We start from the raw sequence: 58,744 nt of genomic DNA, 5'->3' as shown, positions 1-58,744 counted from the left end.
AAAAATATGACCACACCTAGTTGACATCTCCTCAACTAATGGGCCTATGCATACTGGACAGCCAAAGGTGGGCTCCTTTGGTGGTGGTGGTCGTGCTGGTGGCGGCAACGGCGGGGCCATGCTCTTAGCATTCTTTCTCTGCTATTGCTATATAAAGAAAATCCCAATGACAAACTAAAAAACCACTACTGTCAATGCACACGGGTTGCACCCAATAAATAGCTTTTAAGCTATGCTTAGATCATGGATTTGGGTAAGGGAATCCCTTTCCAAATCTCTACTAAATTCATGATCTAAATATGGCCTTAGTGAATTGCTTCATCAATCCAAGGGGGGAAAAAACAATGAAATAAATAAATAACTTTTACACAACATCATTCAAAGTATAACATGTCCAAAATTATTTTAAAAAAATCCATGTCGTATGCAGCACTGAGAGAACTCCTCAATTCAGATGTAGATAGGCTGAAAATAAAGGAGCAAGTTACACACCAAAGGTGAAGCATCTAGTGTAACAACCGAAGGTCTTTTATCCATGCATCATGGTGCGTCAAGTCTAAATTGGTCTAGTGCAACATGAATACCAGAGCAAGCAAGCCTAGTAGGGTCGAGCTGATATTGTCTTTTGAGTCCCATGATATTGATTGAGTATCCACATTGGGTGTCAGCCATTTATTTAAAACTCCAACAGGTCCTGTCTGTGCACCTTGGAGACAAAGAAGTGTTTTGACTATTCAAAAATTTCTTCTTCTATACCCTAGTTAGAGCTCAAGTGTATTTGTCAACTGGGGATGCTTCACTTGTAATGAAGTCCACCAACAAATAAGCAGAGTTAAAAAGTACATGAGAGAACTGTAGTGAACTAAAATATATTCCCAATCTTAATGCCCCATTCAGTAGAAGGGATGAAACTTACAGAGGAAAGGTTGAACAGATGGAGAAGCTTGCCCAATAGAATGGGAAAAGTCTTTCCTTGCAAGAAGTCCAAAGTACAAGAGAAAAACCCCCTGTTAAGCTACAATACGAAATGTTCCATCTAGTAAAACCAACAAAAAGTTGAGAGGAATGAAGGTCAAAGGCATAGAAAGGCTACCCCTGAGGGTGTGTGTTTGGATCAAGGATTTTAGGAGGGATTTGTGGAGGGAAAGGAAATAGTTAAGGAAATAGGAAAGGAAAAGTGATCGAAATATAAGTTAAATTTTGTTAAGTTTTCTCATTCTTTTTCCTTTCCATTTCCAATTCACTCTTCAAATCCTTGATTCAAACACAAGCTTCCCCACTGCGCCCTTTTAGTCTTTAATGGCTATTTACCCTTATGAAAATAATGCAGAGCTGTTGTTTACTTGTATTAGAAGGCAAATGTGCAGAGGATCTATTTTTTTCCTTTTTACAGGCCCAGAGGGAAACTCTCCCCTCCTCTTTGCCTTTCCCTTTACCTTTCCTTTCTAACAAAAGGATTCTCCGAGATGGATGTGTTGGAAATGGTTATAAAATTCTGGATAAAACCAGAATTTTTTCCTAAGTTCGGTCTATTTTTTAGGTGGGCCCCGAGTGTCGATTTACTCGGGTCAAAGTGGTAACGCGTTCTATGCCGCGTTGTGATTCACGTGGTATATTTGGTTGATCAAAACCATTACCGAGTGAATGGGAAATTGAAGCCAAAGTGTGCTCCATGGAAATGGAGTTTTGGTGGAAATTCCTTAAGGTTGTAAATTGGCTTGTCCCATATTGATTTGGTGGGAAGTTTTGAAAGGGTTTATAAGGCTTAGGGTGAGATACTTGGGGTGTGCCCCAAGGGGTACCCAAGTGTTTTAGAGGGAGAGGTTATGGGCAAAATGGGCTAGACCCATTGGACCCAAAAATCACCACACGCGCGCCGCCGTCCGTCCGTCCGTCCGGTCGGGCGGGCTGGGCGCGGGTGGGCCAAAAACATTTCAATTTAATTTTATTTTTTATTAAAATAAAATCCAAAATTCAAATTAAATTGGTTTGGATTTTTTGTTCATCCAAACAGGGCCCTTCCCGTTTTCAAACAGAAATAAACTGTTTTGGAATTAGTGCACACCCAAACAGGGCCCTTCCCGTAATTGCTATCTGTTTGAATTGTTGAATCTGTTTGAATTCAAAACCCAACAGGTATCATACCTGTTCAATTCAAAACCAAGAGCCACATACCTGTTCAATTCAAATCCAAGAGCCACCTTCACATCTATAAATAGGACCACCCTCATTTGATGTTTTTCATTCAGAAATTTCGTATTTCACCTCTGTTAATTCTATTCTTCATCTTGCTGCATTTTATTTTCGAAAGAAAGAGTGTAAACACTTAGTGTGTTCGTAAGGCAAACAATTAGTAGTGCTGCTATTGTTTGTGGTAGATCATTTCATCCTGGGAGATAGACGTCCGAATTCTGAAAGCACCGTGGAGAGGACGAATCTGTCTTAAGATTGTTGGACAATCTTCACTGTATTTAAAAAGATTTAATTCTAATCTGATTTTATTTATTTTTTTTTATTTCGAGTTTGATTTTTGTAATCAAACAAATTCTCTCCTTTTCTCTATTTCTTTTATTCTTGTTGTTGTTTTGTATACAACAGAATTAAATCTTTTTAAATACAGTGAAGATTGTCCAACAGGATGTTCTAACAAGTGTGATACAAGCGGTCTTTTTTTGGTCGAATGCGGAGCCATTTAATTTCCATTTGCCCATACTATACCTAATTTATTGTGACTATATGTGCAGAACAATATGTAATCAGCTCAATCTTTCTCTTTGAGCTTAATTAATATTTGTCAGGAGATGAATATCTGTTGGGTACTTCAAGCAAACATCTTTTCTTCACTCTGGCTTGTCTGAAACAATTTCTAAATGACAAGCCATAATTCATCCATATAAGTAAAGATTACTGGTTTGTTTCTTTCGACTTGCGTTTGTACCATGACCTTCGTTATAAACATCTACTGAACTTGCGCTTCTGTAATTACTAATATATTTCTCATACATGAAGATTAGCATAAATGCAGTTTAGAAATTGAAGCTCTTGCTGGTGAAATTCTTAGAGAACCTGTATTGTGTTTCTCAAAAGTAAGAAAGCTGTTTTTTGAGGTCAAGACACATAATGCTGAGTTTTGGCATAGATCACATGAATGTTGTCTTTTTAAGTGATTGTATCTATTTTAAGTCTCTCCCCCTCTCTCTATTCATTCTTTCTTTTAGCTTCAGGTTAAGGAAATAGTAATCAAATCAACAATTCTATATCTTACACCAAATTTTTATTACTTATTAACATCGTTTTGATTTTTGACAAATCTTTTATTCAATCATTTATTCTAAGAACTTCCTATACCTGTATATTTGCTTTAAAGAACAGCTACATCTCATAGGTTGTGCTTTGGCAAGTCTGAATTTTTCATATGGATATTGAATTACTATGTCCAATTTCCATGAATGATAAGCATAATATAACATTTGCATATGTAAAATGTTTGCATGAAACTCTTGTTCCAAACTTGTGCAAACAATGCAAGAATGAACTAGTTGGTTGTTTGATCATCTAGGTACTAAATACATTTATTAATGAGTTGTATCAAATATGCTAGATGATTACTGCTTTTGAAACATTTTTGAGTTCTATGTCCTTAGGTATCATTTTTTCTAGCAGAAAAACTACCATCATCATGCACTTAATGGTTGTGAAACAACAGTTACCATTATAGGTTAAAAAATATGATTTTTTGCAGGCTATACAATTTTAACACTGCTGTTTTAATAAAAAAATGGTAACACACGAAAAAGTGTACCAAATGCTAGATCAGTCAATTCGATCTCAGTAGCTTGGAGAAAATTCTATTTTCACACACTTATTTATCTCAGTACACATCATTTCTCAATACACACATTTATTAATTTGATTATTGATTATTATTTTCATTCCACACACTTTATGTTCCAATTATATTCATATCCTTGTGCACACACCACCTAAAACCTCATTCCATGTACTTTTACCCATTCAATTGAAAACCCTCTTCCACATATGCATGAAAATGACCCATTGAAGAAACAATGAAGACCCATTGACATCTCCAAGACTCTATATTTGACAATTTCATTGAAAACCCTCCAATTGAATTTTTTTTTATGTATTATCTATTTGCAATTCATTTTGTTTGCGTTCCATTAGAAAACTAGCATGTTTTTCTATGATTTTTTTGATTTTTCATTCGGCACAAATTTACCTAAAAAAAAAAGCCTTAATCCACTGTTGACTTCCGAAATATTAGATATTTTCAGACTTGGTTTGTTGTCTTGACTGATATCTCCACTAGGCTTGTCGCTTTTCTCCAGAACATTTCCGCTTGCAATCTTGGTTCGTTTACTTTTTCAGCTTGTTTAACAGGTACACAATGTGGTTAACTGTATGATCCAATGTTTTTCTGAATATTGGTAGGAGTAAAAAGACATCCCATCAGAAGAGACAAATATGCTCCTAATCAAGGCAAATTGGCCTTGTAAACTAAAAACAATAAAAGAAATGATAACTAGTGGAGAAATTAGGGTTTAATTTTTGTTTATTCAAAAGATGTGTATTGAGATTTTTTTTTTATTTTTAAAGTATGTTATAGAGAATATTTTGATATAATATTATAAGTGTGTTTTGATGTCCATTATGATCTTTTTATTTTAAAATATAATTGTCATTAAAATAATATTTCATTAATGCTGTGTTTGATTGGGGGATTTGAGGAGGGATTTGGAAAAGGAAAGGGAAAAGATGTGTGAAACTATGTGAAATATAGGCATGATTTATTCATATTTTACCTACTTTTTTCATTTCCTTTTCCAAATCCCTCCCCAAATCCCCCAACCAAACATAACATAAGTGTGTGTTTTGAGCTTGGCACATCTAATATATTTTTTAGGAAGAGGTGCTTTTGGAAAGAGAGAGGAGAAGGACTTGCCCTTTCAATGTTATGCTCTTTTCTTGGCATCGAAGTAAAGATTTGTGACATGGATAGCACTACATTAGTCTCAAATTTTCAACCATATCTCCTATATAAATTGAGGACATGCCCTATTTTTCGATGAAGGGACCATAGAGCTGAGTGGCATGCTGCAATAGGGTCCCAGAGTCTACACGTTTTTTTGTTTTTTTGATAGTTGATGATGGGATTCTAATTTCCGAGTTTACCTAATTTTTATGATGAGATGTAATTATTATTATTTTTTTTTTTTTGGGCCTGACAGGGATGAAAAATCAACTGTGGATCAGAATTTGTTTTTGATATCAAATTCAGGTCCCCTTTCAACCAACTTTTTTGCGGATCCAAATGGTGCCATGATGATCAAAGACATGGAAAAGTTTGTGCCAACGAAGGAAAAGTCAAAAAAGAAAGGAAAAAATGGGGAGTCTTTAGATACCACTATGTCAACATTTGCTAGACAAATTGTAGTCACACCAGGATGGCACTCAGGGACTGAGTGCACAAGTTTAACAAAAAACGAAACACAGAGGGGGAAGAAAGCGAAAATGACTTTTTAAGGATAACTATGAAGAATTTATAATTTTTTTTTTTTTAATGATAATTTACATTGCACATATCCAAAAGCACGTAATCCACTCTGTACTGGTCCCAAACATGTCCTAATTAGATGATTGCTTCTTTTTTTTTTAATCACTAGCTCGGGAGCGGGGTCACTGCTGTGCCCCTCCCTGCTGTGTTCTGCTGTGCCGTGAAACGGCACAGTTTCATCCCTTTTTTTTTTTTTTTTTTCACACAGTTTCATCTTCTTTTTTTTATTTATTTTAGAGTTTAGAGTTTAGAATTTAGGATTTAGGTTTTAATTTTTAAAATTTATTTTTTTATTTTAGAGCTTAGGGATAATTATTTTTTTATTTTAGGGTTTAGGATTTAGGTTTAATCCTTAATTTTTTTTTTTACGATTTAGGGTTTAGGGTTTAATTCTATTTTTTTTTTATTTTACCTGCTGTGGCCCCTCCCTGTTGTGTTTTTTTTTTTGTGTCATGCTCTCACACAGTTTCATCTTCTTCTTTTTTTTTTTTTTTTTAAATTTTTTAAATTTTATTTTAGGATTTAGAGTTTAATTTCACTTTTTTTTTCCAACCCCAAACCCTGAAATAAAATAAAAAATTAAAAAATTAAACCCTAAATCCTAAAATAAAAAAAAATAAAATTTAAGAATTAAACCCTAAACCTTAAACCCTAAAATAAAATAAAAAACAAAATTTAAGAATTAAACCCTAAACCGTAAAATAAAAAAAAATAAATTTTAAGAATTAAACCTAAACCCTAAACCCTAAAATAAAAAAATTAAATTTTAAAAATTAAATCCTAAAATAAAAAAAAACAAATTTTAAGAATTAAATGCTAAACTTTAAACCCTAAAATAAAAAATTATAAAAAAAATTTAAGAATTAAACCCTAAACCCTAAACCCTAAAATAAAAATATATATATATATATATATATATCCCTAAACTCTAAAATATTTTTTTTTTTTAAAAAATTAAACCCTAAATCCTGAACTCTAAACTCTAAAATAAAAAAAAAATTAAAAGAAAAGAAAAAGATGAAACTGTGTGAGAGCATGAAAAAGAAAAAAAAAAAAAAGGGGATGAAACTGTGCCGTTTCACGGCACAGCAGAACACAGCAGGGAGGTGGCACAGCAGTGACCCCACTGCCCACTAGCTCTGCATCGATATTTTTTTTCCTAAAAAAAAATTACAAAAAAATTATGAGAATTTTCTTGTGTTTAGTTATGAATTTTAAAATAATGGCATGCCGGCGATGTTTGGTTGGAAATGATTTCTTCTTTTAATTATGAATTTAAAAAATATATATTTTACATCTGAATTAAATCATTATCCATAGATAATAAAAAGCAATTTTAATCTTTTTCGTTGTAGTTCTAAAATATTATGTTTAACTATTTACATGATATTCAGACAAATAAAAAATCACAAACACATTAAATAGGTCATTCTTTATTTATTAACTATTTAACAAAGATAAATTAATATTATTTTACTCATAATTTTTTTTATTAAGCCTTTGATCATGAACATCATAAATTATTCTTGTCTATTTGTTTTGATTTTTTATTTTATTTTTTTCAAAATACCAAATGTAAAATGGTTTCCAATAAACACATGGATCGATTTTTGTTTTCTTCAACGAAAAGGAAAAAAAAAAACTTTTTTTTTTTATATTTTGAAAAGAGTATTGCTATTAGCATCTTATAAATTATTTTGAACCCTCAATTTTTAGCCTTTTTTTTATTACAATAATATTCTCAAAAAAAATTATTACAAAGGATATCATTGATTTTGGGACACACCCACCACATCATGAACTAGGGGTTATGAGCACACCCACCTCCATCACTACCCATTCATTTTTCCAAATTACATCTTCAAAACCTACCTACCCTCAAAATTTTGAAAATCCTTTGGCGGCAATATTTTGGAGGTAACGGTGGCAACCATTTGATTACCTACATTGAACGGTCAAAACATAAAAATTTCTTAACACATTTAACGATCAAAATTGTTAAAGTTTACCAAAATTTTCATTTTTTCAAGTTCGGGAATACAGGTCCGAACATTACTTATTTGTTCGGGAAGATGTTCCCCGAACAAATAAATAATGTTCTAGAATGTAGGTCCGAACATAGAAATTTCTTAACATATTGAACGGTCAAAATTGTTAACGCTGGCAAAAGTTTTCATTTTTTCAAGTTCGGGAATACAAGCCTGAACATTACTTATTTGTTCATGAACACATTCCCGAACACAGATTATTTGTTTGGGAATGCAGCTCCGAACATGGAAACTTGTTAACACTTTCAACGGTTAAAATTCTTAACACTCATAAAAATTTTATTTTTTCAAGTTCGATAGTTCCAGTTTTGAAGAAACAATGAGAGAGAAAACATACCAACTGTGACAATGGTTAAATCGGCAGGGACAATATCTTTTTTTTTCGTGAGTTTTAGGAAGGATAAGACTCTTCTCCTTCTTAGTGGGTTTTGTTAGGGTTTTTTGGGAGGGAGATTTTTTTTGGGAGTGTGGAGGTGTGGGGGTGTGTATTCAATGGGGGAATGTTTAAAGATAATTTTGGTATTATTTAGGGGAATTTTTTTTTTAAGGGTTTCAAAATTTATAAGTAAGGGTTCAAAAAAATGAGGGGTTTAAAATAAATCATGGGGTGCTAATCAGTGTGTTTGGTTTGAGTTTTTTGAATTAAGTTTTTTTAAAATTAAGTTTTTGGTTTTAGGTTTTTGGTTTTCGCATTTTTTTTATTTTTAGTGAACATTTTTAAAATTTTAAATATTTTTTTTTAGTTTTTTAGATGCATCTTACTTAGATGTATTGTGAAAAAATATTTTAAAAAATTAATAAATACATAAAAATATAAAATTTGTACTAAATTCTGGTATATTTTTGTTATTTAGTGAAGTTTTAAAAGATTTTTCACAAATTTGTTACTTTTTAGATACATCTAAGTTTGGTACGTTCAAAAATTAAAAAAATTATTAAAAATATTAAAAAAATTCAATAAAAATAAAAAAAACAGAAAAAATAAAAAAATAGAATTTTTTGGAAGGGAATTGATTTAGACCCTCTTAAAACATCCACCCCACAACCCCCTCACATACATGGAGGTTGGGGATTGGATGAGAAGAAAAAAAAGAAAAAAAAAAAAAGAAAAAATTGACCAACCAATCCCTAAATGGGGTCACAACCTTTATTCTTTTTGGAAAATGTTTTTAAAATAGTGAAACCAAGCAAAATATTTTCGGTTGAAAAAAAAAGGGAGGGAGTTAAAAGAAAATTTGAAAGCGAAAAGCATTTGCACAACCATTATATATTCGTGTGAGAGCACGCACACTGCATCAACATGGACGGTAGTGTACGCGTACGAATCGCATACCTACTTGGGACACGTGGCAGTGTTTCGAGCCCTCACCGACTCGTGTAACCCGTACAGAAAGCACCGAACAATCTTCTGCGGTCTCCTTCCCCAAATCATCCCTTTAAGAAAAGCCCTGAGGGAAGAAGACGAAGCACATAGAGCTTCTGTATTTTCTGTCTCTCCTCTCTCTTTGATTGGAAAACATTGGAAATCGGTACGATCTTCAACCTAATTTCATTCTGTTCTTTTGAATTTCTCTCTCCCTTTGATCGGATAGGGTTTTAATCTATACACTGTTTTGGTTGTTGAATTTACTATTTGGAGTCTGTTGTTTCGTTCATGGTTCATCAATCTGACATAAGCGTATGATCTGATTTTTAATTTTAATTTTTTTCTCTGTGTGTGTGTGTGTTAATTTTTTGAATTTGTTTATGAGTACGAAATTCATGGCTTATTAGTATTTGAATTTGAAATTTCAAGTACAGATTGAATCTGATTGTGAAAATGGGATGATAGTGAACTCTGGAGGTCTTTTACTTGTCGCGTAAGTTAGTTAGAGGTGAAAAGTCGCAAAATACTTTTTTTCTGAACATTTTTTTTTTCGAAATCGTTTTTGATTATGTAATGGTGGTTAAATTTCATACAGCATTGTGTAGGGTTAGTGTTGGAAGTGCGAATTGTAATAAAGTTGAAATTTTTGAAAGAGTCTGATCAGTTTCAAAATTGGTGGCATTGTCATGTAAGACTAGGGTTTAAAAGTCTGAACAAATTTAATTTAATTTTTTTTTAGTCTTTGTTGCAATCTAGGGTTTTATAAAAGGGGAACTACATGCAGGTGGGAGTGTGTATGTAATTGGGTGCAAATGAAAGGCTATAGGGTTGCACCTCTCCATGTGTTGGTAATATTTTTTCTTTACTCGCACCTGCATGTAGTTCTCCTTTTATGGAGTTGATGTCAGTTTGTACTAATTAGGTTGATGATTGCTTTTGGAGTATTGTAAAAATTAATTAAATGATTTTGTTGGTTAAGATCTAACTTACAATTTACATTTAGTACGTAAAGGTTAAAATTAAATATTATTATATTAAATAACATACAAATCATAATTTAATTTTAAAATAATAATAATAATAATAATAATAATAATAATAATAATAATAATAATAAAATTCCAATAAAACTAATTTCAGAAAGTACTATTTCAATTGAGGTGCGACTTGGTATATATTAGGTACTGCATGACAAAAATTGAGAAGAAAAAATGCAGGTACGTGTGTGTACCAAGGATACGTATGCAAAGTACCATACGAAGTAAATATATGTTGCAGTATCTGTGCTTCATAGGATGTTATTATTTGCAAGTCTGATGTTGCCTTTGGGTAAAGCTAGTTGCATAATGTAATAGTTGCTATGCACCTGTATTGGGAGGTCTTGTTAGGTGTATGACTTCATTTATAAGTTAAAAAAAAATCACATATTTGTATATGGGAAGCAAAAGATGGCTCTCTAAATAAGTGCACTTATTACCCCTGATATCTGTGCCATTATGGCCCTCAAACAACACAAAAGGACTAGTACATGATTGGGTACTGCTGCTGCTAACTACATTTCAAAAAACTTTGTCTAGCTTAGATCTAAAACTGCTCCCTTTTTCCGTCTCCTCTGGGGAACCAGGCATATGATTTAACAACTATTAGATGTGGCAATTATTGGATGTGGAGGACATTTTTGAAAAAAAAAATGTGACAACATTCACACCAAATAGGGTGTACGCTTAATAGACTAGAATATATATATATATATATATATTGGTTAATTCTCATGATTGAAGTAGTCCAAAACATGATGGTTTCGTTTGGTTTAGTTTTGGAATTATGATTTGAGTGCGGAATTGTGATTTAAGTGTGGAATTGTGAGTTGAGTTTTGAAAAGAAAAAATTTGTTTGGTTATGAGTTTTGAAAAGAGTTTTAAAAAACAAAAATGCTAGAGGCCCCAAAAATTCTACCAAATGTCTCACATGGGTGTGGGACCCACATGGGACCCACATTGTGTGGGTCCCACACCCATGTGAGACATTTGGTAAAACTTTTGGTAGAATATTTGGGGTCTCTAGCATTACTCTTTAAAAAATGATTTGAAAAGAGTCTTTGAATTTTGAAAAGAGTTTTGAGTTTTTGAATTTTGAGTTGTATTTTGAATAAAAAAATTATATTTTATTTTAAATATATAATTTTTATTTAAATATTTTAAATGTTTTATTTTATTTTGTAAATATTTTAATTTTAATATTTGAAACTCAAAACACAATCCCACACTCAAATTGTAATCAAACACATAACTCAAAACTCAGGCCTCGTTTGGGAACTCTTCTTTTTAGTCAAAAAGTCAAAAAGTTACTAAATTAGTCAAAAAGCCAACAACCCATACCAATAAGTCAAAGATTCTCTTTTCTCTCTACTTTTTGCACATTTTTTCGTAAAAAGTTAAAAAGTCATCCCAAACATATTAGTTTTTTTTAGCTCATATTTTAGCCAAATAGCCAAAAAGTTACTAAATTAGCCTGTTCCCAAATGAGGCCAATTCAAAAATTATTTTCAAAACTTATAATCAAATACATAATTTGAAATTTTACACTACTTTCAAAACTCTACACTCAAATCGTAACCAAATATATAACTAAAAATTCAATTCAAAAACTATTTTCAAAACTCATAACCGAACACATAATTCGAAATTCTACGCTACTTTCAAAACTCCGCACTCAAATCACAACCAAACACATAACTCAAAATTCAATTCAAAAATTATTTCCAAAACTCATAACCAAACACATAACTTGAAACACCACTATTTTTAAAACTCCACACTCAAATTGCAACCAAACATATAATCCAAAACTCAATTCAAAAATTATTTTCAAAACTCATAACCAAACACATAACTCAAAACTATACACTATTTTCAAACTCTACACTCAAATCGTAACTAAACACATAGCAAAAAAATTAAAATTTTTAATATTTAAAATGTTTTTAAAAAATACAGCACACAAATGTATGAAATATAGTGCACATTAAAATAAATAAATAAATATTTAAAATATGAAATATTTACTCTAAGAACTAAAATTAAGAAATTTGTTACATATTTAAAAATAATAAATTCAAAAAATTTCAAAATACAACTCAAAACTCAAAATATAATTCAAAACTCTTTTCAAAACTCATAACCAAATAATTTTTCTTTTTTCAAAACTCAACTTCACACTTAAATCATAATTCTAAAAATAATTTTAAAAAACAAATAAAAAATTTTGATTTATTTTTTTTAAAATAGAATTTTGAAAAGAGTTTTGAGTTGTGTGTTTGCTTATGAATTTTGAAAAGAGTTTTGAATTTTTTTTGATTGGAATTATAATTCCAAAAGAGAACCAAATGCAACCTATTTTTTTCTCTAGAAATTTGATATATACACTAGCGGTGGGTGTAAAACACAATGTGCTTGCAATTTTACATTTAAATTTTTGGGCAATTTTGTGAATGAGGGAAACATTAAGTTTGGGTGGATTGATGAATGAGAAAAATTCATAAAAAATGTGGCAATTATTCGATGTGGAGGGCATTTTTGAAAGCGAAAAAAAAACGTGACGACATTCGCACCAAATGGGGAGTGAATTCATTTTTTTAAAGCCAAGACTGAATATTGTATGTATTGCTAATGAAGGAGTTCCCTTTTGCATAATCAGGCTTGTTGAGTGTGAGTCTTGGAACAAAAAACACTTTAAGTATAGCATGAGCAGTAGAGGGTCGAGTGGACCTCCTCTAAGAGGATATGTGAGGAACACAAGGAGGAGGAAGATGGCACTAGATGTGGACCTCAATGTACCACCTAGTGAGAACCTGGATCAGGAGGGCACTTCGGCTCAAGCCAACTCTCAAGATGTGCAATTTGGCCAACAAGGACCATCTGTACTGCCTGCACCAATTGATGTTGAGGCATTTGATGATGATGTTGTTATATCCTCCCGTACGGCTTTTGCAGAAGTACGCTTATTTTTATTTTCTAAAATTCTCTTTGTATTATTTTGTCAATATTTTTGTACGGGTTAAATAAGGCCTTACTCATCTTTTTATTTACTTATTTATTTTTATTTTTATTTTTTTCAATCTCATGTCAGGCTAAAATAAATTCTGGGAGAGGAAGAAATCGTGGAAATACTGTTGTAGTTGATGTAGATTCAGGTAATTCTTGTTTTTGTGTACAGTCTGTGTGTGCTTTTGTGTGTTGGTTGTCATATAATTCTCCCTCTCATGATGTTATGATGTGCATAACCTATATCATCATGTTGTTGATTTTCTTCATGCTTTTTGGAGCTCATATTGAAGAAGCGTCATTTTATTTTGGATAGGCTTTTTAACTCATTGGATGAAATAATGTGCATTTTCAACCTTAGATTGATATTGAAAATTTTAAATCTCATGTCAGTTTTAAGCTGGCCACCCGAGTCTCTTTTTTCTTGGGTAGATGACCTTTCTAGATAAAGAGGCACCTACTTGATCAAATACTTCCAATGAAAAAAATTAAGTTTACAAACTGGGCATCCCATTAGGATTGATTCCCAGTTCAAAGGAAAATGTAAAAATGATACGACTTTGGTCTTATCTTGAAAGAAGGCAATATAAATTTTGCTTTTGCTGTTCATTCTACAACATATACTAATATTGAGCATAATGGACACATGTTGCCAACTCTGACCTTGATAAAACAGTTCACTTTGGGGTCCTTATTGCTCTTTAATGCAAAAAAAAAGTTGGTGGTTTTGTAAGGTAGATGGTTAATGAGCATTTAGTGTGGACATATCTACAGATTCCTATAATTTTGAACTCATTGCACTGCCTTCTGGCTGAGTAGAGACTGCCATCATGGTGTCATTTTTTGGGGAGACTTGGGCATTATTTGATTTTGAGTTAGGGCTTGGTTGTGGAAATTATGTTTCATGGACTTGGGCATGAGTATCAGGTGTAGCTGTGTGCAGACATCAGACAGACCCAAACTAAGAATAGTTTAAGGGCATTTTAGAAGTTAAATTTAGCCAATGTGGAATAAAGCTAATTCAAAGAAATATATGAATCAAAATTAGATAAGAAAATTGGGTAAATTTACCCTTTGTGGTTTGTGAATTGAAATGTACCACAAGACATCAGTCCAAGTTAATAGAAAGTGTGAAATGTGTGCCAAGACATAAGGGGGTTATGTGCTCATTTCCAAATGCTAAGGTAAACTGCACATTATGGAGTAAAGCACATGGGGTTATTATGATGATAATGTCCATGGTTTGCAAAATGTAGTTATTTATGTACTAGGGTACTTTAATCTTTTTGCTTAGGCTGTTAATGAGCCTGATGGTGCACTTTAGTCCACTAACTACGTGGAGATTATGTGATTATCCATGAAGCACAAACATCTCTTCGGAAGCCACCTACAAGTGTTGGACAAGGACACGTGCCGGACACTTGGGGACATGCCAAATATTTTATTTATTTTTTACTAAAATAGCATACTGAGAAATATGACGCAAATAAATATATAAAATTATATTTTGCATGTGTCCCTAACATGTTGTGTCCTACATTTTTTGAAATTTTGCTTGTTTGTGTTTTTGTGTCCTGTAGGTGCTTATTTTCAAATGATAGAGAGCTATATGCACATGGGTCAAACTATGAGGGTGCAAAGTGAAATTTGCTCTAGCAAATATTGTTTGGGCTTATTATGAATATTGAAAAAAAGTAGGGACCATTTGTAGGGTTTAAAGTAAACATTGTGTTCGAGATTCCTGTGTTTTTCTTAATTGAGAATATTCGTCAAAAACCTAGATCTATGTTGTAGCCATGGCTTTGTCTCCAAGGTGGACATTCTCCAACACTGACTATAGAAGATGTGACAGGTGTCAGATACGGACGTGCGTTAGACACGTGTCGGACTTGCTAAATATTTTAATGTTTTTTTACTAAAATAGCATACTAAGGTTGATGAATTTGATGAACCTAAATATTTGACAAAAGAAGTATAAAATATTTAAAAATATGGCATATAATAAATCTATAAAATTATGTGTTTTGCACGGGTTCCCAATGTATCGTGTCTTGCATTTTTTTTTGAAAATTTGGGTGTTTGCATTTTTGTGTCGTGTCTGTGCGCTTAGGTGCTTATTTTCAAATGATGGAGGGTTATGTGCACATGGGTCAAATTACAAGGGGGCAAAGTGAAGTTTGCTCTAAAAAATATTGTTTGGGCTTATTATGAATATTGGAAAAAAGTGGGGACCATTTGTGGGTTTAAAAGTAGACACTGTGCTCGAGATCAATGTTTTAAAAGGCTCTAGGCGCACCGAGGCAATAAGGTCTCCTATAACCTAAGCGCGAGGCCCTAGGCACACGCCTCACCAAAACGAAGCGCAAGTAGTAGAAGAAAAACAAAATTAGAAAATAAGCAAACTGTTTACATAACAAATATATATATATATAATTCCAAAAATCATACCCATTTCAGATAATTTTTAAATATAACATTCAGTCTTCTACAAATTAGAAATATAATATCCAACAAAAGATATGAAGTATAACATTCAATCTTTTATCACTTTCTGTTCTCTTTTGACCACGTTTAGTCATTTTATATTGAAGTTTTGATTCCCTATCTATGGGTATGCGCACAAAAAAGCACTTAATCAATAGTTGGAGTAGAAAAATAAGTAAAGCCCATGAAGTCCACGCCTCGCGCCTCGAAAAAAAAGCCCTCGCCTCAGCGCCTCGAAAAAAAAGCCCTCGCCTCAGCGCCTAAGCTTGGCCTTGCGTATTGCACCTCGCCTCGACCTGTTTGAAGCGCAAGGCTGCGCCTCATTGTGCCTCGGGCTCAGGCGTGCCTTTTAAAACACTGTTCAAGATTCCTGTGTTTTTCTTATTTGAGGAAATTCATCAAAACCTAGATCTATGTTGCAGCCATGGCTACCTCCCCGAGTCAGAAGTGCTCCAATTCTGACTACAGAAGATGTGACAGGTGAATGTAATGCTCTCTCTATATCTATCTATCTATCTGTCTGTCTGTCTCTCCTATGTGAGTAGCCGCATCTAAACCCTGTCTTGTGGGGAAGGGGTAAGCCAATGTGTCCGTCGTAACATAATCGTGCTCTAGGAAGCCAATGTGTCCATGTAACATAATCGTGTTACATAACTGGTTTGCTTGATATTTGATAAGAAATAATTGTTGGCTTTGTGGTATTTGCGGTAAAATGGGTTATTGCTATTTTTCATTCATTTGATTGATTTAATTAGCAGACGTCATGATATGTCTTTCAAGTAATTCCCATTATTAGCTTTATTTCTTTTCCTCTTCCTCTAAATCGCATACTGATTTGGGCTAATCTTTGCAGAAGAAAGGACATTGGGTGTTGCTTCCAATAGTCGCAACAAGCGTAGGCGAGTTTCTACAAACCAAGCAATCATAAATTGTGATCTGTGCATAAATTTGGAGGGGGGTAACAATATGGTAATAATTGAATTTCTTTATGCCACACATGATATATATTTTGACCTGAAATTCTGTGTCCTAGATTGGTTTATCAATTTGTTGAAAATGAAATTGTGTTAATTGTTTTTTCCTTTTTCTGTGACAACTGACTGAGTATGCTCTATTTACTGATGTTTATTAGGCAAAGAATAAGGATAAGATTTCTCTCTCTAAACCAAACAATCACAAATTACCATTAAATAAATTTGGCAGTTAATACCAACTGTAGGGTAAGTGATAACATTTGAGATTTTGTTATGTGCACATAATGTGCAATTGTGCATCTTAAAGTTACATTCTAGTCTTCTAGATTGGTTTACCATTTTGTTGAAATTTTTTTGTTTATTTTCTTATTTTTGTTGTTATGTGTCTTTTTGACTGATTTTTATTTATTTATATATAGTGGTAATTTTTCATTGAGGCATACCACTTTTGACACATTATGGCATGTCAAATGGTAGTTCCCATATAGCTAGCATATTTATGGCTATGGGGTGTGTTTGGTGCACCTATTGCCTAGCAGGGAATGCGTCTCATGTTTTTTGGGAGGGGGGATGAATGAAGGGAGAGTATAAGAGGAGGAGAATGAAAAGTGAGGATGCAGAGGGTTTAAATCCTTTTGTTAGAAAGGAAAGGTAAAGGGAAAGGCAAAGAGGAGGGGAGAGTTTCCCTCTGGGCCTGTAATTTTTTTTTGCATAAAAGTGGATAGTAAAGAGGAAAAAAATAGATCCTCTACACATTTGCCTTCTAATACAAGCATACAACAGCTCTGCATTATTTTCGCAAGGGTAAATAGCATGGTAAAGACTAAAAGGGCGCAGAGGGGAAGATCGTGTTTGAATCAAGGATTTGAAGAGTGAATTGTAAATGGAAAGGAAAAAGAATGAGAAAACTTAACAAAATGTAACTTATATTTCAATCACTTTTCCTTTCGTATTTCCTTTCCCTCCACAAATCCCTCCTAAAATCCTTGATCCAAACACACACCCTTAGGGGTAGCCTTTTTATGCCTTTGACCTTCATTCCTCTCAACTTTTTGTTGGTTTTACTAGATGGAACATTTCATATTGTAGCTTCACAGGAGGTTTTCTCTTGTATTTTGGACTTCTTGCAAGAAAAGACTTTTCCCATTCTATTGGGCAAGCTTCTCCATCTGTCCAACCTTTCCTTTGTAAGTTTCATCCCTTTACTGAATGGGGCATTAAGATTGGGAATATATTTTAGTTCACTACAGTTCTCTCATTTACTTTTTAACTCTGCTTTTTTGTTGGTGGACTTCATTACAAGTGAAGCATCCCCAGTTGACAAATACACTTGAGCTCTAACTAGTGTACAGAAGAAGAAATTTTTGAATAGTCGAAACTCTTCTTTGTCTCCAAGATGCACAGACAAAACCTGTTGGAGTTCTAAATAAATGGCTGACACCCAATGTGGATACTCAGTCAATATCATGGGACTCAAAAAACAATATCAACCCTACTCTACCAGGCTTGCTTGCTCTGGTACTCATGTTGCACCAGACCAATTTAGACTTGACGGCTCATGATGCATGGATAAAAGACCTTCGGTTGTTGCAGTTGATGCTTCACCTTTGGTGTATAACTTGCGTCTTCATTTTCAGCCTTTCTACATCTGAATTGAGGAGTTTTCTCAGTGCTGCATACGGCATGGATTTCTTAAAAATAATTTTGGACATGTTATACTTTGAATGATGTTGTGTAAAAGTTATTTATTTATTTCATTGTTTTTCCCCCCCTTTGATTGATGAAGCAATTCACTAAGGCTATATTTAGATCATGAATTTAGTAGAGATTTGGAAAGGTACCCAAATTCATGATCTAAGGATGACCTAAAAGCTATTTCATGTGCATTGATAGTAGTGGTTTTTGAGTTTGTCATTGAGATTTTCTTTATATGCCAATGGCAGAGAAAGAATGCTAAGAGCGTGGAACCATCCCCGCCACCGCCGCCACTACCACCAAAGGAGCCCACCTTCAGCTGTCCAGTATGCATAGGCCCATTAGTTGAGGAGATGTCAACTAAGTGTGGTCATATTTTCTGTAAGTCATGCATTAAGACTGCAATAGCTGCTCAGGGTAAATGCCCCACCTGTCGGAGAAAAATCACCTTCAAAGATACCATTAGGATCTACCTTCCTGCAACCAATTGAATGAACTAGGTGCGTACTTGATATTTATTTATTTGTTTGTGTTGATATTTTGTTTCCATAATCCATTTAAATAATGATTCGTGTGTTCAGGTGGGGAGTATGAAAATCTCATTTTGAAAGGTATTTTGATGTGATGAGATAGAGAGAATTTTTCAACAGATTAATGTGTAGGACTTCATATGAAGTTTGTGGAACATAACAAGAAAAATGTCTAATAGTGGGGAATATAAGCCATGATATGACTTCAAAAGTACCAATCAAACTTAACTCTTATATTTAAAAAATATTGGCCAATTTATGGAACCTTGTGATTATGAATAATCCATGCTTGTAATCTTTTAAAAAAAAAAAATGAAACCAAAAAACAAAAAGATGACCCATTCCAGCTTTTTGCCATTTAAAGGGCAAGTGGTGTGGAACCTATAATTTATCTTTGATGTTTCCTTGAAACAGATTCAATAGGATATCATGATACTTTTGTTGAAAATTTTATTTGTATAAGCAATATATAAAACCTGGGGATCGTTTTTGTCAGCTTTAGCCAAGATTGAGAAGTGCATTATTGGCTTAGCACTACATGTTTTTCTTGTTCCAGCAGATTTGAGACATTTTAATATGTTTTTGCTATGTGGAAGTGGAATTGTATTTTGTGTTTTGCTACTTGTAAGCTCAAGTTCTTGTTTTTTGGTGTCAAGGAGGAAGGTCGATAGAGGCTGGCTTTGCGCAACGTTGCTTGGGAATTGAAACAATGGTTTAGGATAGTCTTCCAAGCCATGTGTTTTATCTTTGGGATTGCAAAGTGAGATTTTGGGAGGCTCCAGACTTAAGTTTTTGAGTTCCTATTGGCATTGTGTTTTGGTTTGAAAACAAATCTTTTGGTCAGTGGGGGATTTAGTTGGCTTAAATATCTAGTTGTTATTTTAGTTTGCTGTTATGTCCAAATACCTACACACCTAAAGCACAGATTATGGTGTTTGTTATGTCCAAATACCTATACACCTAAAGCACATATTATGGTGTTTCTTTAGCTTTAACGAAAAATGTTTTTGTAAGATGTTTTAAGCCTAGATTTTTGGGTTGTGTGGTTTAATTTTTGAATATTTTTTTCAGCACATCTACATATTTTTTTTGGTCTTTAGCGAGATTTTTTCCCTAATTCTTTACATATATTGTACTTTTATTTTTTATGTGCATTTAAAAAGGGAAAAATAAAATTAAAAAATAATAAAAATTACTGAAGATTAAAAAAAAAGGAAAACAGAAAGTCGAAAAACACTTTTTGAAGACCGAATTGATCTTTTATGAGATGGGAATGGAATAGAAGCTTTTTGTGGACTCTCAGTCAATGTTTTAAAAATTGGGCTGATGAGTGAATTGAAAAAATGATTGGATGGATGGGTTATCGGTTTAATTATCTGGTTGAACTGGAATCGAATTTTGACGTTATAAATATATTAAAATTATATTTAAATAAAAATATAAGCAATAAAATTATAAATCAAAAAATTAAATAATTTTAAATATTTCTCCTATTATTTTTTTTACTAAAAAATATAAAAATATATTTTAAAATATTATTAATTTTAATTTGGAAGAAGAAATTAAATATTTAATATTCTCTTTATATGATTTTAATTTAAATAATTTGGTTGAAAGAGGAGTAAAAATTTTAGAGAGATATCAAAATTTTATGTTTTTCTCTAATAAATTTGATTGAATTCCATATAGATTTTTTGAGTTTTTTTAGAAATTTTTTTTTCTTATAAATAAGTAGAGGTTTTTACAATAATTTCAAGCTCTCAATGAGATTTCTCACAAAAGGAGACTTTTGAAAGAAAGTTTTCAATTAAAATTTTCTTATATATATATATATATAAAATAAGAAAGAAAGAAAGAAAAGAAATAAAGAATTAAAAAAAAAAAACAAAAATTTGATTTTATTGACCTGATGATTTGTTATCGGGTTGATCGGTTCGGCGGTTCAACTGTCGATTTTTCCCGGTTCTTTCAAAATAAGCCGATTTTTCACTTTGAACGGTTTAGTAAATGTATCCGAACCGAAACCCTGACCAGTTGATAGTTCAACCGATAGAACCGGCCGATCTGGTTCAATTTTTAAAACCTTGCTCTCAATTGCTCATCCTTGAATGATTTTTTTCCTGTTTTGATCCTATTTACTTGTACAAGAACTTGACATAATATTTAGACGGAAAAAAAAAGTGCAAAGACAAAAATAATTTAAAAAGTTGATTTTTTTTGTTTTTGTTCGTATATTTACTATTTTTTTATTTTTCCATTTTAGATCCTTCCAGAATTAGATTATGTGAAAAAGTAAAAAAATTAAAAAGAAAAGAAAAGAAATGTGAGCTTATTAATCTCATTTCAAACTCCAGATTGGCCAAGTGATATTGATAAGTTCATAACTGGTCATATGAATCCTGAATTTCTTCTTTTTTTTTATTTTTTTATCTTTATTTTTTTTATTCTATGTTCATGAATTTAGTGAGAGAAAGAACTATTTGCTTTTATATATGGTTTATTCCTTTATTTTCCTTTAAATATCTGACTTTTTTCCAAAAAAAATATAAAACTTATTTAAGCATGAGAGAAAATGTGAAAAAAAAAATTATATTATCATTTTTTATGTTTTCTTCATTGATGTGAAAAAAAGGATCAAAATTGAAAAGCATTAAACACATGCCTCCATTCTACATGGACTACTCGATTATTGGGAGGAGCAAACTACCCAAAGCCGAGAAATTATTTGGTAGTCTCAGGGCATAGTTACATGGTGGTTCATGTGTGTTATGGAAATGAGATCATGATTTTGTATTGAGTTATGGGAGAATAATAACGGATATAGTGATTGATGAGAGACATTATCACGTGACGTTCTTAGATCACTAAATAATTTTGAAAAAATGATACATTAGTGAAACCTTTTCAAAATAATTATAGATTGATGAAAAAGTTTATCATTTTAATTATTAAAATTTATAAATTTTGTCAATGTTTTGAATTTTTTTTTTAGGAAAAATCACATGTCAGTGGACTAATCGAAAATAAATTACAAAATAATAAAAAAGTTTATAAGTTTACTTTTTAATGTTTGTAAAGTTTATCATTAATTTGAAAATAGTTTTCCAAACATCCACTTAAATGAAATATTTCTTCTTCTTTTTTTAAAGAACAATATTATATCTACTTAATATCTTACTAAAAATATCTGAGTTCAAAAAAAAATCTTACTATAAATATCTATATCCAAATATCATTGAAGGTTTAAATATTATTATTTTTTTGATAGCCAATCACATTTAACTATTTGTATTTTTATTAAAATTGTTAATATGTGTAAAATTAATTAATTATTTATTTATTTTAAACTTCCTCTTAATTGTTATTTTCTCAAAAACTAAGGTTGGCAGGTATAATGCCCACGTCATGCCATGATGTCATCATAATTAGAGGGAGTGACGAGAAATGTGGGGAAATTATAAGCTATTTTCGGAGTATTATATGTTCGTACTCCTAATCAATCACAATTTATTCTATCCCCTCATATTCTTCAATTGCCTAACACAATATCTCACCTATCCACATTTTCCATCAATCACAATACTATACAATACCACATATCTATATTTTAGAATTACTGAATAATTATCCGAAAATGTGAATGCAAGTTTTACATGAAAATTATTTAAATATTTATTAGAAAAAATTAGTCTAAAATCTCTCACCCATTTTTAGTAATGGGATTATTTTGTGATGGCTAAGGTCTTTCATCCATCTCATATGTCTCACATATTCTCATTTTCTCTCTCATCTCTGTCGATGCTTCTCTTTCCTCTCTCTCTCTCTCTCATCTCTGCACTCTCATTTCTGCACTCTCATCTTGGCCTCTGCTTCTCTGTCATTTTCTCCTCTCTCCCTTATCCTGCCACTGCTTCTTTCATCGTCGCTACCTCTCCACTACTGCCTTCGACGAACCTCTTGTTTAAAAGATCGTATCGATGAACCTTTTGTTTGAGCTCAGTGACTTGGAGCTCATCGTGTTCATCCATGAACTAGAGTTTTCTCTTTCTCTCTCTAGTCTCTCTCTATCGATTTGTCTTGCCGAAGACCAACTCTCACTTGTGATGGGCTTGACGGGCGTGGAAGGTCGGTATTCGATCATGAGGCGAGAATGGATGAAGCACAATGTATGACGGAAGAAGTTGTCTATTTGCTTCAAATCCATAGGAGGTAGGTTGTCTGTGTACTCCATTTTTCATCAACCAAACAATGTTGTGGTTGCTGAGAAATTCTTGCGATATTCAGAGAAAATCTCTAAACTGGGATTCAGAGAAATTCTCTAGGAAAAAATTCTCTGGAAATTGTAGAAAAATTTCTCTGGAAATTCTAGAAAAATTTCTCTAGAGAGAATTTCTCTGGAAAATAAACCACTCAATATTGGATTGGTTGTTGTATAAAAGATTTCCCAGAATTTCTCTGTGAAGAGAATTTCTCTAAGAAGTGAATCACTTAATATTGGATTGGTTGTTGTATGAAAGATCTTCCAGAATTTCTCTGGAGAAGTCCAAAGAAATTTCTAGAATTTCTCTGGAAAGTCTAGAGAGAATTTCTCTGAATCAATGTTAAGGAATTTTAAACATTATGAAAATATTAGATATCATTTATTCTATAAAATTTTAATACCATGGATCCTAAAAAAATTCTTTATTTATTAAATGTCAACTCCCTCTAAATATTTATTTATTATATTCATTGATTTGGAGAAACATATGTGAACACTGGAAGCCAATCCAACGACCATCTCCAATTATTGCCTTACTACACCGAGGAGTAATCTTATCTAACATATAAAATAAATAAATACAAATGAATTCAACGGTTTGAATTTAGTGAATAATAAAATTTAGTGAAAAAAATTCATTTATGTATTATTTTTTCCTACATCAAGAAGTAGAGGTTTTACAGCACTTGGGTAGGTACGAGATCTTCTGTTTAAAAAAAATCATATTTCTCATTTAATCATTTTTGGTCACATGATTTTACTTCAAAATTCTAATGTTATGAAATTCTTACCATATCGTGCAGTAGCAAATAATTCTAGGAATTCTTTTCAGTAATTTTTCTTTTTGTTAATTATAGAAGATAAATTACAAATATTGTGAGAAATGATATCAAATTATGTATTCAGTTATGAATGAAGGTCCAACACACAGCCATAAACACAACACAAACTTACAAAACGCAAAAAATAATTAAAACAAAATACAACGGAGTTGTAAGTGGACAAATTCTAACTTTTAACCTATGGGTGATTTGGAAAGTTAGTAAAAAGTTGATTTTTTTGTTTTTTTTACTTTCTTATCTTTTTGAGTGTAAAAAATATGAGAGGTGATTTACCTCAAAATAAATAAGAAGTTAAAAGTTAACTTTTAACTAGCTTCCCAAATCATGCCTTAGTCTCCTAATAAGATATATGGAGTGCGGTATTCAAAATTTTAATCAGGTGGGTTCGAAATCAAATCACCACCACAAAAATTAAGAGAAGATCACATTTAAAAATCGTAATCTATGGAGGTACGATTTATGATGTTCAAAATAAATTTCAAAGTAACAAAGTGGCATCAAGGTGTGCCCAATTTTTATTTTTATTTTTTTTCGGAGAGGTGATAAATGGTTCGTTCACAAAAATTTATAAAAGTAAAATGTTATCCAAAATATATCTAATTATTAGTGTAATTTAATAATTTACTTATTTATTCCAGTTATTCTAGTGAATACTCCGAAACATAGTGGCGCCATGCACTGCACAAGGGAGAGATTTTGGTTAGAGAAGATCCCTAACACAACGGTTTGTAAATTTGATTAGTTAATTAATTAATTAATTATCAACACAACTGAAGCACAACAACTCACATTCACATGGATGATTGATTATCATATTTATTTTTATTTGTTAATCACAATGCATATTCACATATGCTTAAACAACAGCCCTTTAAAGTCTTTGTTAATTATTTTCCCATTAATCACTGCTTTGAAAGTTTTGGTTATAAAAGCAATGCAAGAAATGAGCTAGTTACTGCAACTCAGGTTCAAGAAACGTAAGAGGTGCTGGTGGAGATGAAAGCAGTGGTGGTGAAGATATGGGAGGTGGTGGAGGAAGTCTGTTTGCAATGGCGGCAGCGGCAGCCTCAGCATCAGACTATTACTGCTGCCAATGGTAATGGTAATAGTATTGACGAGCATGATAAAGAAGAGGGCAATGGAAGTGTACCGGAGAACATGGAAGAGATTGGAGGTATGGCTACTATGTGTGCTGTTTCATGCAGTTTATGGAGCTGTCTATAATTTATTTTTTTGTGTGTTAGTATTTGGTTCAGTTTATGCATATAACTTGTGAGGCATAAGTAAGATTATTTGTAACATTTTTTATAAGGTATATTAGTGAAAAAAAAAAACTGATTATTAAGTAGCAGATAAAGAATTGTTTTGAATTTTCACTTCGATTATCAACTTTTAACCAAAAAAAAAAAAAAAACATCAAACATAACCTATATATTCACCAGTTCTTTTCACCATTTACATAATCAGATTATGTAGCAAGAATTTGTTTTTATTTATTGCTTAGTAATTATTTTCAAATAAGGGAGCTAATCATGAGTATAATTTTATAAAATGGTGACATATAATAGGTCTCTTTATCTTTCCATACATGTGTACGGATAATCTAGTTTGTTACACTTAATATATTGGATAAATTACAAATACATTCTCTAAAGTTTATTTAAAATATTAATTGCCCTTATAATTTTAAAAATTACATCATGTCCCTTAAAATTTATAACCATACAACAAATAACCTCTTTATTAATCAACCATTAAGTTCATTAACAATTTTTAAATATGTCAACAATATATTTCAATTAATACTTCTAGTTATTTCATTGTTGTATCGAAAGACAACTAATTTCATTTTTTTTTGTCAACTCTATTAAATGACAAATCATGACAACAAAGATTTATAATTTTCAAAACCATATGGGAGTAATATATATTTTAAGCAAATTTCAAGAGTTGTATTGTAATTTACCAAAAAAAATGTCTATTTGTATGTTTTAATGTTTGTTTCACTTTTTATGCCAACAGAAAATTATGTTATAATTCAATTTTTGTTTTTGTTTTTGTTTTTTTTTTGTTTGGGTTGTAAATTTTAGTTAGTACACTGGACATGTGCTTCATGGTTGCAGCAGGTACTGAACCCACTGAAATAAGATCTTCTGAAACTTATTATACTACAGTGGATTCCTCTCTTTCCAAGGCTAATGGGAGTACCAGAGAAGAAGAAGAAGAATTGGATGTTAAACTTAAAAAAATAGACATCCAAAAGATCCTGAGAAGTGTCATTACACATCAAGATGAGGAAACTGTGAAGCATGAAATTTCATGTGAAGAAGAATACATGCTTTTCAAACTGTTAAGTGAAGGAACAAAAGAACTTGTCAACATTAACAGACTCAATCATAAAGAAAGCGATGAAGAAATAGAATTTGAATTTGAGAGGGTTGTAGAGAAGTTAGATCAGCACAGTGTGCACTGTCCTGAATGTAATTCTTGCATTACCAAAGTTCTTTGTAAAAAGGTAAGGACTAGTACGGTTCCTCCTAAGCCATTTGATCTGCTTAAATGCTTCTCCTGCTTCAGCATTTTCATTCCCAAAGGTACAACTTCTCCCCTGCCTTCCTACTTGGTTTTGGTTGTGTTTTTGTTTTATTCAGTTTTTATTTTTCGTGTTTTCGGAGAGAAAATAATGAAACGAAGTGACATTTTGATTTCTAACGAATGAATATGAATGAAAATTCCCACTTGAATGCTTGAATTAAGTAGGGAAATGGTGTTAATTTATTCAGGGATTTTTCGAAGACACAATGGGATCACAAACGAACAAAGTTTACGTGAGAAGTCATCTGTACTGGATGAAAATCTTTCCTCCATTTTCACAGATGATCGCAAGGGGAAAATGGTGAAGATTGATCAGCAGCAAGGTAATATGTCATTTGCAACTTCACTCTTATGATCTCTGGCTAGGAAAGTGGAAATCCTCTTTCCTCAACTTAATTTTTTTATCTAATGGCAATCCTCCAAAGAAAATTGAATTCTTTTGGTTGGTTTTGCCAAACTAGAAATTTTCTGATCTCTGACTAGGAAAGTGGAAAAACATTTTCCTTTCCACTTGTGTTAATTCAAACAGAAGAAAACCAAGGAATTTTACATAACTAAGAACTACACAAATATTCTAACTATTACATACTGTTCAAACTTGAAATTTTATCCTTTCACACACTCATTTTCTTCATTCCTTGACTAATCTGTGGTGCTAGTGTTCATTCTGGACTACAATGTTGATTAACGTTCAAAATTTGTTAAGCAGGGAGGTTTTTTGATATATTCCGGGCTTCTACGAGCAAACAAAATCCTCAGCCAACATCTGCCATAGCCGGAAATTATTCCAGTTGTGTCACATATGAGACAGCGAGCATGGTGATTGGTCAAGAAGGTAACATGTGTTAGACTAATTTCATCTATAATAGATTTGAACATGCTTCAGTTCATGGCATGACCAATCTAATGTGAGCCATACATACCTGTGTACTTGAAGAGTCAGTCATAGCTGCTGACTGAGATGATGAAGCTTTGAGTTGTCTACTGCAATCTGAAAAGAGAATTTGAATTTTCGTATAGAACACAGAGAGAGAGAGAGGTGAACTACCCTATGTTTCCCTTTTGTTATCATCAGTAATAATATGACTTAGTAGGCTAGCCATAGTTATTATATGTATGGGATGAGAGTAGGGGGATTCTATTCTGTATCTAAAAATCACTAATCCCATTATGGGTCCAAAAATAAAAGAAAGTTAAGATCTCATATTTAGCATGAACTCACTTATCTGGTCCAAAGCAAGGCCCAATGTATGCTCCAAAAATATTTGCCATTGTGCATACTCTAATCCAGTTTGACTTAAAATACTACATATAAATGACTATACAACAATGATACATCCCTCTAAAACTAGAGCTCTAGTGAGGTGGAAAATCAAAAAAAAAAAAAAAAAAAAAAAAACACAAGACCAAATCATCACATCAGATGGACCCCACATACACATTAGAGCTATTAGAGCTCACAAATTAGAGCTCCAAAACATTTTCCATGACTACACCAATCCACTATAAAATATGGATATAAATACACCAAAATATCATCTGCGGCCCTTTATTTATATTCAACTCTTTCAGAACTTTTAACTAGCAATAATGAGTACAATCAATTAGTTTCCAGCATCTACTTCCACTATTTGTTGCAACTAGTTAATTACTCTTTATCTCTCGCATTCAAAATTTCTAGACGCGTAAAATGTTACTTCAGACAATGGATAAATGTCCTTGTATATTTGTGCTTTCCTTCTTCCAGTATGCTCTTTTGGGTTAACAGGAGTCTCTGATTTATCATTTCATACTATTTTAGGCTAGCTGGGTAAGTGCTACGTGTATCCAGAGGGGGGGGGGGGTCATTGTCAAGATAAGCTGGGTATTTAAAATATTCGTAATGGAAAAATGATTTGAAATCATACCTTTAGGAGTATACAGAAGTTAGAGACAACCAAATGATTTGGTCTATTTGCTTGTTATGGTTATGCAGAAACTAAAACACCATCACAAGAATCTGTGTCACCTGGTACAGCAGTGTTCGAAACTGCTCCTTCAACCAACAGAGTTGTACCACCTGGAGGTCTTGGAGATCTTGCAATCAACATAGAAGAGGGATCAGGTGATGCAATTAAAACCTAAATTACAAGTCTAGTGCTCTTAAGGAAGAAAATTTCTGATAATTGTTACTAACAACTACTTTTCTAACAAAGGGAGGTTGGCTCTCTCTCTCTCTCTCTCTCTTTCTCTGTGTTCGTGCATATAATATATGACGTATACATACACATGTTTTCCACATTTCTCATCAATTTATGGCAATACGAATTAGCTCCTCATTAGGTAGGCTTAAACATAAAAATTGTTTTGTTGTAGATGCTAAACAGTTGATGTTATAAAATCATTGGTTTTAGGCAGTTGTGTTTTTCATGCATGCTGAATAGAACACTAAAACTTGTGCAGATGATAAACTTTGCACAGAATCAGAGGGTCATCAAACTGGAGACAGAGAGATTACTGATGATGAAAAGTCAAAAGGTATATATATGTTTTAATTCTACACTAATTTCCCACTAGCAACCTCCATCTGTGCTATTCTGTTTCAGTTTTATTTTATATCTACTTTTGCATTTCATTAGTTTAAACTAAGAAATGGATTAGCCATTCATTACACACTAACATGAGACGGTCTTAGGCTGCAACATGTCCCAAATTCATTGGGTTGGAAATTTTAAGGCCTAGTTCTTTGACTTGGAGATCATACGCCGAGCTTGGTTAACCTGACTGCAGCTTACTGGAGATTTTCTTCTATATTTTTTTTGGAAGATAAAATCACAACTAAGCACCAGCAGAAGGTGGGGGTTATTGGTGATTCATTCATATTAAATTTATGAGAAAGGTCTTCTTCCCACGTTTCTTGTATATGAAAAAAGTTGAGTTTTGACTTTCAACTTTTAGACTGTAGGTAATGGTTAAAGGCCTGGACTATATACACATATATATATATATATATATATATGCGTATATATTAATGTTTTTCATGATTAGCATAATGATACAAAAAATTACTAGCTGATTGTTATTAAATCTAATGCATTTTTAACACTCACGCATGGCACGTTGGTAAATAATTTTGACATAGTTGTCCAATACATGCAGGGAGCAGGGAGCAACAACCTATAATAACTTTAGATGAAGAAGGTTCTAAAACATTGGAAATCCTAAAGAGCGTTGTTTATGGTGGGTTAATGGAATCAATGACAAGCCTAAGTGTTGTGTCATCTGCAGCTGCTGCAGATGCCACCACAAGTAAGTTTTTCACACATTTTCCTTTTTGGTTGGTTATGCAAAAGTAGGAAATAGGAATGAGATTTTATACATTTGTTTTTTGCTAGGTATGGAAGTTTCTTATGGCATAATATATTTCCATTTTAATTGTATGGTAACCAAACTGGCACTAACATGTTTCTCTGCTTACCTGTATAAATGGTTATCAGTTTATAGACTGCACTAAATATAACATGTACACATATTTTAGGATCTACTAGCATGACATTTATTAATAAATTGTTTTACCATCCATGACAGTCTAATTTTGGATCCATGAATAAATATTAGCATATCACTTCTAGGATAGTTGCAAAAGTTTCTCATGCAGATTATAGTGATTTTATAACCATTTTTCTGTTCTTTAACTTAAGATTGGAGGATTAGTAGATTTGATATAATTGAGGTTAAAGCTGTTTATAGAAGTGTTTATTTGATTTAGAGGTAATAGTTTACATTACTCACAATCTTGTCTCGTGTTGCCACAGTGAACATTGTAGCTATGGGATTGGCAAATCTGATTGGTGGATTTTTCATTTTTGGTCCTAATGTGAGTAATCTCTTGTCTATTTAATATTTCTTATCTATTAGCATAATTTTCAATATCAATATCATTGCAACAGTTAATGTTAGCTTCTACTTGCAATGTAGTTTCCAGTTCCACTACAAGATTAAGCATCAAAATTAAGTTACAAGTAATGGTTAGAAATGTATCTTTCTCAAACAGAGAAAAATAACGGAATATGTTGAGAAACCTTGCACAAAATCTGTTTAACCATTCTAATTTGTTAGGGACCATATTTTTGTTTAATTCATTGGCCGGCTAGCCTGTTCCAGTATTACCTTAACATTTTATGACAAATAAAGTACTTATTAACTCTACAAATATTATTTTTGTCAGTTGTTTATCATTCCATCTAATCATCCTTGTTTAAACTCTGTCTAATGTATTCTAAAGTGTAGTTAAAAAATGTAATTAAAATACCTTAACTCTCTATATCATTACTAGTTTCTTCTGCCAATTATCCATTCTATCAACTTAGAAGACATTCAAGTGTAATAAAATCTATCTTTTTCTATTTTTATTTTTATTTTTGTTCCTTTCAAAGTATGGATGAAATTTTTTCCTCTTGTTTGGGTGTGTGTGAATAATAAGCTACATCAATTGACAAGACAATTTATTCAGAATATTAAACTTGATCTTCTTGTTGTCTCATAATAACAAACTATGGAGTTGCATATAGGACATTATTCTTCAACAAAGTCCTTTGTTGTTGATCAAATATATATATATATATATAGGACATTATTCTTCAAATCATTCACACTTCATATTATGTGAGGCATCTTTTCCTAATTTTTCATTTTCAGGTTAATTCTCTTTCTTGTGTCTTGAACTAACATGTAATCATGCAGCTTAGGGAACTAAAAAATGAAGAGTCTAGGTACAAAGAATTACTGGGCCAGACGGACAATTTCTTACTTCATACAACGGTTGCTGTGCTAGCGTTCCTCATTTTTGGCTTAATCCCTCCAGTAACTTACGGCTTCTCATTTCGCCAGACTGATGACAAGGACCTAAAGCTTGTGCTAGTCGCAGCAGCTTCTCTTCCGTGCATTGCTATACTTGCAATTGGGAAGGCTTACATCCAGAAGAAACCCAACTTTTATGCATACATCAAAACTGTACTGTACTATATTGGTATGGCAGTTATGGCCTCAGGCATTTCTTATGCTGCAGGTGAATTAATCAAGAGGCTTGTGGAGAAGCTTGGTTGGTTTGATTCAAGTGTAGCTGTCACTCTGTCCCTTCCTCAGGTGCAATCAGTAAATCCAGCTTGGGGGTCCTACTGATGTCATGAGATCCGAAATCAATGTTTGTCCACAACTAATTGTTTGGAACATTTGCCATCATAAGCTGTTTCTTTCTTGATTTATAGCTTTCTTCGCTTGATTCTTTGAGGTGTCTGAATAATAAGCTAGTCCAGAGCACCTGTTGATATCTTGGAATTGAAATATCAATCATTGTGTTTCATTGAAATAATGAATGTATTTCTTTGAGTTAACTGTTGCATTTGAATGCTAAGCCTACTATTGTGTTGATTTCCTGGCTCTTTTGAGTGTATATCAGTGTCTAGAATCCCTTTTCATTTCGAGCTTTTATCTATTCCTCCCAGGTATTCTGAGATAAGGAAAATTCTATGCTGACAGGGCTTAGCATACATAATGTGAATTTTCCCCACCATCTTAACACAATCAGAAAGCAAAAAAGTCATTTGAATGGAAACTTTACCTCGATTGTAGATGCTTTTTTCCCTTCAAAAAAGCCATTTTGGATCCACTGTGGATTTGTTTCTGCTAAGGAAAACATATTGCTGAAATAGACATCTCAAGTTTCAGAACCTCCACAAAAAAATATAAAAGAAAAACATGATCAGAATTGTTTACCTTTGAATTTTACTGCACATATAGTAACAAGAATTAAATGGGTTACTACATTTAACTATTGAAGAAGACGAAAAAGAAGAAGCATTTAATCTGATTATAAACAAAACTCTAGCTGAATTTCTTATTTATCTTTGAATTGTTCTTCACATATAGTCACAATAAATTAGGTACAGTATGGGCAAGTCTAGTGCTCGTAAGGAAGAAAATTTCTGATAATTGTTACTAACAACTACTTTTCTAACAAAGGGAGGTTGGCTCTCTTTCTCTCTCTCTGTGTTCGTGCATATAATATATGACGTATATGCATACACATGTTTTTCACATTTCTCATCAATTTATGGCAATACGAATTAGCTCCTCATTAGGTAGGCTTAAACATAAAAATTGTTTTGTTGTAGATGCTAAACAGTTGATGTTATAAAATCATTGGTTTTAGGCAGTTGTGTTTTTCATGCATGCTGAATAGAACGCAAAAACTTGTGCAGATGATAAACTTTCCACAAAATCAGAGGGTCATCAAATTGGAGACAGGGATTACTGATGATGAAAAGTCAGAAAGTATATATATGTTTTAATTCTACTCTAATTTCCCACTAACAACCTCCGTCTGTGCTATTCTATTTCAGTTTTATTTTATATCTACTTTTGCATTTCATGTATGCCACTTTTGCATTTTATTAGTTTAAACTAAGAAATGGATTAGCCATTCATTACACACTAACATGAGACGGTCTTAGGCTGCAACATGTCCCAAATTCATTGGGTTTGAAATTTTAAGGCCTAGTTCTTTGACTTGGAGATCATAGAGCTTGCTTAACTTGACTGCAGCTTACTGGAGATTTTCTTCTGTTTTTTTTTTTTTTTTTTTTTTTTTGGAAGATAAAATCACAACTAAGCACCAGCAGAAGATTGGGTTATTGGTGATTCATTCATATTAAATTTATGAGAAAGGTCTTCTTCCCAAGTTTCTTGTATATGAAAAAAATTGAGTTTTGACATTCAACTTTTAGACTGTAGGTAATGGTTAAAGGCTTGGACTATATACATATATATATATATATTAATGTTTTTCATGATTAGCATAATGATACAAAAAATTACTAGCTGATTGTTATTAAATCTAATGCATTTTTAACACTCACGCAGAGCACGTTGGTAAATAATTTTGACATAGTTGTCCAATACATGCAGGGAGCAGGGAGCAACAACCTATAATAACTTTAGATGAAGAAGGTTCTAAAACATAGGAAATCCTAAAGAGCGTTGTTTATGGTGGGTTAATGGAATCAATGGCAAGCCTAAGTGTTGTGTCATCTGCAGCTGCTGCAGATGACACCACACAGGTAAGGTTTTCACACATTTTCCTTTTTGGTTGGTTATGCAAAAGTAGGAAATAGGAATGAGTTTTTATGCATTTGTTTTTGCTAGGTATGGAAGTTTCTTGTGGCATAATGTATTTCCATTTTAATGGTATGGTAACCAAACTGACACTAACATATTTCTCTGCTTATAAATGATTATCAGTTTATAGACTGCACTAAATATAACATGCACACATATTTTAGGATATACTTGCATGACATTTATCAATAAATTTTTTTACCATTCGTGTACAGTCTAATTTTGGATCCAAAAATAAATATTAGCATATCACTTCTAGGATAGTTGCAAAAGTTTATCATCCCAAAGGAGTTTCTCAATCCTTTCAGATGGAACATTTGTAGTTCCATGGACAAACCCATCTTCAAAAGTGGAAAACAATAAAAAGCTTCTTGAGAGAATGGCTAATCTTAAACTTCCTCAAGAGATTAGCCTCTCTATCAAGTCTAAGAAATCAAGTTGTAAGAATCCTATGAAATCGTAAGTTTGTCCGTTGATTGTTGCTTGGCCTAACTTTTGGTTTCTCCTTATATATTAATCTGCTTGTTAGATTTTGTGTAGATGCTAGGCATGTTTTTTCTCTCTCCTTGTAGGGTGTGTTGCCTCTAGGCGTGTAATGAGCCTCACTATAATATCTATTTTTTGGTATAAAACTTATGACTTACCTACCCAAAAAAAAAAAATTCTCATGCAGATTATAACCATTTTTCTGTTCTTTAACTTAAGATTGGAGGATTAGTAGATTTGATATAATTGAGGTTAAAGCTGTTTATAGAAGTGTTTGACATTTGATTTAGAGGTAATAGTTTATATTACTCACAATCTTGTGTTGTGTTGCCACAGTGAACATTGTAGCTATGGGATTGGCAAATCTGATTGGTGGACTTTTCATTATTGGTCCTAATGTGAGTAATCTCTTGCCTATTTAATATTTCTTATCTATTAGCATAATTTTCAATAGCATTGCAACAGTTGATGTTAGCTTCTACATGCAATGTAGTTCCCAATTCCACTACAAGATTAAGCATCAAAATTAAGTTACGAGTAATGGTTAGAAATGTAACTTTCTCAAACAGAGAAAAATAACAAAATTTGTTGAGAAACCTTGTACAAAATCTATTTAACCATTCTATTTTGTTAGGGACCGTATTTTCGTTTAAATCATTGGCCGGCTAGCCTGTTCCGGTATTACCTTGAGATCTAATGACAAATAAAGTACTTATTTAACTCTACAAATATTATTTTTGTCAGTTGTTTATCACTCCATCTAATCATCCTTGTTTCAACTCTGTCTAATGTATGTATGTTTATAAAGTGTAGACAAAAAATGTAGTTAAAATACCATTATTCTCTATATCATCACAAGTTTCTTCTGCCAATTATCCATTCTATCAACTTCAAGCATAATAAAATCTATCTTTTTCTTTTTTATTCCTTTCAAAGTATGCACAAAAAATTTTCCTCTTGTTTAGGTGAGGAATCAAGATTCTCTCCTTGAGTTTTCTACTACTTGACTTCCTACTTGCTAGGTCATTGGGCTCACTTTTAGGCCCAATTTCGATAATCTGAACCGTTCACATTTTAAGATTTGTTGTGTATATCATACCTATAAAAAATCAAATTGATCGGATATCAAAAAACATGTATTCAGATCATCGAACTAAAAAATATTTTTTTAAAAAATTTAATAAACAGTTTTCCGAACACATACTTTCTGATATCCGATCAATTTGATTTTTTATAAATATGATATACTTAACAAATCTTAAAATGTGAACGGTTCGAATTATCGAAATTAAGCCTAAAAGTGAGCCCAATGGCCTAACAAGGAGAGGATTCTAATTCGTGAGTGTGTGTGAATAATGAGCTACATCAATTGACAGGACAAGTTATTCAGAATATTAAACTTGATCTTCTTGTTGTCTCATAATAACAAACTATGGAGTTGCATATAGGACACTATTCTTCAATAAAGTCTGTTGTTGATAAAAAAAAAAAAAAATATATATATATATATATATAGGACATTATTCTTTAAATCATTCATACTTCATATTATGTGAGGCAAAATCTTTTCCTAATTTTTCATTTTCAGGTTAATTCTCTTTCTTGCGTCTTGAACTAACCTGTAATCTTGCAACTTTAGGGAACAAAAAATGAAGAGTCTAGGTACAAAGAATTACTGGGCCAGACGGACAATTTCTTTCTTCATGCAACGGTTGTTGTGCTAGTGTTCCTCATTTTTGGCTTAATCCCTCTAGTAACTTACGGCTTCTCATTTTGCCAGACTGATGACAAGGACCTAAAGCTTGTACTAGTCGTAGCAGCTTCTCTTCTGTGCATTGCTATACTTGCAATTGGGAAGGCTTACATCCAGAAGAAACCCAACTTTTACGCATATATCAAAACTGTACTATACTATATTAGTATGGCAGTTATGGCCTCAGGCATTTCTTATGCTGCAGGTGAATTAATCAAGAGGCTCGTGGAGAAGCTTGGTTGGTTTGATTCAAGTGTAGCTGTCACTCTGTCCCTTCCTCAGGTGCAATCAGTAAATCCAGCTTTGGGGTCCTACTGATGTCATGAGATCCGAAATCAATGTTTGTTCACAATTAATTGCTTGGAACATTTGCCATCATAAGCTGTTTCTTTCTTGATATATAGCTTTCTTCGCTTGATTCTTTGAGGTGTCTGAATAATGAGCTAGTCCAGAGCACCTGTTGATATCTTGGAATTGAAATATCAATCATTGTGTTTCATTGAAATAATGAATGTATTTCTTCAAATTAACTGTTGCATTTGAATGCTAAGCCTACTATTGTGTTGATTTACTGGCTCTTTTTGAGTGTATATCAGTGTCTACAATGCCTTTTCATTTCGAGCTTTTATCTATTCCTCCCAGGTATTCTGAGATAAAGAAGATTCTATGCTGACAGGGCTTAGCATACATAATGTGAATTCCCCCCCCCCCCCCCCCACCATCTTAACACAATCAGAAAGCAAAAAAGTCACTTGAATGGAAACTTTACCTCAATTGTAGATGCTTTTTTCCCTTCAAAAAAGCCATTTTGGATCCACTGTGGATTTGTTTCTGATAAGGAAAACTGATTGCTGAAATCTAGCAATAGACATCTCAAGTTTCAGAACCACCAAAAAAAATGTAAAAGAAAAACATGATCAGAACAGAATTGTTTACCTCTGAATTGTACTGCACATATAGTAACAGTAATTAAATGGGTTACAACATTTAACTATTGAAGAAAAAGACGAAAAAGGATAAGCATTTAATCTGCTTATAAACAACGTTCTTCACCATAGCTTCTCAGTTAGCCTTATCATGAACGAATTTATAGCAAGTGCATCCAAAACTATCCATGATGACTCAAATAGCTCGTGAAAGAAATCAGCTCCAGTCTCCTCAGCTGCATCTCTGAAAGCAATCCCAAATGCATTTCCTTTATCTGCCCCAAGTCGTGGCTTCCCACAAACTCCAACAATCAACACCTTGCTTCGATCTTGAGTATAGCAAACACATATCAAAGGCTTCATTTTTGCACCTTTCTCCCGCAAAGCATCCATCAGAAAATGCCCAAATTTGGTCAATGCCTGGGGATAACCCAACAACTTAGTGTCTATGGAATCTTCAAGCTTCACCCATCTGAATTTACTCCCACTTCTTATTGATCCCTTCTTGGTTATAGCTGAACTTCCTTGTCTTAGAATTGCCCTTTGTATCTTGATAGCATGTTGCATTCCGGTTTCCAACTTTTCAAACTTGCTCAAGGACAATGCATCATAAGCCACTCCAAACTGCTTGGATGCACATGAGCCATCAGATTCTACAAATGACTCTAGAAGTGCTGTTACTCCATACACCACATCTGCTGCAGAAATTCTTGAACTATACCCATGTAGTAAGCAAAAACCTCGATAGTAGAAATCGGTTAGTCCATACTCAGGTAAAAACTCTTCAAACTCTTCCTTCATTTTGCGTTTGATCTCAACATTCATATACTGAAACTTCTGTTTGCAATCCTCAAGTCGAAATCCCATTCGAGCAAGAAGAAGCATCAACTTCTTCATCCCATTGTCACTCCATGTCTTCAATTTAGTTGCAATGTAGGAGGAGCACAGCATTGAATCAAACAAGTTCCACTCTTGTAGCAACATTAGCTTTGGCTCGTCTTCGTAGGCAATTCTTGAAGAATCAGGAGCCAAAACCTTAGTTCCATCCTTGAGGGTCACCGTAGTAACAACATCCAGATTCCCAGAGCTATTAACATGCTGCTCAAGCTCCATCACCCCAGCTTGATATCGCTCATTTGTTAACCTTTCATGAACAAACTGGTCTGTTAGAGCCACACAAGCCAACCACAACAATTCATTTGTGTTCTTCCTCAGGGAATGACATAGATCATACATCAAACACCCAGATGGCTTCCCATGAAAAGTACCATTAGAATAATACTCTTTCTTCAGCTTCCTGAAAAGCTTAACTGGGTCTTTTTCACTTTCATCTGAAACCCTTCTTCTCTTCTGAGACTCACCACCATCTTCCTCCTCACTTTCACTCTCATTCTCATCTTCATCACCATCAGAGTCATCTCCACCTTCATCATCACTGTTCAAATCACTTGCATTTGCCAAAGCTGAAACCGGAACTTTCAAATCGTATGCCAAATCAGCCTGGTCCTCATCATCCCGACTATAGAGCACAACGACACGATCATTCTGATCACTGAGATTGTGCAAGTGAATTGGCCGGTGACTATCAACAACAAAAACACGCGAAGAAGGACCCAAATTCAAGACCTTTCGCAGATCCCGGTGACACCCCCAATTTACCAAAAGAATTGTAACAGGTTCATCGGACGAAGAACACAAATTGGGTCCTGCGTACTTGTGAATTTCCTTAAAACTCGAAACTGGGTAACAAGCATATCTAACCGAATCGGATTCAAGAACATGACCAACAATCTTCAAAGCACAGAGAGAATCGACATCAGAAGTCGATGGGAATATGAGCAAAGGAGTGGAAGAAGCCGAAGCCGAAGCCGATTCACGCAATCGAGCGTAAAACGATTCAACGCTTTGCTCCCTCACCATAGTTACTCAGATTGGGTACTCAAAATTTTAAAAATTCCTTATCTTTTGAGTTCAAGAAAAAGAACCAAACTTCACTCAAAATTGACAGGACAGAACAGATCAGAACCTGAGAGAATAGATTGGTGTTTCAGATTAGGTCACGGGCTAGAGAAATCAAACGAGAACAACACACATATTTGTTTATTGTGTATATGTAATTTTCAACAACACAATTAGGGGCGGAAGTTAAGTGATAGAATTGAGATCGAGTTTGGAGTACCTGAAATTGGGATGATTCAGAAGAATGCTTTCAGCTCCGTTCTGGGTTCGCCATTTGCAGGGTAGAGAGAGAGAGAGAGAGAGAGAGAGAGAGATCTGAATTCTTTTTGGTTCGAAAGTTTTTGATTTGTTTTCATATGAAATTTGAATTTTTTAAGGGACCGCGAAACTTTGGCGGTAGATTTCGGGAGGTAGACTACGATGAAAATGCCCTTAGCTTAAGCTCTTTGTTCTGACCGTAGGATTAGATATATATTGATATATATTGATAAGAGATCTGATTCCAATGGTCGTGATCTACCTTGTTTGGGTCTCAATTTTATAATCGCCTTGTGCGAGATTATAAAAGTTTAACCAATCTCATGATTTTTTATTATTATTTTATTTTATTTTATTTTTAAAACAAAACTTATCTCGTGACTGCCAGTTTGTTTGGTTTGAGTTTTTTAGATTAAGTTTTTTGAAAATTAAGTTTTTTAATTTTCGTATTTTTTTATTTTTAGTGAATATTTTTAAAATTTTAAATATATTTTTTTACTTTTTTGAATGCATCTTACTTAAATGCATCTAAAAAGTAAAAAAATTTGTGAAAAAATATTTTAAAAAATTAATAAATACAAAAAATATATTGAATTCTAATATTTTTTTTGTATTTTTGGTATTTAATAAATTTTTAAAAGGTTTTTTTCATAATTTTTTTACTTTTTAGGTATATTTATGTTAGGTATATCTAAAAGTAAAAAAATTGCTTAAAATATTTTAAAAATTCAGTAAAAATAAAAAAAATATATAAAAAATAAAAAAGTAAAATTTTCTGAAAAGTATTTTTTGAAAAAATAGAATCAAGCAAAGTGTTGAAAGCAACCAAGCAAAGTGAACCTTGAATTTTTTTATTATTATTATTTTATTTTATTTTATTTTTAAAACAAAACTTATCGTGTGATTGCATTGCATTCCATGCTTATTTAAATAGTTGTCAAAAAAATAAGAAGATGAAAAAAAAATATTATGTATTTTTTTTTATTAATAGACACCCCACATATACTTACCAAATACTTAATAAATGATGGTGTAGACCACTCGGAACTTCGCTCCGCGCGCGAGGGTGCGAATCGTTAGTTCTTAGCTACTACAATTCGGACTCATGTCACGGTTCGGAATCTAATCTTACAAAGTGCAATGTAAGACTGATAAATCACCAAAGAGTCCAAATCCGACAAATCGTTTTGGAAAATCAATTTTAATCAAAAAGCGCCAAACATGGACTGCTTTGCCAGATTTCAGAGTCGCCACCTAAATATTTTATTTTGGAAAAATTTAGGAAACCCTGACTCGTCCTAAGGCCACGTGTCTGTCATCACCAAAGTTGCCTCGGCTCGGGAACTTGGGTACGAGAGGGGAAGGTCATGCAACGAGCACCCCCTCTCGCCCGATCAAAGGATTGTCCTTTACTAACATGATATGTTGTTTTTGAAAACACATGCACTCTTATTCCGGTTAATTAGCTAATCTTACTATGTGATGCGCACAACATACAAGTACAGACTAGATCACCTAAATTGGAACAAAACATCTCATATTTGTTTGTTTGAAAATTGTTTGAAGGTGCTACTCGCAAGTAGGCTAAGACGGGGATTTTGCCACCCTCAAGTGAGCTTAGAAAACATGGTGATTTGTCACTTCAAGTGGGCTTAAAACTTGCATTTTGATGAATTGTTCCAATTCAAGCAACGAAACCTTCATCCACATGCATTCATGCAGTTGTATCAGTTAAGCAAATAGCATAATGGCAAGCATTTTATACATGGCAACATACACATCTTATGCAGTATGCTAAAGCGTAAAGCTTACCTGGTACTCTGAGTCAAAACAAAAGCTAGTTAGTAATCAATGCATGATCCTAGCTATGTCAAAAATGTCTAATGTAATACATGCAAAATGCAACTAAGATAGGCTCGACTATTTTAAGATGGCATGTGAAATGCAGCACTTGATAACATGTATTCAAATTGGTATTGAAATACAATGCAGTTTGTATGATGCGCCGAGCCCGGTGCATGCAAGACAGATGAATGGATGCAAACATGCAAGCATAAGTATGCTAATTGAAATATGCCCTAAAACTAACCACTGAAAAGCAGATAAGTAAAAGGGGAGAAAGAAACGAGGGTTGGAAGACATGTATCGCACACACGCACACTTATTACAACAGATGGCCCTCTCGACGGAGGGTCCGAATAATAAGCTAACTAGCTAATCTAAGCTAATTAAACTAATTATTACAAAACAGAATTAATTAACTAACAAGTTAACTAATTATTTCAAAATAAAGCTAATTAACTAACAAGCTAACTAACTAATTATTACAAACACAAATTGAATAGCTAAATGGGATTAACTACTTAAGTACAAAAACAAAGCATTAGCTAGCTTAAACTAAGCAACTAAGTAAAGCAATTAGAAAGGGCCTCGGAGCGAGAAGTGCATGCATGCTCGGTTGCCTCGTTCAAAAATCTATCGCGATGCCCCAACTTGCCTCTGTTTTCAATTGTTCTCAGAACCTTGCACAAAGCTCCAGATAGCTTTTGCTCCATCATGAGAACCTTCAGGAGCATTGCCGACCACTTGGTGGTGTTGCCGACCACCTGCCGACCACTTACATTTGTTGCAGACCAGAAAAAGTGGTCGGCCAGCCATTTTTACTGGTTTGCTGACCAGCTTTTGCTGCCAAACTCCAATTTGCTGCAACAGAGAACAAGAAGGGGCATGGCAATGTATTTGCAAGATATGTGTGCACAACTACTCTCCATATCATTTCTTAAGCTCAATGGGGTGTAGTACTCGACTCTCGGGCCACCAACTAAGCATCGCAATGTACGATGGCCAAGATGCCAAGATTACACAATTCAATGTAAATAAATGCACAAATAACACATAAGGGCCTTAAACTCTATCATGCATGATCAAGAGCATCGGCGACTGAGAAATGAGGCACGTTTCATCATTTCAAGTATGAAACGTTCCTCGTGTTTGGATTAACTCCCTACCCAAACACAATGCAATGCATGCACAAGATTCCAAACACAATGCAAGGCATGCACACACAATGCAAACAACAAGCATGTAAATATCATGCAATGCAATAAGCATGCAACAACATGCAATGCAACAAGCATGCAACAACATCATGAACATGCAACAACATGCAATAACAATGTCATATGAACTTAAACCGAATATGGACAGACCTCAATCATGCCCAAAACAGTGGCCAAAATGCTGAAATGATGGCATGAAATGCGAAACAAAGCATGCACATGCTCTAGCCCACCAACTAAGCATAAAAGCATAACTCTCAAAAGTGCTCAAGGAGTGACAACACTATAAGCACTGAAATCAGGTATGAAATGGCGCCAAACCACTCAAACAACACAAGTATGGCATGCAAGAGCCCTTAAGCATGAAAGCTAGTGAATGGGACTACATAAGAGGCATGCAATGCATGGCACAAATGGATGAACCAGCCATAAACAGAGCTCAAATAGGTCAAAACCAAGACCAAAACATGCTGACACGGGAGCTCAAAAGGCAAGGCATGCATGTATACAAGCTAGGCCATAAACAAGGCAATAATGCACAACCTTTAAAGGCATTCAAAGAATGAAAGAAGTGGGAGCATGGCAATACTATATGCTCTGAAACAACATGGTAAATGATGCCAAATCATGTACATGTCACATATGAAGCATGCTAGGAGGCTCAAAGCTTGAAACTAGCATAGACACTTGCACTATAGCTATGCAATACATGAAGCATATGGCCAAGGCAACCTAAAAAAGTCCTAGAGCATGTCAAAATGATGCTAAAACATGTATGGATCAGAGCCAAAACAAGCTAGCATGAAGGCATGAAGCATGGAATATACAAGGCCAATATGAAGGATTACATTACATCTACCAAAACCAAGAATGGGATGGCTTCGCCAACAAAAATCAGAGTTATATCATGGCAAAACAACCCCCAAACCACACTGAAATGATAGCTCGCAAGCTTAGGCATGAAGGCATACACAATGGCTCATGTTTAAGGCATAAAGCACAAACTCTCCAATGCATTGAAAGAGTGACAGATGCGAGTGTATGACCACACTACATGCACTGAAATCACATAACAAATGATGTTAAATCATGCAAATAGCCCAAGCAATGCATGCTAGTGGCTTGGAAACTCAAAGCTAGTGAGCTAGAATGCACTATGGCTATACAAAGCATGGCATGCGTGATCAAAACAACATAAATCAGACCTTAAGTATGGTAAAACATGAATAAAAGCTTCTTAGAGTTGAGCCAAAACATGCTAAAATGATGGTCCAAAAGCATGATGCATGTTAGGCTATCATGCAAGATTACACTACAAGTGTAGAATGCATGTAAGTGGTGACTCAACCAAACTAAAATAGAGGTATGCCATGTCAAAATAACCCCAAAGACAAGTTGAGAACAAGCCAACACATGCTAGAAAACCATGCTCAAACATGAGGCTAATAAGACAAGCATTCAAGATACAAGGAGAGGGGATGACCCCCTCCTATTTGGGACCTCAAAACACACTTTCCACCACTGAAATTCCTCTGAGTTTCAGTGGTAAGAAGGCCAAAAAGAGATGCTCCCAATAGATTAAAAGTATAGCACAAAACCAAGGCCAAACAAGGCACAAGAGGGGGTAGACCACCCCCAACACCAACAAGGCGTTAAACAAACATTTCAAGCATGAAAAAGAAAAACTTTTGGCAGTTAAAAGTTAGGCCTAAATCAGCATACAAATAGGGCCAAAAGCTTAAACAAAAACCAAGGTTTAAGGGGTTAGAAGCTTACCCTTGAAGAACAACTTTAAAGCTGCAACTCCAGCAGCTTTTCTGAGCTCAAACCAGTCCAAAAACACTAAAACTAGCTCCTAGGTGCCTCAGCAACAAAAGGATGGTGTTTCACTATGTGTTTGTGTGCAAAAGTGTGAAAGAAATGCACTTTTACACACAAAACAAGAGAGAAATGAGGAATATAAAGATAGGAGTGTATCTATATCTCAATGCACTTTTTCTGAACCTGGAGAAGAGAGAGAGGGCCTCTCTTTTATAGAAAAACAAGCAACAAGCTTGTTGAGGAAGCTAATAGCTCCAAGCCATCCCTCCATACACATGTATGGAGGATGGTTTCTGTGCCTTCCAGCTGTCACAGCTGGCAAGAAAAGATCTTCAGGAAACTGCAGGAAAGTGGCCGACCAGTTGAAGTGGTCGGCCAGCTACTTTTTTTGGTCGGCCAGCTACTTAAAGTGGTCTCCTAGAAAGAAAAGTGGTCTCCTAGGGGGGAGAGGTGGTCTGCACCAGGAAAGCAAGGTGGTGGCATGGTGGGAGACCATTTTTTCTAGCATCAAACCACTTGTAGACCACCAAAAGTGGTCTACAGGGAAGAAAATTGGCTGGTGGGGAAGAAAAGTGGTTTACGGGGAGAGAAACTGGTTTCCAACCCTCATTCCACCCTCCAAGCAAGGAAAACAAGGTTTGTGCCAAAAACAAACCAAAAAGGATGCAAGACGAGAGTTCGGGGGACAAGGCGCGCAACCAGAAGCCTCGAAAACTAGTCTACGAGCACCAAAAGTAGTCTACGACCACAAAAAGTGGTCTCCCAGACCTCAGTGTCCCTCCGGGAAAAGACAACAAGGCATGGTTCAGAAACCAAGCCAAGAGGAGAACGTTAAGCGGTCCCGAGACAAGGCGTGAGGCCGAAGACTCCAGAAATCGGAAACTAGACTCCAAGAGGGAAAAGTGGTCTACGACCACAAGAAAGTGGTCTACGAACCTCTCTCTCCCTCCAGGCAAGGGAAAACAAGGTAAGGTTCAAAACCAAACCAAAAGAGAAGCAAGACGAGGCACTCGGCCGAAAGCTCTGGAAACTGGAAACTGGCCTACCAGAGGGAAAAGTGGTCTACGACCACAAAAAGTGGTCTACAGACCTCTCTCCCTCCAGGGGAGGTCAACAAGGCTTGGTCCACAAACTGAGGCAAAACACAAAAAGTTCAGAGGCCCGGAGGCAAGGCACTCGGCCGAAAACTCTGGAAACTCGAAACGAGCACAAACATGCACTATCACCGAGCACTCAATCGATGACGTCTGAGTCTTAAGGTCGGTCAAAAATGGAGTGTCTAGAGATGGTTCGTTGAACACACCAAAAATAAATCACTAAACTATACCAAATTCTTTTAGAATAATGGCAAGTCCAAGTATTGATCCACAGGGACAAATGTGAAATTAAATTAATTAAATCGCTAAATTCCTAAATTAATTTTGATTAAAGAGATAAGATTGATTTTATAACTAAAAAGCAATTAAATGAAATTGAAAAATTATATGGACAATTAAAATTAGGGTTTGAGATATTAATTTTCGGGAAAAATCTTAGGGCAAAGAATTCACCACTAACCACATGAATGAGACTTAACATCGGCCATCAATCGCAATCCGGTTTGAACTACCCAATATTTCACAACTACAAGTTTGAAATATTGATCAAGAGAGATGTCGCATTCAACGTACAAGCACGAATCATCTCGAGTAGTACGAGGCGTTTGCTCTAAACTATGGTAGCAAAACAACCCGTCTCTCATAGCATGACTCGTCTTGTACTTTGAATACAAACACAAAGAAAACTAATGTATGGAAAGCATTAGACAATCACAGAGAATAAAATGCTTGAAGAGATGAAAGAAACAATTATTAAAAACTTATAAATCATCCATACATCCATTCAAACCAATTCACAATTAAAGCTTATGAAAAACCTATTACATAGCTAGGGTTTCATCAAAACCCTAGAAAAGACGACTAGCCACTCATGGAAGAGTGGGAAGAGGAAGAAGATGAGGAAGAAACCCCCATGGAAGTGTGTGTTAAGCTTTAGGAGAAGATCACCTCTTTAGAACCCTAGCCTCCCTTTTCTCTGAATTAATTTTTGAACCCTAGGTTTGGTTATTTTTCTTTTTTTTATTCTCAGCAAAACAGACCAAAAATTATGTGCACGCGTCCCTAGGTGGGCCGCTCAAGCGGTGGTGGGCCGCACGTGCGGTGAAGCTTGGTCGCACGTGCGGTGGTCTGGCTGGCTAAGATTCTTCACTTTTCGCGCGGAGGATTTGCTTTCGCGCCCATTTTGATTAAATTTTAATATTTCCTGCCAAATCTGTACAAGTGCATGAAACACACCATCTCCACCAAATAAACAAAATTGAAAGACTAAAAATGTAATTTAAGTGGCCTCAATGTGATACCTTTCGGCCTACATCACACCCCTTAACTTACATTTTGCTAGTCCTCAAGCAAAACAAAAGAAATAAGAAAAGTAAAATACTCACAACCACTTTCGTAGGGATCACGATTGCATTTAGCGTATGCAACATGCCTTTAAACCACAAGGTTACCCCAAGTGGACAAGTATAGTCTCGTGAGGGTTTTCAGAAATGATATCCACAAACATCAACATATATTCATATCCGCTCAACAACAATTAGCCACATTACTCCACACAACAACCAACTTATGTGCCACTACAGTGTGATATATGATGAGTCATTGAAGGCACAGTGGACAAGCATGAAGGAATCTATTGAGCCAAAACCACAATTCAGTTAATACAAAAGTAAAGTCCCCTGTACTTGTGAATACTAGCAGACACATCATTAGTACCCTCGGTGTAAAGTGCAATCTCCATATTAGTTAACTGTCCACTATAATAGCCCAGTGTAACTCATAATAACACTCAACATATATAGAAAAATTAAGCTGTTCCAACCAAGATTCTCAAATTTTTTTTTTTTTTTTTTTGAAAGACTGTGCAATGTCCTGATCCATTAAGCTTTCTAGTCAGCCCATGTAACAAGCATTGGGCCAATGACTCCCAAACCAAACGGTTTTAGGACGCTAGGTGTAGAGACACCCCTACGGGCTTAATAACTCAAGCTGAAAAGGTTACGAATCTGAACAAGTCATTCTCCTTATTTTTCCTTAACTATGCAATGTCTAGGTCTCTTACGCTTTCTAATTAACCCATGTAGCAAGTATTAGGCCAATGACTCCCAAACCGAACGGTTTTAGGGCACTAGGTGTAGAGACACCCCTACGGGCTTAGTAACTCGAGTTAAAGAGGCTACGAACCCAAAATAGTCAAGTAATTTTTTATTTATTTTTATTTTTTTTAAAGAATCTTGGCTACTCATTTATTCTTTTCTGCAACCTTAGCCATTATCAATGATGTACACCAGGGATTATAATAAAGAGGTCATCGCTATGATAGTGTGTTCATGTGAATTAAGGCGTACTCATGACAAGTGTACTAATACCACAAACACAAACAACTATCCTAGTGCAAACATCACATGTGAGTATTTACCCAATAAACCCTTTTCATACATGCCCATTATGTTCCCCAATTAACATATGCTCATATCATTACCATATTGGCACAAAGTAAACATTAAGTGAAGTGGTGCAATCAAGTGTACCAAGTACAAACATGAATGGTTATTACAAATACCCTCATCCCCTAACTGGAATATAACATTGTCCTCAATGTAAGCAATTGTACATTAGATAGTAAAATAAAAGAGAGGATCTTACCAGACAGCGTGGGCGTACATCCAGCGAGGCAAGGACACCCAATCACACACACTTTGAATTATTTTTTTTGTTTTTTGTTTCTTGTTTTGCAAACCACCAAAAAACCAGAACATGCAAAAAAAAGGGTATTACATTGAGGCCACTTAAATTACATTTTTAATCTTTCAATTTTGTTTATTTGGTGGAGATGATGTGTTTCGTGCACTTGTACAGATTTGACAGGAAATATGAAAATTCAATCAAAAAGGGCGTGAAAGCAGATCTTTCGTGCGAAAAGTGAAGAATCCGAGCCAACCAGACCACCGCACATGCGGCCAAGCTTCACCGCACGTGCGGCCCACCTAGGGACGCGTGCACAGAATTTTTGGTCTGTTTTGCTGAGAATAAAAGAAAGAAAAATAGCCAAATCTAGGGTTTGAAAATTAATTTAGAAAAAAGGGAGGCTAGGGTTCTAAAGAGGTGGTCTTCTCCTAAAGCTCGACACACACTTCCATGGGGGTTTCTTCCTCATCTTCTTCCTCTTCCCACTCCTCCATGAGTAGCTAGTCGTCTTTTCTAGGATTTTGATGAAACCCTAGCCATGTAATAGGATTTTTCATAAGCTTTAATTGTGAATTGGTTTGAATGGATGTATGGATGATTTATAAGTTTTTAATTGTTTCTTTCATCTCTTCAAGCATTTTACTCTTTGTGATTGTCTAATGCTTTCCATACATTAGTTTTGTTTGTGTTTGTATTCAAAGTACGAGACGAGTCATGCTATGAGAGACGGGTCATTTTGCTACCATAGTTTAGAGCAAACGCCTCGTACTACTCGAGATGATTCGTGCTTGTACGTTGAATGCGACAACTCTCTTGATCAATATTTCAAACTTGTAGTTGTGAAATATTGGATAGTTCAAACCGAATTGCAATGATGGCCGATGTTAAGTCTCATTCATGTGGTTAGTGGTGAATTCTCTGCCCTAGGATTTTTCCCGAAAATTAATATCTCAAACCCTAATTTTAATTGTCAATATAATTCTTCAATTTCATTTAATTGCTGTTTAGTTATAAAATCAATCTTATCTCTTTAATCAAAATTAATTTAGGAATTTAGCAATTGAATTAATCTAATTTCATATTTGTCCCTTGTAGACGCGCCCGAACGTCCCGGGAAAATCCCATTTTGTTCATTGGGCTCACTACAATTCGGACTCGAATGTCACGGTTCTGAATCTAATCCCGCAAAGTGCAATGCAAGACCGATAAATCACCAAAGAGTCCAAACCTGGCAAATCGTTTTGGAAAACTGATTTTTGTAAAGAAGTGCCAAACATGGACTGCTTTGCCAGATACAGAGTCGCCACCTAAATATTTTTTGGGGGGGGATTTAGGAAACCCTGACTCGTTGCCTAAGGTCACGTGTCTGTCATCACCAAAGTTGCCCCGGCTCGGGAACTTGGGTACGATTGGGGAAGGTCATCTATGAGCACCCCTGCTCGCCCGATCAAAGATTGGCCTGTACTAAACATGATATCTTGTTTTTGAAAACACATGTGTTCTTATTCCGGTTTATTAGCCTAGAATTACTATGTGATGTGCACAATACACAAGTATAGACTGGATCGCCTAAATTGGAGCAAAACATTTCATGTTTGTTTGTTTGAAAATGGTTTGAAAATCTACTCACAAATAGGCTAAGATGTGGATTTGCCACCCTCAGGTGGACTTAGAAAACATGATTTTGCCACCCTCGAGTGGGCTTAAAACTCGCATTTCAATGAATTATTCCAATTCAAGTAATCCAACCTTCACCCACAGGCATTCAGGCAGTTTATATCACATAAGCAAATAGCCTCATGGCAAGCATGCTATCATGGCAGTCACTCACACACATGCAAGGATACTAAAGCATAAACACTCACCGAGTACTCCAAGCCAAAACAGAAGATAGTTAGTAATCATGCATGATCCTAGCTATGTCAGGAATGCCTAATGCAACACATACAAAGTGCAACTAAGATAGGCTCGGCTATTCTAAAATGTCATGTGAAATGCAATTTGATACATGTATTCAAAGAGGAATTGAAATACAATGCAGTTAGTATGATACACTGAGCCCGGTGCATGCAAGACAGATGAATGGATGCAAACATGCGAGCATATGGATGCTAATTGAAACATGCCCTAAAACTAACCATCGTAAGCTGGTAAATAAAATAGAGAAAGAAATGGGGGTTGGAAGACATGCATCACACACACGTACACTTATTTACAACAGTTGTGCCCTCTCGATGGAGAGTCCGAATAACAAGCTAACTAGCTAATCTAAGCTAATCTAATTAAACTAGTTATTACACAACAAAATGAATGACAAAATCAGCTAATTATTACACAACTCTAATTAATCAACAAATTAACTAAGTAAGCAATTTAAATAAGCATGTAAACTAAATGAAGTAGGCTGCCCTAGCTCTGCCTTGGATGACGAAGGAAGCATGCATGCTCGAATCGCCTTGCGCGGAAATCCATCGTAATGCCCCAACTTGCCTCTGTTTGCAAATGTTTTCAAAACACTTCACCAAGGTCCACAAAGCTTCCACTCCACCTAGGAGACCTCTAGGGATGCTGCCGACTAGTTATTGCTATTGGAGACCACCTGCCGACCACTTTTTGTGGTGAAGACCAGAAAAAGTGGTCGGCCAGGCACTTTATCTGGTCGGCCGACCAGTTTTTGCTGCTGGTTTCTGGTTTTCTGCAATAGAGGGCAAGAAAGGGGCGTGACAATGTATTTGCAACACATGTATGCGCGACCACCCTCCCTATAATTACATAAGCTCAAGGGAGTATAGGCCTCGACCCTCGGGCCACCAATCACGTATCTCGATGCATGATGGCCGAGGGGCCGAATTGCGCAACTCAATATGGAATGAATGCACATACAAACACGTAAGGCCTAAAACTCCATCATGTATAGTCAAGAGTGTCGGCGACTGGGAATTGAGGCACGTTTCATCACCTCGAGTATGAAACGCCCCTTGTTTCCCGTGTTTGGGCTAACTCTTATCCCAAACACAATGTAGCAAACATGGCATGCACAATACGATTTCAAGTATGCAACCTAATGCGATACAACTTAGACATGCAAACATGCAAGGGATGGACATGCAAACATGCGACTAGCATACACAATACTATGAATTACATGGCATACACAATGCTCATAACACTTGCATACACAATGCACATGGTAACTAACATGCACAAATGCAATGTCTAATCATGCAACCACATGGCATACTCAATGCTATGGACTACATGACATACTCAATGCACAATGGACTCAAGGCACCAAAACACACACAAACATGCATAATGCAATGGCTCAAGTCTAAGGCACAAAATACAACTCTCCAAGAGCATTGAAAAGATGAAACATGGAGTACAATGGCATGTGTTCCAGCACTGAAATGGCATACAAAATGACTTCGAATAATGCAAACAACTCACGCAATGCATGTTGAAAGGCTCAAGTATCGAAAGCTAGTGAAGCATATTACACTAAAGGCATGCAAGACGATGCTCAAATGACTAAACCAACCCCAAACAGACCCTATGCAGGCCAAAACAGTAGCAAAATGAGTTGGGATGATGGCTTTGAAAGGCACAAAAATGGGACTCATGCAATGGCTCACAAATAGGGCATAAAAGCATAACTCTAAAGAGCACTTAAAGAGTGAAAAATATGGAACTATAGCAGCCCTACATGCTTTGAAATAACATTCCCAATGATGTCAAAACATGCAAATATCTCAAGTTAAGCATGCAAGAGACCTCAAAACTCAAAGCTAGTCAAGGCTACTACACAACAAGCATGCATGGCAAGAATTATTCGACCAAGAGGCCTCAAAATAGAGCTAAGGTAGCCCAAAATATGAACAAAATCATGTTGGAGCGAAGCCAAAATGTGCTAGAATAAAGAGCCAAAACAGCATGCATACAAAGCTAGTAAGCAAGATTTATACTACAAGTACATGAAGAATGCAAGAGGCTATCAAACCAACTTTAGACAGAGTTATGACATGCTAAATAATGACCAAAAACCTGCTGAAATGGAGCCCATACATGCTAGAAAGACATGCTACTTTGATGAGCCACAAATGGGATTGCACTACACATACAAGAAGTATGCAAAAGGTGACAAAATCAGCCATGGACAGAGTCAAGGTAGGTCCTAGAAGTCACAAAAAAGTACCTGAACTAAGCCTCAAAATAATAGAAACACATGCTCCTTTGATAGGCCAATAATGCAAGCATACAAAACAAGAAGAGAGGGGATCACCCCTCTCTGATTTAGAACCTCAAAACCACATGCCAACCACTGAAAATCCACTGGATTTAAGTGGTTAAAAGTCCAAGCAAGGACTAGCTCGAAGGCCTTAAGGCATGGCACAAAACAAGGCCAAATAAGGCATGCAAGAGGGTAGAAGACCCTCAACACCCAAGAGGCCTTAAACAAACATCACAAGGACTGAAAAACAGAACTTTTTCTAGTAGAAAGTTAAGCTCAAATCATCATGCAAATATGGCTAGGAGAGTAACCAAAAACAAAGCTTAAAGAGGAGAAAAGGGGTTACCCTTGAAGCACTGCAACAACGGCAATTCCTCTAGCCCAAAACCAACTCTTATGACCCAAAACCCACCTCCAAGGATCTCAGCTCAAATATGGTGGTGTGTGGCTAGGAGTTATAATGCAAAAGTGAAGGAATAACACTCTTTAAGGCACAAAATATAGAGGGAGAGAAGAATATAGAGGGGGAGATGTATCTATCACTCTTGGCCAACTTCAGAACTTGTGGAATGGAGAGGGAGACCCTCTCTTATAGAAAAACATAAACTAAAGCTTCTTGGAGAAGCTTAGAGCTTGGATCCAATCCCTCCATACAGGTGTATGGAGGATGCAGTCTGTGCCCTCCAGCTGGCACAACCGGCATCCACAGACTCTTCAAAATCTGCAAGAAGGTCACTGACTAGTTAAAGTGGTCGGTTGACCACTTTTTCTGGTCGGACGACCAGTTTTTCAGAGAAAGTGGTCGGCCAGCCACTTTCTCTAGTCGGCCAGCTAGTTTTTCTGGTCGGTAGGAAAATTTTGTTTTCCAGGTCCAACTTCAAATGGCCATAACTCCTTCATATGAACTCCTTTTCAGGTCATTCTTGTGTCCAAATTGAAGCCCCGAAAGTAAGATTTCCAATGGTGGCATCCTTGCATAAACATTCCAACTGTGCAAAAAGTTATGCCTGTTTTGGTGAAGCCACGCAGTTTTGGTCCAACCCGGATTCATGCCGAACTTCTCCTAAACTAGTTTTCTTCTCTCCTTTCCTCTTTTCTTCAACTCCAAACCCCTAAACAAAGTGTTTTGAAAGATTTTTCAAATATTTCATCTCTCTTTCATTCATTTACAATTTGTCCTTGCTCAGTTTATCGAAAAGCGCAACATTTAACAAAATGCGAGTGTCGGAACATCATAGAAACTTTATTTTCAAAACATTTTGAAAGAGAGGATTTCAAGGTCTAAAATCTTTTGATCAAGATTGTTTTGGTCCAAAAGGGGTATGAAGTTGAGATTTGTCTCTCTCCTTGCCGAAGAAACTGAACTTTTGCCCTGCACACATTTCTCCACCAAGTAAACCATCAGTAGTGCCCAAGTCTTAAGGGCGGTAAAAAATGGGGTGTCTACAGTTGCCCCTCTTTGACAGAACTCGAAAGTCAAGAAGTGACGGGAGTGAATGTCAAAGCCCAGACACGACCCATTTTGACAAGGCCGAAGACTTGGACAAACAAACAAAATTTAGATGTATTTGGTTGAACCCACAGGCTGCCTACGTATCCCTTTGCAAGGAATCAAACCAGCGTAGTTCAGGGGCAGGATGCAAAATATTATGCAGGAAGATTTTGATAATTGGATTTATACGCTACGCGAAGCCGATTTAGGTGGTGCGAACAGACAGGCGCACCTGCTATTGTTAACCGGTTTTGATAATTGGACTTATACGCTACGCGAAGCCGGTTTGATAATTGAACTTATACATTGCGCGAAGCCGGTTTGATAATTGAACTTATACGTTGCGCGAAGTCGGTTTGATAATTCAGGATCTATGCAATGCAATGCAATGTAATAGCTAGGAAGTGAAGGTACCTTACAGGGCCAATTGGCAATGACCTACCTCATGCTGCTGGGGACCTTCCCCTTCTTCTCGGTTGAACTGCAGATACTACTTTTCTCCTTGACTATGGTCCCAGATTTCCTTATTCTCCAACAGGGTGACAGACTAGGTTGGTTCAGTATCCAGAATTAAGGTGCATACACATGCTATCTCAATCTATGGGGCTGCCATACAGATTTCAAGCCGAGGATATATCCCTGGGTATTTAAACCAGACTTTAGTCTCAGAAATCCCGAACCTTTGCGTTTTAGGCATGAGCCATTCGAACTCTAGTTTCCATCGTCTTAGTTGGTCTCCTAGGAACTCACCGCAAACACAGGCAGGTGGCTATACCAGACCACCGGAAGTCATTCGGGCACGACAAACACCAAAAGAATTACACCTTTAGAGGATTTAAGGTCTCCTAGACCAGAATAAAATAGATATGATGCAATGGATGTAACAGATAGAGCAATAGATGCAAATGGGGTAACGCACTCCAACCACGCTAGAATCATGAGAGGAGGAAGAACAAAGAAAACTAATCAGGAGCGCATTCCACGCAACCAGAGATAAATTCCAAACACGCTGAAATCGTATGAGGAAGGGGGCACTCTAACTACGCTGAAATCGTGAGAAGAGGCCTGAAAACAACCGCCTAGATGCATACACAACGCAACCTGAGATGAATTCCAAACACGCTGAAATCGTGTGAGGAAAAGAACACTCTAACCACGCTGAAATCGCGAGAAGAGGCTGGAAAACAACTGCCTAGGTGCATACACAACACAACCTGAGATGAATTCCAAACACGCTGAAATCATGTGAGGAAAGGGACACTCAAACCACGTTGAAATCGTGAGAGGAGGCTTGAAAACAAAATGCCCACGCACGTACATGACGGAACCTGGGATAAATTCCAAACACGCTGAAATTGTGTGAGGAAAGGGACACTCTAATCACGCTGAAATCGTGAGAATAGGTCCGAAAACAACCGCTCAGGTGCGTACACAACACAACCTGAGATAAATTCCAAACACGCTGAAATCGTGTGAGGAAAGGGACACTCAAACCACGCTGAAATCGTGAGAAGAGGCCTGAAAACAACCGCCCAGGTGCGTACACAACACAACCTGAGATGAATTCCAAACACGCTGAAATCGTGTGAGGAAAAGAACACTTTAACCACGCTGAAATCGCGAGAAGAGGCTCGAAAACAACCGCCTAGGTGCATACACAACGCAACCTGAGATGAATTCCAAACACGCTGAAATCGTGTGAGGAAAGAGACACTCAAACCACGCTGAAATCGTGACAGGAGGTCCGAAAACAAACCACCCAGGTGCGTACACGACGCAACCTCAGATGAATTCCAAACACACTGAAATCGTGTGAGGAAAGGGACACTCAAACCACGCTGAAATCATGAGAGGAGGTCCAAAACAAACTATCAGGCGCGTGCTCAGTGCAACCTGAGAAAGTCCCGGAGGACAACGATCCTAAACGTAGCTCGGCGTAAAAGGATAAATGGTACAAGATAACACAAGATACAAATAAACGCAATAAGTGCGATGATACAACACATGTTACAAGCAATGTAGAGCATGATGTTTAGGGAATGCAACAAACAAACAAAGCGGCACTTTAGAAAGCACCTCATGGAGTGAGTGGCGGTAAACCACTTTACTTTGACGGGGATCTCCCCTCCATCGTGTTCTTCGAACTCTTACCTTCAACTCGCAGTAAAAAGGTCCTGAAATGCTGACAAGGGGTAGCTTCTGCATGTAGAAACCACAAATGCCGTTTTCCTTCCTGATCATATTCACAACTTTCCCTCATTGTAAACATAGCCAAGATAACTTTGACGGGGAATGGTACTTAAGGAGAGCACTTCTGATCGCCATTCTGGCCTGAAACAGTGAAACAGTCAACACAGTATTCTGTTCACTTTGAACACACAGCTCGTATCAGCACACTGCTCATTCTGAATATGCAGCTCATAACACAGTATTCGGTTTATTCGGCACACAGCTCATACAAGACATTGCTCATTTTGAACATACGGGATGCAATGACGGAACTTGCAGAAGTTGAAACAAACTCAAATGCCCGACATTTTCCCTCTTTTCTTTTGCTTTGTAGCCCAGAACTTTCATAGCTTCAGATAGGTCCTGGTTTTACTATTCTGATATGACCTGAGTTGAACCCTACAGTTTTATGAAAGAACCAATCCTGTTTTGTACAAATGTTGAGAACGACATAGCACTCCTGAGCACAAAATGATTCATTTTGAAATTGAGAAATGAGTTCGTAACCAGGTATTGAGCCTACGACTGAACATAGCGCACTACGACTCAACAAAGAAAAACAAAAGGTAAACAACCTAAACACAAACACAGACACTTGAAACGACTCAAAACAAGAATCGAGACAAACAAAAACAAGAGACACGACACTTAGACGTGTTCCAATGGCGAGAGACCTCTTAGTTCGTGAGGAGCCAGTTTCTTCAGGTATTGTTTCCCACCCTTTCTCATTTGTGATTCTCACATCACTCGGCCCTTAGGCTCTGTTTTTTTGAAAAAACCCTTTCCTCGCTTTTCCTCTCAGCTCACATCTCTCTATTCTTCAATCTCTCATTTTTTTATCCCTCCCCTGGGTGGTTGATGGATAAGCAGGAAGTTGTGGGCCCTTGCCCCTGGTATTCTACCAGATTCTTATTCTTGTTCACAACAGTGAGTTTCTCTCATAGAGGGGTTGCAATGCGACCAGACGCACAGCAGATCTGCAACTGACATCGGTTGACGATGCTCTATTGGGGAGTTTGGACGTGATTAGATCTGTCCGGATGAGGAAGTGGAATACCTTGCTCCATTCCTGTTCGTGCTTCGCACTTGGCTTGATACCTCCCTGCTCGGAGGATATGAGAGCTTTCAGCCCTTTTGTATTAGCTTCCGCTGTGCCCTTCTTGGCGAATAGGGTGCCTTTTCCGGCAAGTATGGTGCCCTTTTTGGCAAATACATTGACAATGGGGGAAAGATAAGAAGCCTGACTCAACTATGCCCCTAGTTCATCATTTTGACCATTTTTTTTTTGCTTCTGCTAAAACAATTTTAACCAAAATGAGAGTTAGATTAACACGCTTGTTCGATTTTCTGATTTGAAATCATGCAAGTCAGGTTATGAGCACTGAAAATTTCCTTTTTTGGGTCCAAGAAATGGTCCAGTTTTAGAAAAATGGAATTATTTTCGAGAGAATTAGTCAACCTCATTAAAAATTCTCAAAAACTATTTTTGCAAATGGCCACTGCTTGACCAACGCAGGATTTACTCTTGAGATGCACAACCTCAGATCCAAAACAATGGAAAATTGCCCCTTGTTTGAATGACACTGCATGGCAACTGAAAGTTGCACCTAGTCTGAATAGCACCGCAGCACTGCACGGCAACGGAAAGTTGCCCCTAGTCTGAATAGCGCCGCAGCATGTGGCAACCAGTCCTTACAGTGACAATTACAACCAAATTCTCGGATACAGAGAAGACAAAGATGACCAGAACCATCACATGGACACGGTCGAATTTGAAGTGTTTTACGGATGGACTTCAAAATGAAGTTGCCTACGTATCCCAAAGATGGGAATCAAGCCTTACGTAGTTCGGGGTCAGGTACACTCGTGTATTAACCCTCACCTTTTACACTCTAACTTTTGCCAAGACCGCCCTTCCGGGTTTTCAACCTTGCGAGCTATGTTTTTCTTCTTTTCTTTTCAATTCTTTTCATTTCTTTTCTTTTTTTTTCTTTTTCATCTTTTCTTTTCATTTTCTTCATTTTTCTTATTTTCTTATTTATTTATTTTTTATTCTTTGCATTTTTTTTTTTTTTTTTTTTTTGTTCTTTTTGTTCTTTTTCTTGCTTTAACTTTTGCTTGGGTCGCCCTTCCAGGTTTTCGGCCCAGCGAGCCTCTCAAGGGTAAAAGTTTAGCTTTGTCCATGTTGAATGGTTTGAGATCTCGGAGCCATCTGAATCCAAGAGAATGGCTGCCGTTCGTTGATGATGTAGAAGTCCATCCAATGGAGAGTGAATTTGCCCCTAGTGTTGTGGATAGGAACTTGGTTGTCCTTTAGCAATACTTTCATCTTTCCCCCTTCTGGGATTTGGCATTCTTGCTAGTCTTCCCTGGTTTGCAGAAAAGACTCATCTTTGACTCTTCGAGCGCATCTGACATTTTTGCCCCTAGTTCAAAGGCTGTTTTTGATCTAGCTTCGCAAGCTTCCTTTGATCACATCTGATATTCTCGCCCCTAGTTCATAGGCTGCTTCTGATCCGGCCACACGGGCCTTACATTGTGGTTGACCGTTGAACATTCTGAATTAAGGTTCAAGGTTTGGAAGCAAAGGGGTTGAGTCTCGAGGTTGAGAGTGATCCTAAGCTGCACAATCTCAAAAGTGATTCCACACAGGTCTTCGTAGAACCACGCAAAACATTTTTTGAAATCTTTTAAGAAAGCGACTAATCGCTTGCGTCGAAGATTATGCAGAACCAATCTGGATCAAGCTAGGATCCTTCTCAGTACTCACATTAACAAATATGATCTCAATCATTAAGGGCTTAGCATGCCTCTCTTTCTCTCAATTGATCAAATTTTTTGCAAATCCCGAGGAATTCCTTCCTCTTTGTTTTCATCACAATGTTCAAAAATTTTTGAAAAACTCAGGTCAATGTAATGATTTCAAAGCACAGAAAAGACACAATTTTTAGTCAAATACTGCCATCTCATTCAGAACTTCTGGCACAACTAGCACAAGGCAGAAGCAAACACAAGAGTGTGAAAATCACTGCTGTTCATTCAAATCTGTTGGCATTACTGGCTCCAAGGCAGAAACAGACTCAAAAGAAAACGAAAAGACAAACACAAAACAAACAAGTGATGTCCGAGGTAACACCCCAAAATCACCCGACTCCAACAAAACAGGACTGACTTGGT

The 58,744-nt window shown here is 35.5% G+C and overlaps 3 protein-coding genes across 8 annotated transcripts; 2 read left to right on the top strand and 1 right to left on the bottom strand.

Annotated features, from left to right (window-relative positions):
• The first annotated feature begins 8,802 nt into the window (after positions 1–8,802).
• LOC114268429 (uncharacterized) lies at positions 8,803–19,788 on the top strand. Of its 5 annotated transcripts, none has more exons than XM_028209606.2 (6): positions 8,803–9,152; positions 12,686–12,983; positions 13,118–13,181; positions 16,370–16,485; positions 18,434–18,685; positions 19,375–19,788. In XM_028209606.2, exons 2-5 carry the CDS (start codon positions 12,732–12,734, stop codon positions 18,674–18,676), a joined length of 675 nt encoding a protein of 224 aa, XP_028065407.1. In that variant the 5' UTR covers positions 8,803–9,152; positions 12,686–12,731; the 3' UTR covers positions 18,677–18,685; positions 19,375–19,788. The 5 variants fall into 5 exon arrangements, with proteins under 5 accessions (XP_028065407.1, XP_082763044.1, XP_082763045.1 ...); XM_082906918.1 differs by having other exon boundaries at positions 8,824–9,152; positions 19,372–19,788; XM_082906919.1 differs by having other exon boundaries at positions 8,921–9,152; positions 12,664–12,983.
• An 8,604-nt stretch (positions 19,789–28,392) lies between these two features.
• LOC114268427 (membrane protein of ER body-like protein) lies at positions 28,393–31,782 on the top strand. The gene is made up of 5 exons (XM_082906917.1): positions 28,393–28,517; positions 28,856–28,930; positions 29,552–29,701; positions 30,208–30,269; positions 31,136–31,782. Exons 3-5 carry the CDS (start codon positions 29,641–29,643, stop codon positions 31,571–31,573), a joined length of 561 nt encoding a protein of 186 aa, XP_082763043.1. The 5' UTR covers positions 28,393–28,517; positions 28,856–28,930; positions 29,552–29,640; the 3' UTR covers positions 31,574–31,782.
• A 3,887-nt stretch (positions 31,783–35,669) lies between these two features.
• On the bottom strand, positions 35,670–39,016 carry LOC114307022 (uncharacterized). 2 transcript variants are annotated; one of them, XR_014351316.1, is made up of 4 exons: positions 38,913–39,010; positions 36,744–38,759; positions 36,577–36,665; positions 35,670–36,264 (listed from the first exon to the last, which is right to left on the bottom strand). XR_014351316.1 is itself a non-coding variant. In XM_028252366.2 (2 exons), exon 2 carries the CDS (start codon positions 38,651–38,653, stop codon positions 36,857–36,859), a length of 1,797 nt encoding a protein of 598 aa, XP_028108167.2. In that variant the 5' UTR covers positions 38,654–38,759; positions 38,913–39,016; the 3' UTR covers positions 36,709–36,856. The 2 variants fall into 2 exon arrangements, 1 of the variants encoding a protein (XP_028108167.2); XM_028252366.2 differs by lacking the exons at positions 35,670–36,264; positions 36,577–36,665 and having other exon boundaries at positions 36,709–38,759; positions 38,913–39,016.
• Positions 39,017–58,744: the final 19,728 nt, after the last annotated feature.

This window comes from Camellia sinensis, chromosome 14 (assembly GCF_055761805.1).
Source record: "Camellia sinensis isolate YWXY chromosome 14, ASM5576180v1, whole genome shotgun sequence".
Taxonomy (NCBI): domain Eukaryota; kingdom Viridiplantae; phylum Streptophyta; class Magnoliopsida; order Ericales; family Theaceae; genus Camellia; species Camellia sinensis.
This window is presented reverse-complemented; position numbering and strand designations above follow the sequence as displayed.

What these genes read in the sequence shown, in the direction of transcription:
- LOC114268427 (XM_082906917.1), top strand. Translation starts at nt 29,641, where the DNA reads ATGGAATCAATGACAAGCCTAAGTGTTGTGTCATCTGCAGCTGCTGCA. An exon ending in TGCTGCAGATGCCACCACAA is followed by an intron (nt 29,702 to 30,207) that starts GTAAGTTTTTCA and finishes GTGTTGCCACAG; the next exon opens with TGAACATTGTAGCTATGGGA. An exon ending in TTTTCATTTTTGGTCCTAAT is followed by an intron (nt 30,270 to 31,135) that starts GTGAGTAATCTC and finishes GTAATCATGCAG; the next exon opens with CTTAGGGAACTAAAAAATGA.
- LOC114307022 (XM_028252366.2), bottom strand. Translation starts at nt 38,653, where the DNA reads ATGGTGAGGGAGCAAAGCGTTGAATCGTTTTACGCTCGATTGCGTGAA.
- LOC114268429 (XM_028209604.2), top strand. An exon ending in TGTAGTTGATGTAGATTCAG is followed by an intron (nt 13,182 to 16,369) that starts GTAATTCTTGTT and finishes TAATCTTTGCAG; the next exon opens with AAGAAAGGACATTGGGTGTT. An exon ending in TGGAGGGGGGTAACAATATG is followed by an intron (nt 16,486 to 18,433) that starts GTAATAATTGAA and finishes TGCCAATGGCAG; the next exon opens with AGAAAGAATGCTAAGAGCGT.